At 50.5% G+C, this 69,742-nt stretch overlaps 3 protein-coding genes across 5 annotated transcripts; all 3 read right to left on the bottom strand.

The window, feature by feature from the left end:
• Positions 1-19,361: 19,361 nt before the first annotated feature.
• Positions 19,362-29,380, bottom strand: CENPT (centromere protein T). Of its 3 annotated transcripts, none has more exons than XM_029076284.2 (14): positions 29,298-29,380; positions 26,565-26,708; positions 25,436-25,580; positions 24,844-24,961; positions 24,524-24,608; positions 24,246-24,382; positions 23,902-23,968; positions 22,996-23,141; positions 22,584-22,808; positions 21,294-22,049; positions 20,597-20,678; positions 20,135-20,305; positions 19,863-19,967; positions 19,362-19,717 (listed from the first exon to the last, which is right to left on the bottom strand). In XM_029076284.2, the coding sequence occupies exons 2-14, from the start codon at positions 26,666-26,668 to the stop codon at positions 19,579-19,581; spliced, it is 2,280 nt and encodes a 759-aa protein (XP_028932117.1). In that variant the 5' UTR covers positions 26,669-26,708; positions 29,298-29,380; the 3' UTR covers positions 19,362-19,578. The 3 variants fall into 3 exon arrangements, with proteins under 3 accessions (XP_028932117.1, XP_028932119.1, XP_028932118.1); XM_029076286.2 differs by having other exon boundaries at positions 22,584-22,757; XM_029076285.2 differs by having other exon boundaries at positions 26,565-26,705; positions 29,298-29,369.
• A 5,523-nt stretch (positions 29,381-34,903) lies between these two features.
• LOC103165286 (interleukin-1 beta) lies at positions 34,904-41,605 on the bottom strand. The gene is made up of 7 exons (XM_007656760.2): positions 41,530-41,605; positions 40,703-40,763; positions 39,379-39,430; positions 38,596-38,839; positions 37,405-37,584; positions 36,907-37,058; positions 34,904-35,493 (listed from the first exon to the last, which is right to left on the bottom strand). The coding sequence occupies exons 1-7, from the start codon at positions 41,603-41,605 to the stop codon at positions 35,296-35,298; spliced, it is 963 nt and encodes a 320-aa protein (XP_007654950.1). The 3' UTR covers positions 34,904-35,295.
• Positions 41,606-56,186: 14,581 nt separating this feature from the next.
• Positions 56,187-58,774, bottom strand: LOC100092652 (interleukin-36 alpha-like). Its single transcript, XM_007656755.2, has 4 exons — positions 58,726-58,774; positions 58,006-58,131; positions 56,556-56,689; positions 56,187-56,390 (listed from the first exon to the last, which is right to left on the bottom strand). Exons 1-4 carry the CDS (start codon positions 58,772-58,774, stop codon positions 56,187-56,189), a joined length of 513 nt encoding a protein of 170 aa, XP_007654945.2.
• Between the last annotated feature and the right edge of the window lie 10,968 nt (positions 58,775-69,742).

Raw genomic sequence — 69,742 nt, 5'->3', positions numbered from 1 at the left:
GTTTTTAAGAAAAGCTCTTCCCTTTTGGGTTTGTCTTTGGGAAAGCTTTTTTGTTCTTCCTGGTTCAGTGAGATCTGCTCTGGGGTTATCAAATGGCTAGCCAATGACCAGCCGGGGGGCTTCAGGGTTAGGGGAGGGGAGGGGACAAGCATTTAATGCCACCCAGCAGGGCCAGCCCAACTATCTGTCCATTATCTGGTGCGGATGCCACCCAGACATGGGCAGAGAACGTGAGGGCCGAATGTTGTATTGTGCTCCCCCATGCATTTAGTACAGTCCTCTGCACATAGTAAGGGCTCAGTAAATACCATTGTTGATGATGCCTTTAAGTCCAATAACTTTATTTTCAGCACCTCCTTCCACACCTCAGCTCCCGTCACCGAGTCCAGTGGCTCGGAAGTAGCCCCCATGTTTGCGAGAGCGCAGGAGAGGAACCCGTCGGCTCTGGAGCGAGGGAAGGAAAGGGGTTCTCCCCAGTGCCCACCCCCACCCCCGGCACGTCACACCCAGAAAATATCTACGTTCTGCGACTTCCACCAATAAATTTTTCGTGCGTGGCCTTTTCATTATTCCTTTGGTTATATTTACTGAGTACTTACTGTGTGCAAAGAACTGTACTAAGCACTTGGGAGAGTACAGTGTAACAATAAATGGACACATTCCTTGTCCACAATGAGCTTACGGTCTAGAGGGGGAGACAGACTTTAATATAAATAAATAAATAAATGCCATGTATCTACATAAGTGCTGTGGGGCTGGGAAGGGGGATGAAAAAGGGAGCACGTCAGGGCTATACAGAAGAGAGTGGGAGAAGAGGAAAGAAGGGCAAAGTCAGGGAAGGCTTCTTGGAGGAGATGGGCTTTCAATAAGGCTTTGAAGGTGGGGAGAGTAATTGTCTGTCGGCTATGAGGAGGGAGAGCATTCCAGGTCAGAGACCTCGTGACAGACACCCTTCCTTGCGTACGTTACCCTTCGGGGTGACAGAGGGGTGACCGGAATTCAGTGGTACCGTCAGCGGTCACCCTACTCCCGGGACGATGACTGCACATTTTGGGAAGTTTTCCTCTTACAACTGGAAGAGGCGGGTTTTTCATGGAAACCATGGGAAAATCATCAGGCCCCGAGGGGGAGCATTGAGTCGATTCCAGTTTGGGCCCGGGGTCGGACCTGCAAACTAGGGGGAGGAGTGCTGCTGCTAGCTCTTCTATTTTGTCTTGTCTTGGCTCTCCTATAGCAGAGGGAAATTGGGAACCCAGACTCGAGAAACCTGTAAAAGAATGGCATGCCAGTTCAGAAGCGGAAATAGTCACTGATCAGCAGGGCTTATTAGCTCAAGAGATTTGCGTTTCGGTAAGTATTGCAAGGCACTGAGCATGCTCCACAGGAACCTATGCCCACACACCGAGCGTGCTCTGTGGAAACACGCGTTCCACCACTGCTCTGCGTGGGTCGAAAGTAATTTGGGGAGATGGCTATTTGCCCCGGGCCTGCATGGGACAGGCCTCGTGCCAAACCTTCCTCTGACACAGCCAACATTAGCCAAGCTCCACACCATTCATTCATTCAGTCAGTCGTATTTATTGAGCGCTTACTGCGTGCAGAGCACTGTACCAAGCGCTTGGAAAGTACAGTTCAGCAACACAATCCCTGCCCACAATGGGCTCACAGTCTAGAACGGGGGAGACAGACATCAAAACAAGTAAACAAGTATCAATAGCATCAATATAAATAAATAGAATTACAGATATACAGATATCTATTTATTCATTCAGTAGTATTTATTGAGCGCTTACTATGTGCACAGCACTGTACTAAGTGCTTGGAATGAACAAGTCGGCAACAGATAGAGACGGTCCCTGCCGTTTGATGGGTTTACGGTCTAATCAGGGGAGACAGACAAGAACGATGGCAATAAATAGAGTCAAGGGGAAGAACATCTCGTAAAAACAATGGCAACTAAACTGAATCAAGAATATAAAGATATAATCAATATTTATATCTGTTTATCTAGCTATCTTTATCTATCTATAGTTAGATAGACACCAGGCAGAGGGTATCCAGGACCCTGGCATTACCTCATCCACCCCATCGGCAGAAGCAACGCCTGTTGGCTCTGGGTAGCCTGGGTCAGCCTAGAAGCCGACCCAGCAAGCCCGTCCTGCTCGACCAGGATTTTCCAGCTCTCTTGAGGCCCATATGGAGCCACTGGCAGGTCCCTTGGTTAGCGCACTTGCCAGGCAGGATCCGTGAACACCGTTAAGAAGCGGGCAACCCCATGAACTTCTTTCGATGTGCTGCCAGGGCCGCCCGGTGCAGGCACGGCCCGAGTTGAGCCGCTCTGTGTACTTCCCTGGGGAAATCCAGGATGATGGCAGGAGGAATACGCCTCCTGTAAGGACTGACAGGACTGACTGGATTTCTGGGAAGACATTTCTTTTCAGAAAACTGAACCAGTTGGGTGTCGGAAGAAAGAGAAGAGAGGCAACTTCAGCAGCGGGAATGGGTTCATACAGGATCCTCAACCAGGAAACCTGAAGACCACTTAATGATTTCTATCGATGTCTGTCTCCCCCTCTGGATTGCAAGCTCGTTGTGGGCAGGGAATGTATCTGTTTATTGTTATATTCTACTCTCCCAAGCGCATAGTACAGTGCTCTGCACACAGTAAGTGCTCATTAAATATGATCGAATGAATGAAATCCTAGGTCACTGATTGCCTCCCATCCTGCCCTTCCAGGCTTCACACTAAATAGAGCAAACTTGATTTACTCAAGGAGCTGTCAATCAATCCCTGGTTTCTGCTCATATTAGCTCTTCAATTAAGCCCTCTTTTCCCCGACTCCCTCTTCCTTCAGCATCATCGATTCACTTGGATCTGTAGCCTTTGGGTGCTCAGTATTCACCCCATCCTCAATCCCACAGCGCTTGTGTACATATCTGTAATTTATTTATTTACATTAATGCCTGTCTTCCCCTTTAGACTGTAAACTCACTGTGGGTAGGGAAACTGTCTACCAACTGTGTTGTATTCTCCCAAGATCTCAGTACAGTGCTCTGCACACAGAAAGCACTCATAAATATGGCTGATTGATTGTTTAGGGATAATTGCCTATCCACCCTCCCAATTATCCTGTTTCATCCCTCTGTGTTGAGCCAATCTAGGCTAAAGCAGAACTCACAAATGCTACTCAACAGAGCCAAACAAGTCACGTGTCCACTTCAAGACTACATCCCTTCAGACTGTGTCTGTATGGCAGCCGTCCTGCTGGCCACATCATTGATTTGAATCACAGAACTGGGATCAGAGCCCAAGATCTCATTCCCAGCTCTGTGGTCTTTCCCAAGTCAGATGGCTCACTATATCCTGCCACTTGTCTCTCAGACTTTGGACACCGCAAAAACACACACGCATATGCACTCTCTCTCTCTATTTCTTGGCAACCTCCCCCATATCTCTCTTCTATATTTCTCGCTCCTTCCAGGCAAACCTCCACCCCCCATCATTTAGCTCCCCGCTTTTTTTTTTTAAAAAAAAGGTATTTGTTAAGTGCCAGGCACTGTACTTAACACTGGGTAGATTCGAGCTAATCACGTTGTTCACAGTCCCTGTCCTGCATAGGACTCACAGTCTCAGGCCCCATTTCACAGATAAGGGAACTGAGGCACAGAGCAGTTAAGTGACTTGCCCAAAGTCACAAAGCAGGTAAGTGGGGGAGTGGGATTAGAACCCAGGTCCTCTGACTCCCAAGCCCATGCTCTTTTTATTAGGCCACACTGCTTCACTTTCCCACCTCCAACCCATTCCTCATTTGGAAACTCTGCCCTTCTCAGCTTCCCCAAACCACATCCTTTCCCTCCTTCAAAACCCTCCTAAAGAGCTACTATTCTGGGAAGCCTTCCATGATTCATCTTCCCCACTTTCCTGGTCCTGCCAATCCATCAGGTGCCTTAAAATTCATGGCTCTATCTGGTTACTTATCAATCAATCAGTCAACACCATTTATTGAGCATCTTCTATGTTCGGAGAACTGTACTAAGCTGTAGAGAGAGTTCGATAGAAGTCACAGACCTTGCCTTCAGTGAGTTTACAGTCTAGCGAGGGAAACAGAACCAGATTTATTTACAGAAGCACGATAAATGAAAAATGGTTATGTAGATGAATTAGGGCTTAAAAATCGAGGAATGCAGGTCCATAAGGGCATATCTGGGACAAGGGAAGTGAGGGATAAAGGAGGAGATAACCAAGGGCGAAGAGAAATTAATCAGGGGAAGTCATGTGGTGGAGAGGTGGTTTCAGAAGACCCGTGGACTGAGAGATTTGAAGGCAGCAGAAGTTCTAGGCAAGAGGAAGGGCGTGAGTCAGAGGTGGAAGATGGGAGAGCTGGGAATGAGACACAGTGAGTAGGTTAGGTGGAAGAGAGTGAAGAGTGGGAGCTGAGTTGCTTTGGGAGAAGAAAGTGGACAAGTAAAAGGGAACCAGCTGAGGGAAGTGGCTTAGTGAAAAGAGCACAGACCTCGGAATGAGGAGACCTGGGTTCTAATCTCAGCTCTGTCACCTTCCTCTTTCACCTCTGTCACCTACAGAGAAACAGCATAGCTCAGTGGAAAGAGCCCGGGCTTGGGAGTCAGAGGTCATGGGTTCCAATCTCAGCTCTGCCACTTCTCAGCTGTGTGACTGTGGGCAAGTCACTTAACTTCTCTGTGCCTCAGTGACCTCATCTGTCAAATGGGGATGAAGACTGTGAGCCCCACGTGGAACAACCTGATGACCCTGTATCTACCCCAGTACTTAGAACAGTGCTCTGCACATAGTAAGTGCTTGACAAATACCAACCTCCCTGTGGTAAGGGATTTTGGGTGAAACACTTACCTCCTCTGTGCTTCAGTTTCCTCATCTGCAAAAATGGGAGCCAGATGCCCATTCTCTCTCCTTCCTAGACGGATGGCCCCTTGTGGGACCGGGAGAGCTTTTGGTCTAAGTACTTCATTCTTTCAATAGTATTTATTGAGTGCTTACTGTGTGCAGGGCACTGAATTAAGTGCTTGGAAGAGTTTAATACAACAATTAACAGGCACATTCCCTATCCACAGCAAGCTTACAGTCTAAAGGGAGAGACAGACATCAATATAAATAAATAAATTATAATTCAGTGCCAAGCACTGTACTAAGCCCTGGGGGAGTTATAAGATAATCAGGTTGAACCCAGTCTCTATCCCATATGGGGTTCACAGTCTGAGTGGGAAGGAGAACAAGTATTGAATCCCCTTTTTCCAATAAGGAAACTGAGGTACAGAGAAGTTAAATGACTTGCTCAAGGTCACACAACAGGCAAGTGGCAGAGCTAGGATTAAAACCCAGGGCCTCTGACTCCCAGGCCCACGCTCTTTCCATTAGGCTATTATAACTATAATAATAATTATTATTATTAGCTCAGAAGTTAAAGGTCAGGCATTTCTGCTTCATGCTTGATACAAGCATGCGTTTATTGATGTATCCTGTTCCCCCCATAGGCTATAAGTTACTGGAGGGCAAGGATCAGTCAGTCCTATTTATTGAGCCCTAATTATGTGCAGGGCTTGGCCGAGAACAATTTAGCAGAGTTGGTAGACCCGTTCCATGTCTGCAAGGAACTTACAGTGTAGAGGAGGATTCAGACGGTAAATTACAGATACATACATAAGCGCTGAGGGGCTGAGGGGGGCGGTGAATAAAAGGTTCAGATCCAAATGAAAGGGTGATGCAGGAGGGAGACGAAGGGGAAATCAGGGCTTAGTCGGGACAGGCCTTTTGGAGGAGATGTGATTTTAATAATTTTAATGGGAAGTAGAGCGGCCCAGTAGATAAAGCACTGGGTTCTCATCCCTCTCTGCCACTTGCCTGCTGTGTGACCTAGGGCAAGTCACTTAATTTCTTTCCTTCAGTTCTCAACTGCAAAATGGGGATTTAATACCTGTCCTCCTGCCTTAATTAGACTGTACCCTCCTCATCACTCACGTATAGAGGGCCGCTTTATTTATTTTTGACCTCGCAGGTTTGTCTCCCCCATCAGAGTATAAACTCCTTGTGAGCGGGGAACACGTAACTTCATTATTCTGTACTTCCCAACTGCCTAGTTCAAGCGCGCTGCAGCACGTGAGTACTCAATAAATACTTTTATTACTATTCTTCTACTACTATTATTACTTCTTCTTCCCGTATTGCCTCATTTCTGGAATTTCTGAGCTGCCCACATGAGTCAAAGATGGGACTGTCCCGGGCCCCGAGCAGCTGGTTCTACCAGAAGCCGGGCGGGCCAGCTATTGACATCTTTCTAGTTTCCTCCCCTCCAGCCTTTCCCCACTCATTCGGCAGCCAGGGTGCCCCTTCCCCCTGGGATTTTCAGCCTCCCGGGGGCTCCCCATTGCCCCGTCTCAGAGCTCCACCCGGACCCTGCCCATTAGCCCCTCTCTCCCATCTCCAGGTCTTGGCCCAAATTTTCCTTATGCATAGGGCAGTCTGCCTTCTCTAGGAAAGAATTCCCTGATTACCTCCCCAACCATTAACCCCTTACCATCCACAGGAAACAGCATGGCGCAGTGGATAGAACACGGGCCTGAGAATCCGAAAATGTCACGGTTCTAACCCTGTCTCTGACACTTGTCAGCTGTGTGACTGTGGGCAAGTCACTTCACTTCTCCCTCCTTCAGCTATCTCAACTGTAAAATGGGGATTAAGACTGTGAGCCTTAGGTGGGACAGGGACTGTATCTGACCTGATTAGCTTGTGTGCTTACAGCAGTGCTTGACACAAAGTAAGCACTTAACAGATACCAACATTATTATTATTATTATAATATTTATAGCTCTGTGTGTCGAGATTGATTTCAAAGGGATGAAAGTCTATCTTGCTTCCAACCTATACTACACTACGCTGCTTGGACTGGAAGATCCTTGTGGTTAGGGAACCTGGGTACAAACGCTGTGGTACTATACCCTCCCAAGTGCTTCACCCTCTGGTCGGCACACAGTAAGTGTTCGGCACACAATAAGTGCTCAATAAATATCACTGATTGATCAACTTTCTAAATGGCATTCAGCATACTATCATTCATTCAATCATATTTATTGAGTGCATAATAATAATAATAATAATGGTATTTGTTACTAATTGCACAGCACATACTGGGTGCAGAGCACTGTACTAAGCGCTTGGGAGAACATAACGTAAAAATAAACTGACACATTCCCTGCCTACACGAGGTTACAGTCTAGAGGGGGAAACAGACATAAATATAAACAATTACACTTAAGTTCATAAGTGCTGTGGGGCTGGGAGAGGGGATGAATAAAGGGAGCAAGTCAGGGTGACGTAGAAGGGAGAGAGAGAAGAGGAAAGAAGGGCTTAGTCAGGGAAGACCTCTTGGAGGAGATGTGCTTTCACTAAGGCTTTGAAGGTGGGGAGTCATTGTCTAGCGGATATGAGGAGGGAGGGCACCCCGGGCCAGAGGCAGGACGTGGGCGAGAGGTCGGCAGCGAGATATATGCGATCAAGGTACAGTGAAGAGGTTAGCACTAGGAGAGGGAAGTGTGCGGCCTGGATTGTAGTAGGAGAGCAGTGAGCTGAGGTAGGAGGGGGCAAGGTGATAAAGGGCTTTAAAGCTGATGGTGAGGAGTTTCTGTCTGATGTGGAGGTGGATGGGTAAGTGGAGGTTCTTGAGGAGTGGGGAAACAGGGACTGAATGGTTCTGTAGAAAAACGATCCGGGCAGCAAAGTGAAGTATAGACTGAAATGGGGAGAGACTGGAGGCAGGGAGGTCAGCAAAGAGGCTGATTCAGTAATCAAGGAGGGAGAGGATAAGTGAGTGGTTTAACACAGTAGCAGTTTGTATGGAGAGGAAAGGACATATCTCCACTCCTCAAAAACCTCTGCTCTTTCCACATTTTCTCCCATATCAAATAGAAACTCCCGACCATTGGCTTCATGAGTCTCCAACGGCTTTCTCTCCGCTCTAACTTATCTGCTTCACCTGTTGATTCCCAGCCTGGTTCTTTGCTCCTCCTGAGCAAACAGCGTCAGGGTTCTTCGCTCTCACCTCTCCCCAACCCGACCCCTCACTCACACCCTTCTTCTCCCTTCAAGGAGCTCTCCCACTGTCAAATCAAAATCAGCAAGCCCGCAACTCTCCCTAGTTTCAGAACCTTCCTGAAAGCACACCTCCTCCAGGAAGGCATTCTGATTACATTTCACCATACGAGGCTGGCATCTTTTGTGAGGCGGGGACCACCTTGCTAAAATTCCTAGACTGAAAAGCCTAAAGAGCCCTTCAGAAATCCAAAATTCCAAAGGAATAAAACGGGTGTGAAATCTGGCCAGAATTTAAAGTCCTTTTAAAAACCATAGTACTCTGATTACATATGTCAGCTAACAAATAGCATTTTCACTGGGGATACGATAGAAAAGAATGGAAGAGAGTAAATTCAAGTAGAATTTGAACTCTGGGGATTTGGGTCTGTCAAGACTGGGGGGCCAAAAGGAGGTGAGCCAGCTCCTTTGCTTCCTGGGAAATGCTGTTTCTCTTTGCCTTATTCATTCATTCATTCATTCAGTTGTATTTATTGAACGCTTACGGTGTGCAAAGCACTGTATTAAGCGCTTGGAAAGTACAATTCGGCAATAGATAGAGACAATCCCTACCCAACAACAGGCTCAATTCCTTGCCAACTTTCAACAGGACTTCAGGATGTTTGATAGACCCCAGCTCTCTCACCAAAGACTGACCCTATATAGTTCAGTCTGACATTCACCCCGACTCATGTCAACTTAATAACCACCTTATGTATTTATTGACCTCTGTAGTCTATTTGTTTATATAAATTCTCATTCCTTATCCTCCTGTCCATTTTCTTTTTCTCTTGCTATTACCAGTTCTCTCTCTCTCTCTCTCTCTCTCTCATTATTTCACTCATTCAATCATATCTATTGAGTGCTTACTATGAGCAGAGCACTGTACTAAGGCCCTTTTCATTTTAGTTCCTCTGCTATGGTTCTTTCTGGACTTTCCCATGGTGTTGTGACATCAGGATTTCATAAGCAGCAAATAGTTGCTGGGAGAAAGAGGATCTTGCAACATGCAGTTGGTTAGTTCAGGTCAAAGAAAAGGAGTCTGCCGCCCTGATCTCCTGCTCACAGGAGGAGATTGGCAGGAAATTTACCCAGATTTTCTGCTCTAGGAACCATGTTATTCAATAATGAGAGTTCCAAGCTTCCACCCGGCCCTGCTGAGCCCCAGTGACCTGGGTGGAAGGCAGATTGTGGCGTCGAAACTTGCGGAACAGCTGGGCAATTTGGTAGGAAAATGAACATTTGAGATCAGCAGCCGGGTAAGGGTTTTGGGGCCCACATTCCGACCCCGCCCAGTGGGGACCCCCAGGCTGCCGATTTAAGGCCAGTCACAAAAAGTCATTATGTCCTGCCCGCTGATCCCCGCTGCGGGTGGCCGGGGGCAGGGAGAGGAGGGGAAAGGGAGTCTACCAGGGAAGAGGCGTCCACCCTGCGGGCTAATTCCATCAGCAAGGGTGGAGTCCGGGGAGGGGTGCCTTCCCAGGGCACACCGTCAGCACCGTCAACCCTGCCAACCCTGCCAACCTCTGCTGACATTCCCTGTGCCCCTGTCGGTTTGGAGCGGGAGGAAGAGTGTAGTCTGTTCACCTGCCCTGAGTCACAGCTCGAGGTCTTCAGGTAGAGAGAGGCTGGACGATTTCAAATTTTCAAGTGCTGGCACCCCCTCTGAAAGTGTGGTCAGAAGAGGAGTGGCTTTTCTTGAGCAGAGAAACTTCACCAGCCTAATCCTGCCAGGTAATAATAATAACAACTGTGGTATTTGGTAAGCGCTCATTATGTGCCAAACACTGTTCTAAGTGGTGGGGTAGGTACAAGGTAATCAGGTTGGACACCCCCGTCCCACATAATAATAATGATAATAAGAATAATTGTGGTAGTTGTTAAGCACTTACTGTGTGCCAGACACTGTACTAAATGCTGGGTTGGATACAAGCAAATTAGGTGAACACAGTCCCTGCCCCATGTGGGGTTCACAGTCTCAATCCCCATTCTACAGATGGGGCAACTGAGGCCCAGAGAAGTGAAATGATTAACCCAAGGTCACACAGCAGACAAGTGGAGGAGTGCCCTTTTGACTCCCAGGCCCATGCTCTATCTACTACGCCATGCTGCTTCTCTCGATGGGGCTCTCAGTCTTAATCCTCATTTTACGGATGAGGCGACAGCCAAAGAGAAGTGAGGTGACTTTACCCAAGGCCACACAGCAGAGCCGGGATTAGAACCCTTATCCTCTGACTCCCAGGTCCGTGCTCTTTTCTTCCTCACGTCTACCCCTTCCTCTCCACCTCAACAACTACCACTCTAATCTAAATTCTCACTGTAGCATGGTTAGACTACTGTATGAGCCTCCTCACTGGCCTCGCTGCCTCTAGCCGCACCCCACTTTCAGTCTATATGCCGTGTTTCTTGAAACCCCACTCCAATCTTCAGAAATCTCCAGTGACTGCCCGTCTTCCATCGCATCAAGCAAAATGCCACCCGACTGGCTTCAGGGTTTCTTCCAGCAAGCCCGATCTTCTTAGCGTTCTTTTCCTAGTAGACTCTTGCTCGCATTATTCGCTCCCCACAAGTCCACCTTATAATCGCCTTTCCTGCCCCTGATTCCTCACACTTGCTGTTTCCCAGCCCAAAGCTCCTCTCTCCTTCCCTGATGCAAATCCACCCTACCTCAGCTCCCATGTCTTCAAAGCCCTCTTAAAATCCTACTTCCTCCAAGAACCCTTTTCTGCCAATTAATTCATAACATCCAAGACGACTCATCTCTTACCACTTGCGTGCCTAATTCCTCTCCCCAGCTCTTTTATACTATGTGTTTATTTGTGTGCTATTCATTCGGCTATTTCATTCTGTTATGTCTGTTCTACTTCCTGTCATATCCTGATCCTTTCTTCTGCTTGCACTTAAGTTGTAAATCATTTTGTTTGTGTGCCTCCATTTAGCACGTATTCTTCTTGTGAACAGCGACCATATAGCTTCTGTTGTACTCTTCCAAGTGTTTAGAACAGGGCTTTTCACCCCATAGTCACTCGGTAAACACCACTGATTGATTGATTAGGAAAGTCGGGTGACCAAGAAGAAGATTGGAGAACAGCGACAGAGGTTGTAAAAGAACCCGGAAACATCAGTGGAGCCAATGTCAGTTTTTAGAGGCTCCCAGTGTCGATAGATTTGCCAGTCAAATACCAACTTTCCTTGCCACCCCAGCACTCAGAGCTATCTATTCATTCAGTTGTATTTACTGAGCGTGTCCCAAGTGGAGGGCACTGTACTAAGTGTTTCTATCGATCAGTGGCATTTATTGAGCTCTCCCTGGGTGCCAAGCACTGCATTAAGAAAGGGAAAGTGCAATTCAACAGCTTGTAGCATTATCCCTGCCCGCAAGGAACTTCAAGTCTCAGCAGCAGAGGTACCAACTTTGAAACTGAGGAGCAGATTTCTCTTCTCTCCATTCATAGGGAGACTAAGCACCGTACAGAACACACACAGCACTAACATGTCCTTGTCCTAAAGAACCGAACCCAGTCCTTAAGCAGCAGTCCTTAAAAATTCTTATAATGGAAAGTGCCTACCTGGTGTGAGAGTCACATGGGATAGCTCCATTTCTCTTAGCAGGGCAGGCCTCAAGAAATCAGTCAGTGGCACTTTGGGACCACCTGCTTTGGGGGTGAATTAAGCAACTGGAAGTCCAGTAGAAGTGAAATACATGGCCCCTAACTTCAAGGAGTTTAAACTCTACTGGGGGAAGACAGACATAAAATCAGTGGACATATAAGTGCTAAGTGAAGCTGGTAGGGCGATGAGACTTGGGATGTTGGAATTAATCAAGGATGGCTTCCTGGAGAAAGTGGGATTTCAGGAGAACTTTGGCCTGGTGGATTTGGAGGGGGAAGGAGGCCCTGAAGGAGGAAGGTGGAGTGTTTCAGAGGTGTTCTGTGCGGTACACTCTCTAGACTGTAAACTCCTTGTGGACAGAGGATATGTCTACCAACTCGGTTATATTGTGCTCTCCCAAGTGCTTAGTACCGTGCTCTGCTCCCTGCAGGCACTCGGTAAATATGATTGAGAAGCCATCCCAACCCACTCGAATGTCTCAGAGATCGGCGGGGGGTGGGGTACGTCGGGATCAAGCGACAGGTTCAATCCTTTCCTAACTCAGGTTGGCACATCCCCATCCCATAGCCCTGGGGTAGGGGTGCAGTTGAGAGGCTTGAGAAAGTGGATCAAGCCTGATTTTCCTTCTGGAGCCGGAATGCCCCGACAATTCTGAGCCAAAAACCTTGTGAGCCAAAAGCGGATATCTGCAGTTGAGAAACCGCACAGTCTGGTGGAAAGGGCATGGACCCGAGAATATGGACCTTTACCACTTATCTGCTGCGTGACTTTGGGGAAGTCACTTAACTTCTTTTCTCTACCTCAATTACCTCATCTGTAAATTGGAGATTAAGATTGTGAGCCCCACACAGGACATGGACTGTGCCCAACCTGATTAGCTTGTATCTACCCCAGCACGTTGTACGGCGCCTGGCACATAGTGTTTAGCAAATACAATAAAAAAAAAATTCCCTGAGAAGTCCAGACAGGGCAGAAAGGATTAGGTACAAAAATATCTCTGGTGCATTGCTGAATTCCAGATTTTCTGCCTTGTTTCCGCCATTCGGTCTGATGTCAGCTGACCGGTCAGAGGGTTCCAAAATTGGTTCATATCTGGCCAATTCCTCTTTCTCGGTGGGCACTCGTGATCACCGTTCAGCAAATATGGAGGTGTTGCCCTCTCTCATCTTTTCAATCTCTCCCTCCTCCCACTGGTGAGTTAATTTGGAGTCTTGTTGTTCCTCCCCTCCCAATTAGACTGTAATCTCCTAGAGGGTTGGGATTGTTTTGTCGTCTGTCTCCCTCCTTCTAGACTGTGAGCCCGTTGTTGGGTAGGCTCTATCTGTTGCCGAATCGTACTTTCCAAAGACTTAGCACAGTGGTCTGCACATGGTAGGCTCTTAATAAATGTGATTGAATGAATGAATGAGTAGTGCAGTACTCTGCCCACAGTAGTCACTTTGTAAACTGCTCTGCCTACAGTAGATGCTCCATGAATAATATTAATTTGGACTAGGGAGTTCATCTTACTTTAATTTTTATAGAATTTGTTAAGTGCTTACTACGTGCCTGGCAATGTATTAAGCGCTGGGGTAGATTCAAGCTATTCAGGTTGGACACAACCCATGTTCCAAATGGGTCTCACAGTCTTAATCCCCTTTATACGGATGAGGTAGCTGAGGCCCAGAGAACTGAAGTGACTTGCTCAAGGTCACGCAGCAGACAAGTGGCAGAGCTGGGGTCAGATCCCATGATCTTCTGACTCACAGGTCTGGGCTCTATCCACCAGCCCATGCTGCTTCTCTGCCCGAGCAGTTATTTCTGCCTGAACACTTTCTCCCAGCTGACCTTTTACCTGGACAATCTTCACTAGGACCTACATTAGGTAGTTGCAAACCAGGGAAACAGCATGAGTGAGAGGACTTTCACTGGGAGTAGGGTGAGCAGAGACTTCCTTCCCGGCCCAATTCTAAGCAGCAGCAGCAGCAGCCTCCAGCCCAGAGTCGAAGGCCGTGATCTGGAAAACGAGCTGTTCAGGTCCAGGTCAGGGGTCACAAGGGTCCAGCTCTCATGCCTCACAGACATTCACTGCCTCGCTGTCAACATGGGGAAAGGAACATTGGCAGCCATTTCTCTTGAAAGTAAATTTCCCACTTGTTTCAGCCCGGGTAGAACTGGATTTGGGCCGGGCTCAGGTAGAACTTACTGATTGGCACAGCAGTCCATTTGATTGACAGCTGCTGCCCCAGGAGCTGGAGATGGAAACTCTGAGCTCCTCCTCCTTCCTCCCCCTTCAACCATCAGCCTCGTTGCCCCCAAGGCAGCCCAGTGTGACTCAGTGTGAGAGGCTGGGGAGGGCGTGGGGATGTGGAGGTCCAAAGCGGGGTTGAGTGTTGACCTTAGGCTAAAGAACTAGGAAGACCTCAGCCAGAGGGAGGCCAGGAGGCCATAGACCTCAGTCACTGCACGAGGTTACGAAGATGTGATATGGGATCAAAGGACATGAAAGTCACCGGTATGGGTGGGGAAAAAAATGGAAATTTTCTGGCACAGAGAAAAATACTCAAGCCAGCAGGTGAAAAACCCATGTTTGTGACTCAGGCCTTTTCCCGGGATGGCAGAGATTTGGGTGAAAGGTCTACGAAATTTATCAGACCCAAACATACCAGAAAGTCCCAACTGATATTAAACATCAATGGCTTGGGGACAAGCCAAGCATCTCTTTGGGCTTAAATGAATGACCTAACTTTGGAGCCAAAGCCCCAAGGTAAATGAAAGAGAGAGAGGCAGAAAGACAGACAGAGTGATAGATTGGGTCTCTCAGGAGGGGAAGACAACCCCATTCCTTTTATCTGCTCCAGAGCTTAATGAGCTGGACACTCTTCTGGGTTGAGAATCTGGGTGATTTATTGCTATGCCTTGGGGTGTAATGTGGGATATTTCCTGAAAGGAAGAGTTGTTGGTTTTTTTTTGGTTTTGTTTTTTTCACGGTACTCTGTGCCACGCGCTATACTAAGTGCTGGGGTAGATATAAGATAATCAGGCTGGACATAGTCCCGCATGGGTCTCACAATCTTAGTTCCCATTTTACACATCAGGTAACTAAGGCACAGAGAAGTGAAGTGACATGCCTGAGGTCACACAGCAGACAAGTGGCAAAGCCAGTGTTCTTTACGTTAGGCCACGCTGCTTCTCTGGAAATGGAGAGATCGAAATGCTGCTGCCGTTGGGCAGGCAGATGGACTCTTGGCCCCTGGGGAGGATCAGTGTGCCGGGATCTTGTTATCTCCCTCCCCATGGACCATACAGCAGTTCCCTCTTCCTCCTTGCTTCCTGCCTCCCACCCCCACCAATGAATGCTGAGTTCCTCAGTCAACTGAGGTCAAACATGGAAAAACCCTTGCCCCTTGAGAGCTGTTTCAGCTGGACACTGCCTGTCACAAGAAGAGGAAGCTGAACTTCGTGTGTTCCCATGACCTTTCCACCCGGAGATTTTGCTTGGTTCCTGGCAACTCTTCCCCTCCCCCGTCTCGCCTGCCACCTGTCCTGGCATTTGAAGATTTTCCTCTGGCCCAGCATGAGGTCCCAGAAGACTCATCCCAGGGGGCTGGAATCATCAGGCAGGAAGTGAGGTCCACTGGCCTTGAGTTCTTGGCTTGGACCAATGCTCTGGGCTTGGGAAATTCATTCATTCATTCAGTCAGTTGTACTTATTGTGTGCAGAGCACTGTACTAAGTGCTTGGGAAAGTACAATACAACGATCGACAGACACGTTCCCTGCCCCCACGAACTTAGTCTAGAGGGGAGAAGGCAGACATCAATACAAATAATTTACAGATATGTACCTAAGTGCTTTGAGGTGGGCCTGGGGGAGAACAAAAGGAGCAAGTCAGGGCAAAGCAGAGAGGAGTGGGAGAAGAGGAAAGGGGGAGCCTAGTTTGGGAAGGCTTCTTGGAGGAGATGTGCATTCAAAAAGACTTGGAAGCAGGGGAGAGTAATTGTCGAATTTGAGGAGGGAGAACATTCCAGGCCAGAGGAATGACATGGGCCAGGGGTTAGCAGGGAGTCAGGGCCAGAGCGAGGCCCAGTGAGGTTAGCCCTAGAGGCACGAAGTGTGCGGGCTGCGTTTTAGAAGGAGAGTAGTGAGGTGAGGTAGAAGAGGGCAAGGTGCTTTAAAGCCACTGGTGAGGAGTTTTTGTTTGATGCGGAGGTGCAGGGGGTCTGGCCAGGGACCTCGAGGATGGCAGAGATCAGTAGCCCAAGGATGGAGGGAAACCTCTCCGGAGGGGATGATTAAGGAACCTGGCTCTGCTATCTTAGAGAAAACAGGCAGAAATCCTCATTTAGTCAGTTTAGAGGCAGTGTACCCTAGTGGAAAGAATATGGGGCTGGAAGTTCTAGTCCCAACCCTGCTTACTGACCTTTTCTATGTCCTTGCGTGAGCCACTTAACCTCTCTGGGCCTCAGTTTCCTCAACTGTACAGTGGTGATAAGATGAGGTCACACAGCAGACAAGTGGCAGCTGTTCTCACTCTTAGACTGTGAGCCCCACGAGGGACGGGAACCACCCAATTTGATCTTCTTGTCCATCCCCCAGGGCTTAGACATAGTAAGCACTTAATAAATGCCATTATTATTATTATGATTATCATTCAAATTAGATAACTGTTGTTCCTTTGCCCTTCACCCTTCCTCATTACCCATCTCTCCGTGACGGGGCTTCCTCATCCGGTTCTCTGTGGATTGTCTTCAAAAGACTCCACCACTTCCTTTGACTTTCTTTTCCCTCTCCCCCCTCCTTTCACATCCCCTTCTCACTCACCCATTTGTCCTTCACTTTCTCGAATGATTCGACTTCCTGGAGAACCTGCTCATACCTCTGACTCAGCACTCCAGACTTGGCCTGTCCCTCTCAGAGACACAAACAACAACTGGGACATAATTTCTTATATATACATACATACGTATGTACATACACTCACACCCTCTCTCTCTCTCTCTCTATGTCCCAGTTGGTGTTTGTGTCTCTGGAAAGGATAAGCCATCTCTGTGTGATATGTTGTGACATGGCAGAGTGGATAGAGCATGGACCTGGGAGTCAGGTCATGGGTTCTAATCTTGACTGTGCCACGTGTCCGCTGCGTGACTTCGGGAAACTTCACTATGTGCCTCAGTGACCTCATCTGTAAAATGGGGATTGAGACTGTGAGCCCCACTTGGGAGAGGAACTGTGTCCAAGATGATTTTCTTGTATCCATCCCAACACTGCCCGACACACAGTAAGGACTTAAGAAATACAATTATTATTGGCCCTCTGCCAAGAACACACGAGTCTGCTCTCCATAGCTGCCAATTTAGCACTGGAACACAGGCAACTTTTAATCAATTAGTTGTATTTATTGAGTGCTTACTTTGTGCAGAGCACTGTACTAAGTGCCTGGGAGTACAATATAACAATAAACAGACACATTCCCTCCTCACAACAAGCTCAGAGACTAGAGGGGGAGACAGACATTTATATAAATAAATCGCCGATATATACTATCAATCACTCAGCATTACCTGTGGAGCGCTTACTGTGCACAGCACTGTACTAATTACTTGGGAGAGCTCAATATAGAATTTTTAACGAGAGTTTGGGGAACTTGAACTGTATCGCTGCCTTCTCCCATCCACTTTCTTCAGTTTTCTCGACGGGTTTGTCATTGGAAACGTTTCAGGTTCCCAGGCTAGTCTTTTAAAACTCCGAACAAAGTCTCTTCAGGTTTCTTTGTGACAAATCTAAATGCTTTCTCTTGGTCCCCTGCCAAGGGCCTCTAAGCAGAATTCTGTTCTTCGGCCAAAGTAAAGGCTGAGTACCAACTAAGTCATGCCAGTTCTCTAGGTTGTCCGCGGGCTCCGGCCACAGCTGGTTTTGGCTAAACCACACCTTTAAGTCATAGTGCCTTAAGCAGGATCCACCTTTCCCACAGGAACAATGTTTTGAATAGGGGATTGGTTCCTGAACCTGGGTTGGGTACCCTATTCTGACCCAAGTGCCCCAGAGTCCTGTACCCAGTCAATTACAGAGGAGTCATAGAGCTACATTAATCTGCTTTCATCGAGTCAGAGAGTTTCCCTTGCAAGGTAGCCAAGCTTCCTGGAGATCAGATTCCTCCAAACTGCTCTGTCTCTTCCTGACCCCTCCCGACTTTAACCCTCTTTTTCTCCCCTTCACCCCAATGCAGCATTTTAAGATTATTTTCCAAGGCTTCCATGTGCTCCTCCCCTTGTCCGGTCTCCCACAAGCGAAGCCCACGTTGCCTAGTCAAAACTGAGGAGTTGTCAAGCCTAAACAGAGTGTAGGTTGAGAAAAATAAGAGTGTTTATTGTCACTTGAAGTGTCTTTACTTTGAGGCTGACCCAGATCTGGCGGGCAACAACCTTCAGCAAACAGAGCTCCGGTCTTGCCTCTCCTGGAGGTGTTCGCAGTGCGGCAGGCAAACTACAGCAGAACTGGGGGCCTCCTCCGTCCCCAGTCAAGGGACAAGTCACTGCTTGACGCCGTGAGCCGAGCCAGCGGCGGGAACACCGAACCCTCTTCCTGCTTCCGGGTATGGAATCCGCGGCCTCAACCGCCCCGGGGCCAATTTTTCACCTAGTAGCGTGGGGGTGAAAAGAGGGCACGGAGGGTGGAACGGGGAGCTAGGAGACTCCAGTGAGCTAGCGGGTCAGAAAGATTCGAGCCTCAATTCTTTCTTTAGAATTTTCAGCCCCGGTTTGTTGTTCTCAGCCCCCTGTGGAGAGTGAGGGAGAGGTGGAGGCCCACCCAGAAAGCTGGGGGACATGGGTGTGAAAGCCAGGGCTTTGTTCCTCCAGCCGCAAACCTCTGGAGGCAGTGGCCCCTTGGAGTTGGCATCCCCGGGGTCTCGATTCCTTCCCCACAGATGAGGTGGACACTCCTTCAAGCAGGCCACAGCACCTGTCCCATCTCTTATCTCCCCCTAACACAGTGCAAAAACTGAGGCAGAGCCACACTGGTACAGGAGCTGAGACCCTAGTGAACCCCAGAGAAGCAGCATGGCTTAGTAGGTAGGGTACACGCCTGGGAGTCAGAAGGACCCTAGTTCTAATCCTGACTCCACTACTTGTCTGCTCTGTGACCTTGGGCAAGTTACTCAACTTCCCGGACCTCGATTACTTCATCTGCAAAATGGGGATTAAGAGTTTGAGCCCCACGTGGGACTGGGACTGTGTCCAACCTGTTTAAACTCATATCTTCCCCAGCGCTTAAAACATTGGCATATAGTAAATGCTTAGCAAGTACCATAATAATAATAATGATAATTATTATGAACACAGCCGTCTCCAGGTGCTTCTATCAACCGGTCTTAATCTTACATCACTGGGTCCCACACGAGCTTGTTCAAGCTCCGGGAAATTACCATGCCCTGAACCTGCAGGGCCGAGGGAAGCAAAGGGAAGAGAAACCGATATCCTGGTATCGGGTTAAACCTTCCACCTTTAGGAAGCCTCTGACCTCACAAACTTGCCAGGGATGGGGCACGGGTTGGGGGGGGGGCCCTGAAGGGAAAGTAGTAAATAGAGTTCCGTGGGCCGGGCCGGGGGCCTACGCAGGGAGGAGGGGAGTCCAGGCTGGATCTACACATGGCCTGCAGCAGCCCTGCCCACCAAGATGCTCTCCATCACCTTTATTTAACTTTATACACAGTGGCCCGGGGGCGGGGTGGGGCACAGCCCAGAGGCATGGAGGTGCTCCCCATCCATCACCAGCTGGCACAGTAACCTGTGGCTGCACCCTCACTGCTGTAAGGGTGGAGCGGGATGGGGCGAGGGGCCCAGCTGCAGCCCCGTGTCTGTAGGTGAGCCCGAAGGCGGGGGAAGGTCACAGTTTCCGCTGTCCCAGGGCGGGGCTGACGCGGTTGCCGCTGGTGGCACAGGGGATGAGCAGCCGGCGGTATTCCATGGGTAGGTGACGCTCCACCAGCACGTGCAGGGAGACATCGTCCGTCACCAAGCCCTGGCTGTGGAGCAGACCGGCAGGTGCGGTTGGGCCAGGGGGACGGAGGAGGAAAGCGGGGGCGTCAGACGGGTCACGGCTCCCTGCCTCCCGCCCCGCCCCAGTCAGGTCCGCGGCCCAGGTACGGAGAGAGGTTCGAGCCAACTCACCGCCGCATGAGCAGCTCCAGATCCTCCGCCTCCACGGTCTTGCGACCGGCGTGGCTGGTAAACACTTCCAGGTCATCCCCGAGCTGCCTGAAGTAGCGGTCCAGGCTGCCGGAAACAGGCACCAGCAATAAGGGCCAGGACACTCTACATCCCCCCAGCCATGGGCCCATGGAATCTCCTTAGTGCCCGAGGCATTAGCTGACTCTTCTTCCCTTCCTTCGCTGTGTCCCTGCCCACAGTCCCTCAGTGGGGGCAGGGGAACGAGGACTCACCTCTTCTCCACCACCTTGTAGGCAGCCTTCTCCACGGGCATCTTAGCGTAAAAGCCGAAGATCTTGGCATAGTGGCTCAACAGAGCCGAGCCTGGGGTTCGAGGTGGTCTGGGGGCTCGGGCAGGGCCTCGGGCTCGGGCCTGCTTGGTTGGAAAGCTTTTCGGGGGAGACCTGGGAGCAGGAAAAGAGCAAAGGCCACTGAGCAACCTCAGGGAAGCAGGAAATCGAATCCCGACAGAGCCGGGCTGGAGCCGAGGGCACCCTCACGCCCTTGGAAGATGGGTGGGCAGGGTCATGGGGGGAGGAGGTCAGAGGCCGCCCCCCTCCCTCCAAGAAGATCTAGACTGGGCCTTGGGAGTGTTCGACTTGGGTGAGGTGACCAGTCAATGAGGACAGGGGTCCAGCCAGGTGCAGAGACCCCACCTCCTCGTACTGGCACAGATCCCAAGGCCAGGCACTTACCTGGCAGGGCTGGGGGAAGCTGATGGGGCAAAAGCTTGCTGTCGTTTGGCCTGGATGAATGCTGGGGTCTTCAAGGAGATCTCTGGGTTCAGAGAGAAGAGGAAGAGGTTGGGGTCAAGACGGCCCCAGCCCCTCTGACCTCTGGGAGAAGCTCGGGGCTGCCAATCTCCCCCATGCCATGGACCTGGGAAGTTGAGGCCCGAAGGCCACAACTGCCTCAGTTACCTCATCTGTGAAATGGGGATTAAGATCTTGAGCCCTAAGAGGGACAGGGACTGTGTCCAACCCGAATTTATCTTGTACCTACTCCAGAGCTTAGAACAATGCCTGGCACATAGTAGGCTTAACAAATACCATTAAAAAAACAAAACAAAAACACGAGGCCCTGGGGTTAGTTCTGCAGGGTCTCCCGAGGGACAGCAAGAGATGAATAGTTCAGTGTTGTTGACCACCTACAGCCCCACCTAGACTCCCCCCTTCTTCCCCCAGGCACTGAGACAAGACCCAAAGGATCTTGCTCTTGGTTTACAACAAAAACACACACCTTTTGCTGGGGAGCAGTGGTGAGAAACGGGGAGTGGGGCTGGGGAACGGGACTAGCCACGTGGACTCAAGGACCTCCTCAAGTGTCGGGTGAAGAGGAGGGTCCCGGTGTCGGCTCTGCGCCAGAGCTGTCGGGGCTGTGTCCTGCTCTTACCAGCTTCCTGCACGGCTCCTGTATGTTCCTCTGATCCCTCTGCCTCGGTTTCCACCTCTTCCTCTTCCGTGGTGGCCAGCCCATCCTCCTCCACCAGTGGCTCTGGCTCGTCCTCCTCCATCACCTCGTCCTCCTCTATTGCCTCGGCCTCCTCCTCCGTCGTTACCGCCTCATCCTCCTCTTCCCCCACTGTCACCGCCTCGTCCTTCTCCACCAACGGCGTCACCTCATCTTCCTCTTCTCCCATGGCTGCCACCTCGTCCCCCTCTTCCTCCTCTATTGACTCTGCTTCCTCAGACTCTTCCTCCTCTACCGTCGCCCCGTCTTCTTCGGACACCACCTCCCCCTCTTTCTCCTCCTCTACCGACTCTGCAACCTCGGCCTCTTCTTCTGCCTCCAAGATGTGCGCCTCGTCCTCCTCCGCCAGTGATGCCGCCTTGCCCTCCCCCGTCACCGCGCTCGTCCCGTCCTCGCCTGCCAAAGGTGTTCCCTCGCGCTCCCCCATCGCTGTCGTCGCTACATCCTCCCCTGCCAACGGTGCCGCCTTGCCTTTCCCCGCCAATCCTGCCACCTGGCCCTCCTCCTCTACTGCCCGTGCTTCCCGCTCTCCCACCGCTGCCAGCTCCATTCCGCTACGGTGGCCGGGCTCCGCTCCAGCTTCCCTGATGTCCTTATTCCGTGTGGGAGTAAAGCGAGCGGAGTGTCTGATCCCCAGGCTCTGTCTGCTCACCTGAGCCCCGTCCAGGCTCCTGGAGGCTGGGGACCAAGAGCCGGGAGGGGAAGAGGGAAATGAGGAAAGGTCAGATAAGTTCTTTTCAGTTTGCCATCCTGCTTCTGAGGCTTCTCCAGCCCGGCCACTGACCATATCTTTCTCTGCCCTCCTGGCGTCTGCCTCGGCTGGCAGTGGGACGACAGCGAGGGGAAGGGAGGAAGGTTTTGCCTCCATCCAGCTTCTGCTCCTTTCCCTCAATCGGCCCACTCTGTCCTGACTCTCAGCTGTTCTCGTCCAACGTGGAAGGGGGTGGGGACCTACCCCTGCCGGCCTGGCCTCCCTGCCTCTGCCCAGGGGGATCGGACACGGACCCCTGGCTGGCCTGGTGGGGAACGGCTTGGGACTTGATCCCACTGGGAGCTCCAGCCTCCACCCCAGAAGCTGGCAGAGTTGCTGGGAGTCAGGATGGCCTCGGGGACTACCACCCCCACTCATGACTAAAATGTGCCCGACTCTGCCATCCATCCCCAAACGCCCAAGGCAGGGATGGCCTCGGCAGGATCCAACCGCTCACTCACCACCGTCCACCTGTCTGGCTGGGCTCAGCCGGGATGCGGCAGAACTCGGGCTTCGGGTCTGGTGTGCGTCAGCCTTGTCTGGGTCCTGCTTCCCCTCGCCGGCGGGCTGGACTTGGGAGTGGTGGGGCCGGCTCTGATCCCAGGGAGAGGCCTGCAGGAACAGCTGGGTATCCCCTAAGAGGGTGTCCGCCACCACCCACGAGTCGGCCGAGGCTGCCTGGGCGGCTAGGAAACGAGACCCCGATGTCACTGACGGAGCCCCCCGGGACCTGGGAAACTCCTTCTTGTAAGCACAAGACACCCCCTTACACCTGGGACCACCCCGGGGGGCAGGGGATCTTTCAGCCATTTTTGTGTTCAGCTTCCAGGTCCCCCTCGCCACCCACCAAAGACTCCCAGAGATGGGCCTCACCTTCCTGCGTGGGCAGGGGGGTCTTCTCCAGCCCCTGCTCAAATGCTTCCAGGCTGATGGCCTTGCGAGTTCTGGGCCTCCGGGCCAACCCGGGTCTTTTCACGGACTCGGGCAGCACAAGGGCCGTTAGAGACAGGTTGAATGACCTGCGAGAGGAGGAGCACGGAGCTCAAGGTGAGCTCAAGGCCCACTGTGAACCCGCCCCTTCCTCTGGCCGGGGCTGTACCCTGCGCGCAAGGCTGCTGCCTCTCACCCTGGGGGGACCTGGGAAGAAGCAGAGCTGGGGCATCTACATTAAAGAGAAAAACAGCGTAGCCTAGAGGAAAGAGCCCAGGCCTGGGAGTCAGAGGGCCCGGGTTCTAATCCCAAGGCTGCTGCTTGCCTGTTGTGTGACCTTGGGCAAGTCACTTCACCTCTTTGGGTCTCAGGATTCTCATCTGTAAAATGGGGAGTCGGTACCTGTTCTCCCTTCTACTTAGACTGTGTCTGACCTGATTATCTTTCATCCCAGTGCTCAGTACAGCAGCATGGCCTAATGAAAAGAGCACAGGCCTGGGAGTCAGAAGGTCAATGGGTTCTAAACCCGGCTCTGCCACCTGTCTGCTGTGTGACCTTGGGCAAGTCACTTCACTTCTCTGGGCCTCAGTAATTTCATCTGTAAAATGGGGATTAAGACTCTGAGCCCCTTGTGGGGCAGGGACTGTGTTCAACCTGATTAGCTTGTATCTTCCCTAAGTAAGCGCTTAAAAAATATCATTGTCATTATTACCACAGTGCTTATTATTATTAGTAATAATAATAATAACATTTGCGGCATTTGTTATGAGGCCAATTTCCCTCCTCCCTCCAATCGCGTCTGAGCCCCTCCCACCACCAAGCCCCAAGCGAAGCCGCTTTCAGCCGTACTTGGTCAGTGAGGACGTGTTGGCTGAGGCTAACGGCTCCTCAGCAGGGATCGTCAGACTGGGGGCTCCTGTCCGGAAGAGACCGTGAGGTTAGTAGTTCCCAGGGAGGCCGGCCATCCCCACCACCTCGGGGAACAGGAAGACGGTCAGATGAGGCAGGGATAGCGGAGATACCAAAGCCTCCCCTGGAAGATCTGCCCAGGAGCTCCCTGCCGCCCGCTCTGGGAGGCCTCGGTCCCACCCCATCGCCCCTCCCCCGGACGGTCTCCATGGGGCTGTCTGGGGCTGCTGGGAGCGTACAGACCCCAGCAGCCCACAGGAGCTGCAGCGGGTCCGAGGACTCACCCACAGAAGCAGCAAGGCCCTGGTCGACTCCGCGCTCAAACTCGGACAGCCTCAACTTCCTCCGTTTCCGGCCAGTGCCCAGCTGTGCCCGAGCCATTGGCACGAGGGGTTCCAGCTCTGGCAGCTGCAGGTCCAGGCTGGAGCAAACGGGAACACGATCAGGGAAGGGCACAGGGAGGAAAGGGATCTCAAGGTTCCCCTTCCCTCCCCCCAGCTTCCACCCTTCATTGCCATCCCAGAGTCTCACCGGGCTCCCCCAAGACCATCCTGTCACACACCTGCTCTGCCTGCTTTCCTGTAGGGGCTGGACTTCTTCCACTGCTGGTGCTGGGGAGTTGGGCACTAGCATGGAAGCTTCTGGGGCTGCAACGAGAGAGCAGGTGAGGCGAAGGCGGGAGAAGAGAGTGGGGGTGTATGTACTGCTTGGGCTGGGGGCGGGAGAACACACTGTGCTCAGGCGCAACCGCCTGAGGCCCGGGCCCAACGTCACCCCTCGAAGCAGTCCCCTGGGTCCTCCCAACCCTTTGGCGAGCCCTGGATCCAACCCCACTCGCTGTCCCCCGTCTCTGGGTCCTGGGCTGCTTTGGGCCCTGCTCACCCGTCTGCATGATGTTCCTCAAAATGGTCCTGGGAGTCTCTTCGTCCATCTTGTCTCGCCTTGGTGGGGCGGGCCTGCTACTGGCCTGGGATTCCGGGGGCCTAGAGGAGGAGGCCCTCTACAAAGAATGCAGTCAGTCAGGCACCAGCGAGGCTGAGCAGTCAGTCCAGGGCTCTCACTGAAGCAGGCCCGATCTCCCTCCCGGGGAGAAGGCCAGCCCCCACCACCTCCCCTGCCGGCACACGCCAATTAGCTGAGGTCGGTGCGTGGGTTCCTACCTCCTCCACAATGGCGAAAGCATGGGCCTAGGCCTCAGAAGACCTGGGCTCTAACTCTGGTTCTGCCACTAGTACGCTGCGTGACCGTGAACAAGCCACTTCACTTCTCTGGGCCTCAGCTTCAACTGTGAAACGGGGATTCAGTACCTGTTCTCCCTCCTGCTTAGGAGGTGAGCCCCTCGCGGGACGGTGACGGTACCTGACTTGATTATCTTGTATCTACCCCAGCGCTGTGTTCGCTCGGCACATGGTAAGCGCTTAACAAATACCACAGTTATCACTATGATTCTCCTGTGAGACGCCCTGGGGAGTACCGTGATCCTCATCGAGCGCCGGACTCTCTCCTTCATCCTGTTGCGTAGCGTCATGGAGGGAGACGACGTGGCGGGGGTCTCAGGGGGCGGAAGGGGTGGGCCGCTGAGACGCAGGCTCCTCCGGCGGGTCTCCAGCTTGGGCTTTCTGAGGGAAGCCGAGACGTAGCCATCCCTGCCTATGGACTCCTTCCGGCCCAGCCAGGGCAGTCCTCCGCACCCTGCCCGCTCCATTGCACACTAAGGGCCACGTAGCCTGAGAAAACCTCAGGCGGGCGGTGGAGAATCTTCTTTACCAGTGGGCAGCTCTACTTCTGGCTCACTAGTAGCTCCGCCTGTGCAGACTCCTTCTCCAACTCAAATCTGAGGGACAAGGCCCAAGCCTCCTAGGAGCTCCAATCTTAAGGGACAAAAACGGACCAACTCCCACCTCTCCCAAGAGTTTACCCAGGGTCAGAGAGCCACTATCTCCAGGCTGACCCAAAGGCAAGAGCTAGAGAGTTTCCCTCCCCATTCTCCTCTCTTCTTCCTGCGCAACCTTCTTCCAATCCTGTCACCTATTATCGATCATTCATATTCATTGAGTGCTTACTATGGGCAGAGCACTAAGTACTTGGAAAGTAGACTATAACAGAGTTGGTAGATGCATTCCCTGCCCACAAGGAGCTTACTGTCTAGAGGGGGAGAGACATTAATATAAATACGTGAATTACACAAATGTACAGAGATACTATGGGCTTGGGTCGGGCAAATAAAGGATGCGAATCCTACTGCACTATCAATCCATTAATGGCACCCTCTGAGTTTCCGAGTTTGAGGCACTAGTACAGTGGAAGTGAGATACATGGCCCCTGCCTTCAAGGAGAATAAAATCTCATTGCTTGGTTGATTGAGAGCCGAACTACCCTGCCCCGTCACCTCACTCGGTAGGGCCACGGAGTGGGAGAATGATTCCGGACACGTGTTCCTGTGCTCTGACTTAACATCCACCGAACCCCCCCGACCCGCTCACAGCCAGAGTCCATCACGCCGCTCCCCCCACCCCCAGGTGGCCCACCAGCCCAGGCCGAGCCCTGAGTTGAAGGGAAAGGCCGGGCCAAGGCCTACCGTGGAGAGGGCGGGCTAGACTCACCGGTCATGGCCAGGAACGGGCAGCGGGGTGTGGGGAGGCTCCGTGGCCAGCACCCGCTTCAGCAAGGTCCGTGTCGTAAGGTCATCCTCCGGAAGGGACGCCATCTCCCCGGGCTGGGGAGGGACGGGCGGGCGAGGCGGCCTGCTGGGAGACAGCAATTCTTCACTCATGCACCCACCAGGGCTGTAGCCGGGGCCAAGAGTTGGTTGCTTCTCGGGAAGCAGAGGAGCAGCGTGACCTTGGGGATAGAGCTCGGGCTGGGGAGTCAGAAGGACCTGGGTTCTAATCCCAGTCCTGCTATTTGTCTGCTAGGTGCCCCTGGGCAAGTCATTTCACTTCTCTGTGCTTCGGTTACCTCATCTGTAAAAGGGGGATTAAGACTGTGAGGCTCATGTGGGACATGGACTGTGTCCAAACTAATTAGCTTGCGTCTATCCCAGCACTTAGTACAGTGCCTGGCAAATAGTAGGCGCTTAACAAACACCATTAAAAAAAAAGAGAGCCCAGGGGTCCTGGAGGAGAGGGGAGGGGGAAAGGCAGGGGACAGAGGCCAGAGGAAGGGAGGTGGGTGGGCCTGGAAGTCCGAAGGTCATGGGTTCTAATCCCGGCTCTGCCCCATTTCTGCGGCGTGACCCTTGGCAAGTCACTTCTCTGGGCCTCAGTTACCTCATCTGTAAAATGGGGATTAAGAGTGTGAGCCCTATGTGGGACAGGGACTGTGTCCAACCTGAATGACTAACCTGTATCTACTCCAGCACTTAGAACACTGCTGACACAAATACACTCTTAACAAGTACCATAATTATTATTATATTAGAAAGGTGTTGCGGGGAGAGAATCGGGAGGTGACACAAGGTAACGGGAGGAAATCAATCAGTCAAAAGTATTTATCGAGCGCTTACTGTGTGCAGAGCACTGTACTAAGAGCTTGGGAGAGTACAATATAACAGAGTTGGAAGACACACTCCCTGTCCACACCACGCTTACGGTCCAGAAGAGGAGACGGATGTTAGTATAAAGGGATCATTCATTCATTAATATTTATTGAGCGCTTACTGTGTGCAGAACACTGTCCTAAGCGCTTGGAGTGTACAGTTCGGCAACAGATAGAGACCATCCCTGCCCAACAGTGGGCTCACGGTCTAAAAGGGGGAGTGGCTTAGTGGAAAAAGCCCCGGTTTTGGTAGTAAGAGATCGCGGGTTCTAATCCTGGTTCTGCCACTTGTCTGCTGCCTGACTTTGGGCCAGTCACTTCCCTTCGCTGGGCCTCACTTCCCTCCTCTGGAAAATGGGGATGAAGATGGGGAGCCCCACGTGGGACCACCTGATGATCCTGCATCTCCCCCAGCGCTTAGAACAGTGCTCGGTACCTAGTAAGCGCTGAACAAATACCAACATTATTATTATTAGATTGTGAGGCCTAGGTGGCTTAGTGGAAGGCCTAGTAGCTTAGTGGAAAGAGCCCGGGCTCGGGAGTCAGAGGCCGTGGGTTCTAATTCCGCCTCCGCCATTTGTCTATGTGATCTCGGGCAAGTCGCTTGACTTCTCTGGGCCTCAGTTCCCTCATCTGGAAAATGGGGATTAAAAGGGTGAGCCCCACGTGGGTCAACCTGATTACTCTGGATCTTCCCCGGCGCTTAGAACAGTGCTCGACCCATAGTAAGCGCTTAACAAACGCCAATGACTATTATTGTCATTAATTACTACTATTATTAGAGAAGCAGAGTGGCTCAGTGGAAAGAGCCCGGGCTGGGGAGTCAGAGGTCATGGGTTTGAATCCCCACTCTGCCACTTGTCAACTGGGTGACTGTGGGCAAGTCACTTCTCTGGGCCTCAGTTCCCTCTTCTGTCAAACGGGGATGAAGACTGTGAGCCTCACGTGGGGCAACCTGATGACCCTGTACCTCCCCCAGCGCTTAGAACAGTGCTCTGCACATAGTAAGCACTTAACAAATACCAACATTATTATTATTACTTAGGACTGGTACTGCGCTTGACCTGCTCACTAGAGAAGCAGCGTGGCTCAGTGGAAAGAGGTCATGGGTTCGAATCCCGACTCTGCCACTTGTCAACAGGGTGACTGTGGGCAAGTCACTTCTCTGGGCCTCAGTTCCCTCATCTGTCAAACGGGGATGAAGACTGTGAGCCTCACGGGGGACAACCTGATGACTCTGTCTCTCCCCCAGCGCTTAGAACGGTGCTCTGCACATAGTAAAGCTCACCTCCTCCAAGAGGCCTTCCCAGACTGAGCTCCCCCCTCTTTCCCTCTGCTCCTTCTACCCCCCCCTTCACCTCTCCGCAGCTAAACCCTCTTCTCCCCCCTTTCCCTCTCCTCCCCACCCCCTCCCGTCCCACCCCCTCATCACTGTACTCGTCCACTCAATTTATATATCTTCATCACCCTATTTATTTTGTTTAATGAGATGTACATCACCCTGATTCTATTTGCCATTGTTTTAATGAGATGTTCTTCCCCTTGACTCTATTTATTGCCATTGTCCTTGTCTGCCCGTCTCCCCCGATTAGACTGTAAGCCCGTCAAAGGGCAGGGACCATCTCTATCTGTTGCCGACTTGTCCATTCCAAGCGCTTGGTCCAGTGCTCTGCACAGAGTAAGCGCTCAATAAATACTACTGAATGAACAGGAAGCGCTTAGCAAATACCACCATTATTATTGTACCTGCCCCTAGAACAGTGTGTGGCAGACAGGGTGGAAAAGAAAAGAAAAAGTACCGTGGGAAGGGGGGAGGGCTGCAGAGGGTCCGAAGGACGGGCCAGTCCTCGAGCAACGGCCGCCGGCTTCCCAGCGCGCGCTCCCGCCGCTCCCTTTCGAGCCAAATCTCGCGAGCTTTGCCGCGGGGGGCTCACGGGAAATGTAGTTCTCCTTCGGCCTGTGAGGCCTGATCGCGCAAGCGCCGTAGGGGGTGGGGAGGAGGAAAGCCGGGCTGGGCAGTAGGAAGGAGGAAGCAGCGTGGTTCAGTGGCAAGATCCAGGGCTTGGGAGTCAGAGGTCATGGGTTCGAAGCCCGCCTCTGCCACTTGTCAGCTGGGGGACTGTGGGCCAGTCACTTCACTTCTCTGGGCCTCAGTGACCTCATCTGGAAAATGGGGATAAGACTGGGAACCCCACGTGGGACCACTTGATGCCCCTGTATCTACCCCAGCGCTTAGAACAGTGCTCTGCACATAGTAAGCGCTTAACAAATATCAACATTATTATTATTATTTTTATTAATCGCCCCACGTGGGACAACTTGATTCCCCTGTGTCTACCCCTGCGCTTAGAACAGTGCTCTGCACATAGTAAGCACTTAACAAATACCAATATTATTATTATTGTTATTAATCCCAGCTCAGACGCTTGTCAGCTGTGGGACTGTGGGCCAGTCACTTCGCTTCTTGGGCCTCAGTGACCTCATCTGGAAAATGGGGATGAAGACTGGGAGCCCCATGAGGGACAACCTGATCACCTTGGATCCCCCCAGCGCTTAGAACAATGCTTGGCATATAGTAAGTGCTTTACAAATACCAACATTATTATTATTATTATTATTATTAATCCGGCCCTGCCTCTTGTCAACTGTGGTGACTGTGGGGCGTGGCTCAGTGGAAATAATAATAATATTAATGATGGTATTTGTTAAGCGCTTACTATGTGCTGAGCACTGTTCTAAGCGCTGGGATAGATGCAGGGTCATCAGATTGTCCCACATGGGGCTCACTTTTTTAATCCCCATTTTTACAGATGAGGTCACTGAGGCCCAGAGAAGTGAAGTGACTTGCCCATAGTCACACAGCAGACAAGTGGCAGAGTCAGGATTAGAACCCACACCCTCTGACTCCCAAGCCCAGGCTCTTGCCACTAAGTCACATTATTATTAAGCCACTTTGCTTCGGGACCAGGCTTGGGAGTCAGAGGTCCTGGGTTCTAATCCTGGCTTCGCCACTTGTCAGTTGGGTGACTTTGGGTGAGACACTTCACTTCTCTGGCCTCAGTTACCTCATCTGGAAAAGCGGATGAAGACTGTGAGCTCCACGGGGGACTAGCTGAGTACCTTGTATTCAGTCATATTTATTGAGCACTTACTATGTGCAGAGCACTGTAATAATAATAATAATAATTTTGGTATTTGTTAAGCACTTACTATGTGCCAAGTACTGTTCTAAGCTCTGGGGTAGATACAAGGTAATCAGGTCCCACCTGGGGCTCACAGTCTTCATCCCCATTTTCCAGATGGGGTAACCGAGACCCAGAGAAGTGAAGTGACTTGCCCAAAGTCACACAGCTGATAAGAGGCGGAGCCAGGATTAGAACCCACGACCTCTGACTCCCAAGCCCGGGCTCTTGCCACTGAGACACGCTTGGAATATACAGTTTGGCAAAGGAGACAATCCCTGTCCAACGACGGGCTCACAGTCTGTATCTATCCCGGCGCTTAGAGCAGTGCTTGGCACATAGTAAGCGCTTAAATGAATACCAACTTTTACACTCCAACACAGTTGATGGACGCGTCTCCTACCATAACGAGCTAACAGTCTAGATGGGGAGAAGTCTTGAGGGGGAGACAGACATTAAGATAACGAAATAAATCATTTATAATATGGAATTTAAAAATCTGTATGTAAGTGCTGTGGGGTTGAGGGTGGGAGAATATCAAATGCTCAAAGGTCGCAGTCACGTGCGTTAATGACAGTAGTATTTATCATCAATGGTATTTATTGAACGCTCTATATAGCATACTGTACTAAGAGCTTGGGAGAATGCAATACAACAGCGTTGGTGGACCTGTTTAACACACACATCTGACCTGTTTAACACACACATCTCTTTCTCACTCATGCCCGGGGATTGTTTCACCCACCACAGTTTCAATTCATTTACTTTTTGGAAGCTCAGCACTATTCAAACACTCCTCCACCTGAGCCTGGAGGTTTGGAGGGGAGGAGCAGCGGTTCGATTTGGGCCACAGGGGAAATTGGTAGTTGGAGGCACTACAGGGGTGACAAAAGGTCAGGGACAACAAGAATGGGGGCCTGGGATCTTCCACCCCAAAAAACTTAACCCTGGGAACTCTTTGGACACCTCCTGGACTAAGGGGCCCTTTAAAGATTCACAACTCTGGATGTGTTATCTGCAAGGATTTTCTACTCAAAGCATTTGACGCATGGACATTGGAAGACTCAGAATGTTAGTAGATTGCATTTAGCATTTTTTTCTGGTACTATTCATGGTGTTCTGATGCGGGATATATTGTTCAAAATAATAACACTGAACAAAAACAAAAAACAAATTCAAGTGATATATATGATGTATTATTATTCTGAACACCCAACCACCCTTCACCGAGTCCTGTGATTGGGAAGCACTGTCCGTTTCTATGGGATACGGAAGGGGAACGCAAAGACTCTGGAGCAAGGAATGGATCAGGAGTCTTCCCGGCAATGCGTAATATAATAATTATTATTGTGGGATTTGTCAAGAGCTGACTATGTTCCAAGCAGCCTACTATGTGTCTCTACTAGGGTAAATACAACATAGTCAAATCAGACGTGGTCCCCATCCCACATGGGAGCTCACAGTCTAAATAAGAGGGAGAGCAAGTATTGAATCCCTAATTTACTAATGAAGAAACTGAGGTCCAGAGAAGCTAAGTGACTTACCTAAATTCACACCGCAGGCAAATAGCCAAGGGGGAGATTAGAACCCCAGTCCTCTGACTCCTAGTTCTTTCCACTAGGCCATGTGCTTCAAGTTTCCCAAAAAGTCACATGTGACTGGTAGCCACAAGAGCCATCCCTGGCCCTCCCAGCGAGGACTGGTAATTTTTTTTTCGGACCTCAGGGTGGTCAAATGTCTGAAGCTAATCCTGGACCCAGATGGGTCAATCCACTTCTTGAATGTATCTCCTGACCCCTGGATTTGACAGGTTGGTCTTGTCCATCCTGGGTGCTTGTCTGGTTAGTCACCCTGTAAAGTAATTCCTCCTCCTACAGCCCTCTTTCTCCCACCACACCCTGCCCTCTTTCAATGTTAACCTGTTTCTCCCCCATTTACAGCTTTAAAAAATTGTTTCCCCACTTTCCCCAGCTCTTGTCTACCCCCACCCCCCCATGAAGACCTAATAATGCTGATATTTTCATCAACTACTTACTAGGTGCCACTATATTCTAAAAACTGGAATAGACACAAGATAATCAAATCGAACTCAGTCCAGTACGGGGCTCACAGGCTAAGAAAGAGAAAGAACGAGTACTTTACCTCTGTTTTAAAGATGAGGAAACTGAGGCTCCTTAGAGCAGGCAAGTGGTCGAGTTGGGACTTGAACCAAGGTTTCTTGACTTACGGTCCCTGATTTTTTCTACTAGGCCACACTACCTCCCAGTCTTGAACTGTATGGAGGTGGTAAATGAAGCTGGTGCCGTAAGGGAGGCCGATGTCATAAAGTCAAACCCCCTGTGTTTGTACAGCTGAAATGGTGTAAATTTAGAAATGTTGCAAGTGTCGCTCATTATAAGTCAAAATAGGTTTAAGACAAGGACTACTGTCCCAGAAGCTCATTGCATATTTCTTCTAAAAAAAAGTACGATTTTCTCACCAGTATCAAGGCAGAGAATGAGTCTTTGGGAAAGACAATTATGAATTTATTTGCCTTTAAGCAACTCTCAAGTTACTTAAAACCAGAGGTGAGATCAACAAGGGGTCTTTTCTCAACTGTAAACTTTACAGATGCACATCCAAGCCAGTGATTCAGTGACAGTGCAGTATCGGTATCTTAGCATAGATTCTGGCAGTCTCGACCACGTAGTTGGAGAAAACTGCTTAAAATGGTTCCCAAAATGGAGAGGGGAGAGAGCAGGCTTCAGAGGGGACTGAAGAACAACCTTGAATCACTCTCTGCTCCTGATCATCTTGCTTCTGTGGTTCTCAATGGCCCAACCCACTTTCCCCCTGGCACCAACTGCCGGTGGCTCCAATCCCCTGATATGCTGGCTTGGCCAGGGTTCAGGCTGAGGGTACGATTAGGCCAGGGTCCAGAGGAAAGGGCCCAGTTCCAGAAATGAAGAGACCTAGCTTCTCGACCCAAGCCTGCTGTGTCTGGGCCTTCGCGATGACTGGTTTCTGACCAGACAACTGCCTGAGGCATTCCCCAAGGTGGTCAGACACAGCAGGAAAAATAGCTAGGTAACACCGGCGGGGAAGGCAGCGGTAGCTGTCTATGGACAGTGCCGGCTGGGTCATGGTGCTTCAGCACAGGGTCAGCATGAGGCTACGATCTCTCTGGCCGCCCGTGGGTCCTAAATGGGAAAAAGTCGTGGCTGAAAGTCCTTGGTTATATGCTCTTCCTATTCGCTCTTCCTATTTGCTGGTGGCACCCTTTGCCCTGGCAGGAATATGATGGACAGAGACAAGAGAGGGTGAATGATGGCCACACAAATCATAGGCCCCAGAAACAATCCCTCCACGCAAGTTCTTAGGCCCGGAATCTCAGATGTGAGCCCCATGGGGGACAGGGACTGTGTCCATCCCAATTTGTTTGTGTCCACTCCAGCACTTAGTACGGCGCCTGGCATATAGCGTTTAACAAGTACCGTAGTTGTGAGGCTGGTCTGTCGATCTCAACAGGAGATTCAAGTTTTATGTTAGGGTTTGGGGGTGGCCACATTGGCCAGAACGGGTGTACCCAGGTGGTGGGCTTGGGTTAAGACCCCCCAGGGTGGACAGAGGGAGGGAGAGGAGCCACCAGACTGAGGGAACCTCTGGGACCGGTAAGGGGTGGCCCTGCTCTTCAGGCTCATGTTGCATCGCAGAAAGCAGCTGTGAGCATGTGCACACGTGAGTGTGTATACATATGTGAATGTGTGTACGTGTGTGTGTATTTTGTTTTGAGGGAGAAGCAGACTGCCCATTGGCTAAAATGAGGGTGATGGAAAGAACTTGATGAGTTTGCCCCTGGCCATGTAGGGACCCTGAAATTCAGCACATAACACTCGGAAAGACTTCTGTTACTAACTCCTGGGGAAGCCCAGGAGAGTCAGCCCAGGGCCCGGAGAAGGATCCAAGGAGCCATAAGGAGCAGGATTCAGGAGGAGTGGGAATCAAACACTGCATGGGCGGGGAGACTTCTCCCTCCCTCCTCCACCCACCCTGGATGGAAGCGACTTCGGGATCCCACGCGGGTCCCGCACCTGCCCACCAGTTAGAATAACCAGTTTCGACCCGAGGACACCCATCTCAGCCCCAGGCCGAGTCAGGATTGGACCCGGGACCTGGGACGGAAGCGGGTCGTGGGCTCGGGGAGGGGGTGTGGGCACCAACGAGGCAACGTCTAGACAGAGGAATCCGTTTTGAGCCAAAGTTTATTAGTGATGCATTAAACCAACAACAGCACAGCTGAGTCCCCAATTTCATATCAGTAGCCTCCACTTTAAGAAAGGCGTTATATACAAAGAATATTAAATTAGTTGCAATAAGTTAGAAAAAAAATAACATCAAGGGGCACCTCCGGGGCGCCGGGTCCTCGCTCCCCCACACCGGGGGTTCCAGGAGGTCTCCTCCTTCAGCAAATTAAATAAATAAATAAATAAATGGGGCTTCGACACGAGCCGCATGTATGACATGAGCTCAGGGAACCTCCTCATCTCCCCTCTAACTAAGGTACCGCCCCCTATGGTGTACGTGGTACATACAGACGTTCGGCTGGAAACCAGTAGTTGCTGATTCGGGTTCGGATCTAGTGCAGGAAGAAATTGGTGATGGCCTCCTCCCCCTTGCTGGCCCCCAGGAAGACTGGCTCGTCCTCCTCCCGGGAGGTGCTGATGTACCAGTCGGGGTAGGCGGCCGATTCGAAGGTGGTGGACGTCCCCTCGGTGGACTTATTGAAGATGAAGCGCTCCTGATTCTTCCCCAAAAGGTCGCTCTTGTTGACCACCTGCGACCAGAACGGACAACCCGAACCGTGAAAAGACTGCCTTCTGTGGGGGCTCAAGAAGTCCGACTGATAAAGACCCCCCCACGTGAACTGGAGAGGAACTAGGGGGCGAGAGCAGGACTGGGGGTAGTCGTTGGTGGTAACACCTTGCTTTCACCTAGAGCTTTTTCGTGCCCTTGCTACTGTTGGACTTTCCCAACACATAGCACAGTGTGTCACACTCAGTCTCTCAATGTAGTCTGTCATTATTAGCACTAATACGCGTCTTAATGTTTTCCCACAGTGTCCCTGTGAGGCGAGGCAGTTGCTGCCCCATATTCAGATGAGGGAACTGAGGCCCTGAAAGGTGGAAGTGACTTGCCCAAGGTCACACAGCAGGCCAGAGGTGGAGAGTGTGGCCAGTTGTCCAGTTTTTTGCCAGACAATGTCTGTCCTCTGTCCACCTTCTTATCCAGGTTTTGTTTTTTAAGCGCTCGGCCTCCCTGGGCCGTGGCTCCTGCCATCGAGTTCTGGGCTCAAAATGACGGCTGGGTCCACAGGGAGCTGCGGGGATGAACGCAGAGACTCCGGAGCAGGTGGAGGGAGGAGGAGATTCCCTCCGGAAATACACCCTAGGTTTGGACAGACTCAGATGGACGTCTGACAAGTGTTGCATGTATTTTTATCCCGGGGGCCTCAGGGCATCCGGTATCTGTGAGGGTCAGCACTGACCTCTGTAGTGACAGATCTGGGTCTCAGATCCTGCTCTACCAATTCTTACATCTAGGCTTTCCCACTAGACCACGTTGGGTCTCCACTCCCTGGGCAGTCGGGAAGGGCTCTTCCCCAGCCTGTGATTTACACAGAGCCAGGAGACCAGCCTAGAAAAGGTCTCCCCGGAGGCTGATTACTCAGGGATCCTAGACAGCTACCATTCTCAGGTTAATTCCCAACTGCTTTCCTTTCCTCCTCCTCTTCCTCCTCTCCCCAGCCAGGCAGGTCCAAGAAAGTTCGTGGGTCAAGGGACTCAACCCCGGCCCGGCTGACTGGGGAGGGTGACACAGTCGGGGCGGAAGGAAGGGAGAGGCTGGGCTGCTAACCTCTCCCCCGTGGCCCCAGGAGCTTTGGGCTTTGCAAAGTCATTGCATTTTGTTTTGAAGTTTTGGAGTTAGAGACTGGAGATCTAATTGTGCAGATTTGTGTTATCTAAGCCCGGAGGTCAACCTGTCAACTGTAGAGTTCAAGGTGGGCCTTTGGGAGGAGGAGAGGGAGCAAGCCGGCTGGGCTTGAGGGGCTGAGGCCTCCGTGACCCCCTGGAGTTGGCGCATAGGCAATATATGCGGACACTCACATTTGGGAACCTTAAGGCCCCAGACCACGAAGGCAGAAGGGCTCTCTCCCCAGAAGACAAGAGGATTTGGGAGAGGGACTCACCTCCAGCTGCAGAGTGGGCTTGCCGCCTTTCTTCACACAAGACAGGTACAGGTTCCCTGGGTTTCCCCCCTTGATCCCCAAAGTCACGGGCTGCTTCACTGTGGGACCTGCCAGGCGCTCTGTCTTGTAGTAGAAGTTCATGTTTAACTTCACTGGAGAAGAGAGGAAAGGAGGGAGAGGGTGAGGAGAGAGAGCATCCGGGAGAGAACAGAACTCCAAGGAGCAATCCAAAATGGCCACCACCCAATCCCCCACACCTCAAGGGCTCCTGGCAGCCCGAAAATGACCCCTGCGGCCCATTTCAGCCCTCATCAGTGGGCAGAGGGGGTTCAGAGGGATTAGGGTTAGGGTTAGCAGAGGGGACTTTGGGAAATTACCTTGAGCTCCTACTTCGCCTGACCTGGGGAGTCCTAGCCAGGGAGGGGGTGGGTGGGTATGTGTGTGTGTGTGAGAGAGTTGGGGGGGTGTGGAGGTGGGGCAGGCAGTGGCTCCATTCACCTTCTTGGGTAGCGTTAGCACCTATGAGGTGCAGCGCTCTCAGCTCGCAGGGATTAGCCATGGTGTTCAGGGTGAAGCTCTTGTGCTCCTCATCCCAGATGGTGACCTCCTGGCATCTCAAGTAGTGGTAGAGTGAGTCGGTCACCAAGGTCTGTTCCCACGTCGAACAGGAGATGGGTTCTGAAGGGAAGAACACACCGAGATATGAAGCAGCCTTCAGGACTCACTTCCCAAGCGGGCCTCGTTGAAGTCCGACCTGGAACCCCTGGGCGCCCGAGTGGAGGCTGTGGCGTCGGCTCACGGATCGGTCCGTCAATCAGGGCTTTCTACTGAGAGCTTACTGTGTGCGCTTGGGAGAGAACAATGCACTTGTACTCTTGATCCCTGTCCTCAAGGAGTTTACAGTCTAGTGTGACAGACGGACATTAAAATAAATTTCAGATAGGGGAAGCGACAGAGTGTAAGGATCTGGGGCCGTGGGTGGGGTGAGTATCAAAGTGTTTAGTGGGTAATGATAATAATTATTATTATGGTATTTGTTGAGCACTTACTATGCGCCAGGCGCTGTACTAAGCGTCGAGTGGATACAAGCAAATCGGGTTGGACACAGTCCCCGTCCCACATGGGGCTCACGGTTTCAGTCTCCATTTTACAGATGAGGAAACCGAGGCAGAGAGAAGTGACTTGCCCATGGTCACACAGCAGACAAGAGGCAGAGCCGGGATTAGGGAAAGGTGGCCCTAAGCCTTTGGCACCCTGGGTCCTGACGGGCATTGCTGGAAGGGGCACAGCAGGGTGATGCTAACACAGAACGCCCTGCCCCCATGCCCTTTTATAAAAAGGAAAATGACCCTTGGGAACATCAAATTACAGGCGAGAATGTCCGCTTAGGAGATGGCCCTCCCTCCCTCAAGGCAGACTGAGCTAGTTGCAGAACAGAAACCTCTCCTTTCCTCCCCATCCGCCCCCCGAGTCACTGACTCAGCAGGATGGACTCCAGACACCAACTTTGGTAAAGAATAAAACCACAGAGCCTCCCTCCCTCTCTCCTTCTGGCACTCTCCGCCTACGCGGGAGTGGGACTTTCTAGGAACTGAGATTCCAAGAGCACTGGAGTGTGTGACCAGGTGGACAACCCTGGAAGGGACTGCTCCCGGGTTAGTAGTTGGGTCCAGGGTCTCCTATACCCACCTTCCTTGAAGATAGAGGTGAAGATGTCCATCAGGTCCCTGTCCATAAAGGACGTGTTGTAGGACACCGCCTGTCTCTTTATCCTCTCCACGGCGACAACGAGGACCACCGCCTTGCGGAAGCCGTGGCTGGAGGGGAGTTCTGTGACCTTCAGCTCGATGCCCATCTGGCATGGTGAGCATTTGTCCTCCTTATGGATTCTTGTCTCTTGGCATGTCCTTGCCTTCAGGTCCTGGAAACCACTCTGGGCAGGGAACAAAGGAAGTTGGGATTTAAGGGTCAATCAATAGCATTTACTGAGCAACTCCTCGGTGCAGCACACTGTACTAGTCACTTGGGAGAGTTCCAAAGAGTAAACAGACATGATCCCTACCCTCCAGGAGCTTACAGCCTAGTGGGTTCTCAGCTTCATCTACCCAGATTTGTCTTCATGGACCCCTCCCTACCGCCCAGAGATCAGCCGCACTGAGTTTCTCGGATCTGGATGGGCCGCTTTGCGCCCAGCCACCTCGTAAGGTTCGGGGGGGTTGTTAGGAGAAGGCGGCAGCTGCTTGCAGTGCCTGAAAGCCTCTCTCCTGGAAAGATGCCCCTCAACGGGGTGTCGCTCATTCCCCACTGCCCCTTACTCAGTACCTCTCATCCTCCCCCTCCTTTATGCAAACGCCTGAATGAGGAGCCCCAGCTCTCTCCCCCGAGCGGAGACCGGTCTTCCACCGGTTAGTTCCTGCCCAGGATATCAAATCCCCCACCACCTGGGAAGCGGATCTCAGCGTAGGCTCTCACCTTTATTTGACTGGGACCGTCGACTTCATAGAACTGGTCTTCTCCATCTCCACTGTAAAAAGCCACAGGCAATCTTTCAGATAGAGCTCCCAAAGCCCCGGGAAAGGCCTTTATCACCCAACTGAGTCTAGTGAGGCTGTCAGCGGCACCCCCACCCTCCCGGAGCCCTGTAGACCAAGTGGACAGAGTGGGCAGAGGTGCCCACCTCCATGCTCGCAGAAAGAAGCCACAGCCTTGCCCTGCCTGCAGAGAGCCTCATGGCTGTCCCGTGCCAGCCCAGGGCCAGCTGGAGTGGTACTCAGGCCCACTGACTTGCAGGAGGCCAGAAGCCAACCCTCTAACTCTGGCTAGATTTGACATCTTGCCGGTAGTGTCACCAGAATTTCCCTTCTTTCCCGGGAACCCAAGGATAGCGGAGAAGAAAACCTATGTGTGTGGGAGCCCCACCCCCCTTCCTCATTTCTCCGCTTTGAAAGATGCCCACACAATCCCAGTTCCTCCTTCCTTTCACGTGCCCGGGGGCCCTTCCTGGAAGGGCACCTGAGAGATTGGGAGGTAGGAGATCTGGGTTCTAATCCCAGCTCCACTACTTGCCTGGTCTGTGATCTTGGACAAGTCATCTAACTTCTCAGAGCTCAGTTTTCTAATCTGTAAAATGGGGATTAAGTACCTGTTCTTCCTCCCCCTTAGCCTGTGAGCTCATGTGGGACAGGGACTGCATCTGGCTGATTATCTTGGGTCTAGCCTAGCTAATTAGGAGAGTGCTTGGCACATAGTAAATGCTAAGTAAAAAAATAATAACACTAATAATAATGTCTCTCAGATCTAAAACATTTTAGATAATCTCTTTGTGGGTTCCATGATAGACAGGGACTGTGTCTAATTCCCACCTGTGTATTCCCTTCCAGTGTTCAGTACAGTGCCCTGCACACATTAAGCAGCTACTAACTACTATTTTTAATACCTAGGTTCTAATCCTAGCTTTTCCACTAAACTACTAAATTGGCCTATCTGGGCTTCAGTGTTTTCTTCTGTAAACTATGGATAAAATCCCGGCTCCCCAAACTTCTTAGATTATGGTCCCCGAGTAGAAAAGGAATTGGTTTTGCTCTGATTAATCTGTTTCTCCCCTGCTGTGCCAAGTTAAATAGTAAGAGCTTAATAAATTCTTCCTCTTATTATTGTTACTCTTGTTATCGTTCCCTCTTTGCTCCTAAGCACTTAGTACAGTGCTCTGCACATAGTAAGCACCATTGATTGATTGATTGATTATCTGGGGGAAATCACTCGCCCAAATCTCCCTGCCGAATTAGCCTCTGCTTACCTGTAGCACTCCATCAGGTCCCTGGACTGGTCTGGTACTCTGGCCATGGTTGATTCCAAACCTGGACAGGAGGAGAAAAGAAAAAGGAGTCTCAATCAATCAGCACTCCCACAAACGCTCGGCCCAGGGCCTGGGTGGGTTTGGTGGTGCCATCTGCTATTCAGTTACTGTGCTGGTACCAGGGTACTGAGCAGCTGAGCCCAGAGAGATGGAACCAACCTTAGCTTAGCTCAGGATTTAGGCTGCATCAGTCTGAAGCACTGGGCAAATAGCAAGCCCGTCCTCAAAAACCACAAGCCAAGAAAAATTGCAGTTGCTTTGAAAAACACCAATCGGAGTAGAGAGGACGCAGAGATAGAGATCTATTTCGTGAAGCGGCGTGACCTAGTGGAAGGAGCACGGGCCTGGGAGTCAGAGGACCTGAGTTCTAATCCTGGCTCTGCCACTTGCCTGCTGTATGACCTTGGGCAAATCACTTAACTTCTCTGTCCCTCAGTTTCCTCAAATGTAAAATGGAGATTCAATACCTGTTCTCTCTCCTTGTTAGACTGTGAGCCCCATATTGGACAGGGACTGTGCCCAATCTACTGAACATGTATCTACCCCAGCACTTAGAACAGTGCTTTTCACCTAGTTAGTGCTTAACAAATACCATAATTACAAACTGCAATTACAAATCAGTTCATTACTCTGCTGCTCAGAAAGCCCTTCCAGTAATGAGATCTCTCCCATTTCTGTCATTTGAATTCAATCATCTAGGATACAGTTGAACACAGTGAACCCATAACCATCCCAATGAGTTAATGAAGAGTTAGCGAAATCAGTACCTGGTTGTCTCTTAGTTTTCTTGTCGTCTGTCTCCTCCACCTCTCTGGAACTGTCTTGTTCCCCGTAGGCTGGCATTCTTATGGAGATTGAAAGAGGAAGAAGAGGAAAAAAAAATCCCCTTTGCTCAAGCGATTGCATAAGAATAAAAAGAGAAATGGAAAATTTTGGGGCGTATTTGGTGATACAAAATGGCCTTGGGGTTCTCTTCAATCTTCCCATCCATGAAAAAGATTGCAGCAGGGAAGAGAGATCATTCCGTTATTATTTTTATAACTATTGTTATGGTATTTGTTAGCGCTTACCATGTATTAAGCACTGTTTTAAGGTGCTGGGGTAGATATAATCAGGACCATCCCTGCCCCTGATCCACATGGAGTTCACCATTTAAGTAAGAGGGAAGACAGGCAGTAAATCCCTATTTAACAGATGTGGAAACCGAGGTACAGATAAGTTAAGTGTCTTGCCCAAGGTCACACAGCAGACAAGTGGTGGAGCCAGGACTAGAACCCAGGTCCTCTGACTCCCAGGCCTGTGCTGTTTCCTAAGCGATTATTTTTTCAGCACACGGAACAGCCTGGTTGAGGCTATGGGGATTTGGGATGTGTTTCCTACCGTTCCTGGCCCTTCCTCAGCTTCTCCCTTCCTTCTAGTGTCATTTGTGTCAAAGTTATCCCTGAAGGTATATGTGGTTTTAGAGATTGCCTCCTTCCCTCTGTGGGCTTCTGGTCCATCAGATTACCCTAAACTAAAGCAGAACTCTCTGTTTTTGAGACATCTGAGCAAAAACTCCAGTTGCTTCTCGTTCTCCCTCAGGAAATAGCAGTATCCTTGGGTTTCCCATCAGGATTCCATTAGAGTTTAAGTTCCCTGTGGGCAGGAAACGTCTTTCATTTCTTTTGTACTTTCCCAAGCCCCCAGTATAGAATTTTGCACTCAGTGAGCACTCCTTAGTGCTCAGTAAACACTATTCATTCATCCATTCATTCAATCAATTAACCAATCAAAGGTATTTATTGAGCACTGACTGATGGCAGAGGACTGAACTAAACAGCTGGGGCAGGACAGGACAAGAAGGTGAAAGGCATTGAAATAAATACAGATGGAGAAGTGTCGTGGTACCAGGATATGTAAATAAGTGCTGTGGGACTGCAAGTCAGGTGAAAATCAAGTGCTTAAAGGGTATCCAATGCATGGGCGATGCAGCAGAAGGGAGAGCAGGTAGCGGAAATGAGCGCTGAGTCAGGGAAGGTCCCTTGGAAGAGATGGGATTTAAGGATGACTTTGAAGGCAGGGAGAGTGGTGGTCTGTATGATGTGACGGCAGAGTGAGCTTGTGGGCGAAAATAGGAGATGGAGAGCCGAATGAGAGCCTTTCTACTTTATGCCATCTCTTTGTTCCTACCTCCGACCCCTCGCTCATTCATTCATTCATTCATTCATTCATTCATTCATATTTAGATTGAATAGAGAAGCAGCGTGGCTCAGTGGAAAGAGCACGGGCTTTGGAGTCAGAGGTCATGGGTTCGAATCCCGGCTCGGCCACTTGCCAGCTGTGTGACTGTGGGCAAGTCACTTCACTTCTCGGTGCCTCAGTTACCTCATCTGTAAAATGGAGATGAAGACTGTGAGCCCCACGTGGGACAACCTGATTCCCCTGTGTCTACCCCAGCGCTTAGAACAGTGCTCAGCACATAGTAAGCGCTTAACAAATACCAACATTATTGTATTTCCTGAGGACTTATTTGGTGCAGAGCACAGTACTAAGCACTTAGGAGAGTATAAAATAACAATAAACAGACATATTCCCTGTCCACAACGAGCTTACAGTCTAGAGGTCTTGTTTTTTTATCCTTCCACTTTTTATCCGATAGACTACTGCTCTCCCTATCTTAAAACCCCTTTTAAAATTGCACTGCCAGGAAGCCTTTCCCTAATGATTTCTATTCGCTCACCTTGACTCTTCCAGCCGCTAATTAAAACCTGAGTACATCCACACCACCTAAGCATTCCCTCCAGAGAATGAATTTACATGTCTTTATACTCTATTACTTCCTCCTCTCTATAATTTATTTGGGTGCTTGCCTCTCCTACCAGTTTGTCAGTTCCCTGAGGGCGTGTCTCCTGGCTCTCTTGAATTCTCCCCAGCATTTGGTACATTGCTCTGCTCTCAGGAGGAGCTCAATAAATGCTATTGATTGACAAGTGAAAGGAATTCTTCTTGCCAGAGTAGCCCCTCCCCGCTTGAAGCTGAGCAGGGTTGGGGATGTATTGGCAGGTCTCCCATAATGCAGTGACCATTCTCGAAGAACCTAAGTGTTAAGGAAAAATTGCGCCCTGAAAAACACCTCACATTTCTTCCAATCAGTCAATCAATCAATGGTATTTACTGAGCACTTTCTGTGTGCAGAGCTTTGAATTAAGCTTTGGGAGAGAACAACAGAGTTGGTAGACACTTTCCCTGCCCACAAGAAGCATACAGTAATAGTAATAATAATAATTAGGATATTTGTTAAGCGCTTACTACATGCCAAGAACTGTTTAAGCGCTGGGATATATACAAGGTAATCAATCAGGTTGTCCCATGTGGGGCTCACAGTCTTAATCCCCATTTTACAGATGAGGTGACTGAGGCACAGAGAAGTTAAGTGACTTGCCCAAGGCCGCACAGCATACAGGTGGCGGAGCTGGGATTAGAACCCATGTCCTGTGACTCCCAAGCCTGTGCTGTTGCCACTAGGCCACGCTTGCTTCTTCAGCCTCGAGAGAACCTTTCGGTCACCACATCTCTTAGTATCAGGTTGTGGGTTACAGACAGATGGGCATTGTGAGAAGAATGTGCCCTAGTTTCTCAATGGTGCCTTATCCAAACTGCAGAAAGAAAACACATTTAATGGCAGAACTGCATTGCACGTGAATTTGGAGGGAGGGAGCTAATCAGTCAATCAACGGTATTTGTTGAGAGTTTTCTATTTGCAGAGCACCATCCAGAGCCCTTAGAAAAGTACAGTATAATAGAGTGGGGAGACCTGATCCCTGCCTACAAAGAACATCCAGTCTACAGGGGGATAGTTAAGTGCAACAAATCCATGAGGTCAATCCCACCTCCATCCCTCTAACTCAGAAGTCCAGTTCAGATAGGGACCTCCAGATTTCTGGAAGAATCGTGTAATTTCATCCGCCCTCACTGTTAGGGCTAGACTGACTAACATTCCAACTTCCCTTCTAATAACCCAATAAAGACTGCTCGTCCATGTCATAGTCCAATCAGTATTCATCCACAACCACCCCCTGGGTCAAGAAGAGTTCCTTTTATTTGTTTGAAATCCCCCACCCCCTTCAGTCTTGCATAGGTGCCCCCTTTCCGCATGAGGGGGATTTGTTGAGCGACAATCAGTGCTCACCCCACCCACCCTCGGTAAGCCTCAGTTGCGTCCCCTCTCAGCCTCCGTTTTACCGGAGGAAAGAGTTCTGTTTCTGTCTCTTCCTATATGGAAGCTTTTCCATCCTCTTGATTGTCTTGGTTGCCCTCCTCTCTCCTCCAGCTGGATCACGTTCTTACCAAGATCCTAAACTAGAATGGTTTTTTGGAGCTCTCATGGTTCTCTTGGTGTTTGTTTTTCTCATTTGTTTTTTTTAAGGTGTTTGTTAAGCATCAAGGATGGAAAGGGGAGAATTCGGGGTGTTGGATGGTCTATCCCTAACAATAATAATAATAATTATGATGGGTACTTTTTAAGTGCTTACTATGTGTCAGGCACCATTCTAAGCCCTGGGGTAGATACAAGTTGGACCCAGTCCCTGTCCCACATGGAGCTCACAGTCTTAATATACATTTTACAGATGAGGTAACTGAGGCACAGAGAAATTAAGTGACTTGCCCACGGTCACACAGCAAACAAGTGGCAGAGCCGAGATCAGAACCTAGATCCTTCTGGCTCCCAGGATTTCCGGGATTTTCAGGAGGGTACCCAGCACACTGTCCCTCCAAGTTGAGTCCCGGGTTGGATGGACCATGAGACCGACCCATTAATGACTTCTTTTCTGGTCCCTTTTTCTGAGATCTTTGGAACTTAATGAGGCTACCAGCCTGGTGGAGGAAAACTCACCCAACAAGGATGCATCATGGCCAGGTGGGGAAGCCTTGGGACTTCTGAGAGCATATCCTGGCTCTGTCACTGGATCGGGGTGACTCACCAATCCTCCTTATGCTTTAGTATCCCTGTTCGCCCACTATGTGCGTCTTCCTTCCAAGGAAGGGGACTGTCCCAGAAGGAGGCAATTCGCCTCCAGCAACCATTTCCGGCTGGCCTTGGAGTTGGGGCCTACGGCCTGGTCCCATCTCATGGCCTTTTCAAGAAGTGAAACCACATAACGTGCAAGACAGGCCAATTGCATAATGGGTGAATCTGGCCTGTCTCAGCCCAGGGGAAGGGGGCCGGGTCTCCGGTCCCTGGCTCTGATGTCCGGCGTCAGCTCCTGTGAGCCAGTGGAAATCGCTGGTCAGTGCCTGGGGCTCAGAAGGGCCACACAGGAAGTGTCATCACGCCAGAAAGTGCTGGGCCACCAGGAGGAACCTGGCTGGGGTTTCACTGGGAGAGTCCAGAGCCTGTCTCTCACTGTCCACTCCCCTGCCCTCCGAGCGCATATATCCTCTTGGGGAAATCCCAGTTTACCGGTGACTACTCCAGTTCTTTGCTTTGCTTGTGGAAATTTCAGGACCTGGTTCAGCTTCTCCTCTGTCCTTTTGTGCTATCGTAGCAGTGTGGCCTAGTGGAAAGAGCCTGGGCCTGGGAGTCAGAGGAGCTGGGTTCTAATCCCTGCTCTGCCACGTATCTGCTGTGACCTTGGACAAGTCACTTAACTTTTCTTTGCCTCATCTGTTCCCTCATCTGCACAATGGGGATTTGATACCTGTTCTCCCTCCTACTTGGACTGTGAGCCCTATGTGGGCCCTGATTACCTCATATGTACCCCAGCTCTTAGTACTGTTCTTGGCACATAGTAAGTGCTTAACAAATACTATAAGCATTATGTATTTACCTACACTGATCCATTCGTATGACTTCCTGTTAGGTCCTTGTTCTACTTCCAGCTCCCACCTAGGTGAAAATCTCTTTTGCCTATCTGTCGCCTTCATTATTAGACTGTAAGTTCCTTGAAGGCAACAATGCTGTGCCGTGCTTCTGGTCCACTCCCCCAAGGGCTCAGTACAATCCTAGGCACCTACTGGGCAATAACAAACTCAATAAATAGGTTTGTTGGTTCACTGATCGGTCAAATGGCAGATGTGTCCGCTTGTTCTTGCTAGTTTCGTCGACTCTCACACTCTTGAAACTGTGATATCTTCGGGAATTCATGTCAGCTTAACTCCTCTAGTAAACTGTAAGGTCTTCGAGGGCGGGGATCAAATCCTATACTTTCACCACCTGCTCCCCAAGTGCCCAGGATAGTGCTGGGAACATATATGGCTTTAGTCCAACACACCTCTGCCTTCGTGCAAGCCCACACAGCAGTCAAGTGGTGGAGCTGGGATAAGAACCAAGTCGTCCGACTCCCAAGCCCGTGTCCTATCCACTAGCCACCCGACTGCCCATCTGCATCAAACAGCGACTCCAGACTAGTAGCTTCAAAGCTCTACCAACTGAATTCCCCATACCTTGTCCACTCTCTCTCTCACTCCATACAGACTCACCTCCTCACTGCACATAGGCCTCCACTGTTCCGTATGCAACCCGTTGCTCACATCCTTTACCCCGCCTGGAACTCCCTTCCCCCTTTAGTCCCCCGGACCACCCCAGGGCCATCGGAAAAAGGCTCCTCCTACCCGAGTCAACCCCAGTGAGTCTCTCCTTCATTGTTCAGACCATCCCATCAGGCACGTTCACCCTCATGTATACCTGTTCATTTATTTGTGTCTTGTTTATTTTAATTCCTTTCAATCATTCATTTATTCATGCAGTCATTTATTGAGCTCTTACTGTGTACAGAGCACTGTACTAAGCATTTGAGAGAGAACAATATAACGATAAGCAGACACATTCCCTGCCCACAGTGAGCTTACAGTCTAGAGGGGGAGTCAGGCATTAATATAAATATATTACAGATGTAAATGTAGGTGCTGTGAGGCTGGGTGGGGAGATGAGTAAAAGGGACAAGTTCTGGTGACACAAAAGGGAATGGGAGAAGAGGAAAGGAGAACTTAGTCAGGGAAGGCCTCCTGGAGGAGATGTGCCTTCAAAAAGGCTTTGAAAGTGGGAAGAATAATTGTCGGATACGAAGAGGGAGGACATTCCAGGCCAGAGGCAGGATGGGGGCAAGAGGTTGGCGATGAGATAGACGAGAATTCCTGAGTTTTGTGGTTATCGTTTGTACGTATGCTGATGAACAGCAGATACCGCTCTTACTTAGGTCTGTGAAAATAGCGCTAGGCAAAAGAACACAATGCGTAGTTTTCCATTCATCTCTCTTGTCAGGACTGAGAGTTGAGCCTCAGTAGTTGCTAGGGTCTCTGCCATCCACTGGCTGTTTTTCAGGACTCCCATTGGACCTGACCTCGCTGAACTTCATAGGTGGTTCTTCGGTGAGAAAATTTTTCTGGGGATGACATAACCCCAAAGAAAGAACCAGGATCATGACCCAGATCTTCTTAGTTGGCTTCAGTCCATTGGACTGACAGCAGAATTGTAGAAACCAACAGATGTGTACATCAGAACGTTATACTAAGAGCTTGGGAGAGTATAATATAGTAGAGTTGATAGACACATTCCCTGTTCACCATGATCTTATAGTCTAGAGGGGGAGATAGACATTAATATAAATAAATTAATTACAGATATGGACATAAATGTTGTGGGGAATGAAGGTAGGGTGAGTAAAGTGTGCAAAACCAAGCTCGAGGGTGACGCAGAAAGGAGTGGGAGAAGAGGAAATGAGGGTTTAGTCGGGAAACCCTCTTGGAGGAGATGTGCTTTTGATAAGGCTCTGAAGATGGGGAGAGAGATAGTCTGTCGGATATAAAGTGGGAGGGAGTTCCAGGTCAGAGGCAGGATGTGGGTGAGGAGGTGGCGGCGAGCTAGATGAGATCGAAGTACAGAGAGTAGGTTGGAATTAGAGAAGCAAAGTTGGTGGGTTGGGTGGTAGTAGGAAGTCAAAGAGGTAGGGTAGGAAGGGGCAAGGTGGTTGAGTGCTTTAAAGCCATTGGCAAGGAGTTTAATTCCTGTTTAACTTGATACCTGTTCTCCCTCCCCTTTAGACCGGGTGCCCCACGTGGGACAGGGACTAATGTCAGAACTGATTGACTTGTACCTACCTCAGCACTTAGAATATTGTTTTAGTGTTTGACACATAGGAAGCACTTAAGAAATGTAATAATAGTAATAATAATCTACCCTCTCCTCTGTATTACTTATATATTTGGCTGTGGGTTCCTTAGGCACTTTGATACTCACTGCATTTCCACAGCACTTATGTACCCATCCTTATAGCCTACTAGTTCCCCTCTCCATAATTTATTTTAACGTCCATCTGCTCCGCTGACTATAAGATCCCTGTGGGCATTCATTCATCCATTCACTTGTATTTATTGAGCACGTACTGTGTGCAAGGCACTGTACTAAACACTTGGGAGAGTAAAATACAGCAACAGATACATTCACTGCCCACAGTGAACTCACAATCTAAAGGGATGGATTGTGTCTTCCCACTCTATTGTAGTGTACTTTCCCAAGTGCTTACTACAGTGCTCTGCACACAGTAAGCACATAGTAAATACCAGTGATTGATGGGTTGATTGATTCAAGTCACAGATTGTAACCACTCACTCTATTGACCTTTCCTATGTTCTCAGTTCAGCGCTCCGCCCTCAACAGGTGCTCAGTAAATGCTGGTGATCGATCAATTGGTCAGTGGCCCATGGCCACTGCCTGGCTCACAGGGACAGATAAATGGGCTCAGAGGGCTCTCAATTCCTCTCCCAAGGCCAAGTGATTCCCCAGTGGAAATCCTCCCCTGGAGAATGAGGCAGCATCCCTGACTTCAGCCCCCCTAGGCAGGCCCACGGAGGGACAGAATCTGCCCCGTCTCTGGGAAGTGGAGGATGGGAGCGCAACGGATGTGGTTTGTGGTCCGTGACGCTTTGAAGAGTGACGGGCGATTCCGAGAGTGAAATGCCCTTGGTGTGCCATCCCAGGACCACAGGGAAGGGTCTCGGGCTTCCAGACTTGGGCAAGCAGGCCACTGGCGATGCTGACCCTGGCAGGCCTTCTGTCCGGACCCCAGGCCCAACGTCCAGCCCCTTGGTGATGATGACGATAATGATATTTGTTAAGCGCTTACTAGGGGCCAAGCACTGTACCTAGTGCTGGGGCAGATAAGAGATAATCAGGTCAGAAACAACCCCTGTCCTGACCAACTCTCACTGATCCCTTCTAGATGTTGCATCCCTAAGCTCCACCTTCTCTCCCTTGCCTTTGACAAAGGAAAACTGAGTCACAGACCATATCCCTCTCCTTAGGGCAGCAGCTCTGCAACTTTTCCAGCACATGGCCTGCCCTGGCGATCCCTCGACCTCCCCACCACCACCCCCAGCCAGCTCCCTAGAGCAAGTCTCTCTTTCCCTTGTGTGGCCCAGGGGGATCAGAGAAGAGAATACTGGTTCAAAAGCCGGCAGGGAAGCTAGAAAAAGAGGAAGCAGAGAGGTTGCAGGGACTAGGAAGGGAGGTCGTAAGACCTCAGTGGGTGAGACTGCAGAACCCCACTCCCCATGTACCCCTCCTCTCCAAAGGCCCCCAGGGACTCTTGGCCCTTTTGAGAAAACCTGGAGCATAGAGAATTGAAGCAGCTTCCAGAGAAGTGCAGATGGATGGACAGGGTTTAGGATCCTTCTGGTGGAGAAGAGGAAAACCGTGGGTGGGGGGGCAATAATAATAATGCTGGTATTTGTTAAGTGCTTACTATGTGCAGGGCACATGGCAGTGCAGGGCACTGTTTTAAGCGCTGAGGTAGATACAGGGAATCAAGTTGTCCCCCATGAGGCTCACAGTTAATTCCCATTTTACAGATGAGGGAACTGAGGCCCAGAGAAGTTAAGTGACTTGCCCACAGTCACCCAGCTGACAAGTGGCGGAGCCTGAATTCGAACCCATGACCTCTGACTCCCAAGCCCGGGTTCTTTCCACTGAGCCACGCTGGGGGATCTGGTGGAGACCCCACCCAGACTGCTTCTCCTCAGGGGTGAAATCAGTGCAAGTTTCCCACAGACAGCCCAGAGTTGGCTCCCATGGGTCCCCCCGAGTGGGGGTCACATAGTTACTAGAGTTGTCCGGCAACAGTGGGGAGAGGGTGGAAAGTGGTAGGGTGGTCCCATGTGGACATAATACTAATAATGATAATGATGATGGTAATGATGATCCCTCTCCACATCACAGAGAAACCCTTTTCTATCAACTTTCAGGCTTCAGTCAGCTCCTCCCTTCCTACCTTAGAGAGGCAGCGTGGCTCAGCGGAAAGAGCCCGGGCTTGGGAGTCAGAGGTCATGGGTTCGAATCCCAGCTCTGCCACTTGTCAGCTGTGTGACTGTGGGCAAGTCACTTCACTTCTCTGTGCCTCAGTTACCTCATCTGGAAAATGGGGATGAAGACTGTGAGCCTCACTGGGACAACCTGATTACCCTGTATCTCCCCCAGCGCTTAGAACGGTGCTCTGGACATAGTAAGTGCTTAACAAATACCAACGTTATTATTATTATTATTACCTGACCCTACTAATCTCTTTCTATAAACCAGCCTGTACACTTTGCTCCTGAAACGCCATCCTCAAACGCCAGCCTACTCATTGTACCTCTATCTCTCCTGTCTTGCTGCCAACCCCTTGTTCACATCAATCAATCAGTCATTTATTAAGTACTTACTGTGTGCAGAGCACGGTACTATACACTTGGGAGAGTACAATTTAATAGAGTTGGTAGTCACGTTCCCTGTCCACAATGAGCTTAGTTTAGTGGGAGATAGACATTAATATAAATAAAGAAATTACAGATATGTACATAAGTGCTGTGAGGCTGAGGGAGGAGGGAATAAATAGCGCAAATTAAAGTGCAAGGGCGAGACAGAAGGGAGTGGGAAAAGAAGAAACCAGGACCTAGTGGGGAAAGGGCTTCGATAAGGCTTGGAAAGTGGGGAGAGTGATCATCTGTCGGATATGACGATAGAGGGCTTTCCGGGCTAGAGGCGGGACGAGGGTAAGAGGTCGGCGGTGAGGTAGGCGAGATCGAGGTACAGTGAATAGGTTGGCATTAGGAGCCAAGTGTGCGGGCTGGGTTGTTGTAGGAGAGTAGTGAGGCGAGGTCAGAGGGGGCAAGGGGATTGAGGGTTTAAAGCCAACGGTAAAAAGTTTTTGTTTGATGAGAAGGTTAATTGTTGAGGAATGGGGAAACATGGACTGGACATTTTTGTAGAAAAATCATCCAGCGAAGAGAATGAAGTATGGACTGGAATGGAGAGAGATAGAGGCAGGGAGGTCAGCAAGGAGGTTTATGCAGTAATCTAGGCTCCTTAATTACTCACATTCTCCCTCTGGACTGGAACTCCCTCTCACTTCATATCAAACAGACTTCCACTCTCCCCACCTTCAAAGCCCTACTAAGATCATATTTCATCCAAGAAATCTTCCCTGACAAATCTCTCATTTTCCCACCCTATCTGCCCTCCCTTCAGCATCTCTTAGGCACTTTAGCTCTTTGAAACTCATCCTAGACTGTAAGCTTGTTGTGGGCAGGGAATGTTTCTATTTATTGTTGCATTGTACTCTCCCAAGTGCTTAGTACAGTGGTCCGCACACATTAAGCTCTCAAAGAATAGGATTGAATGAATGAATGAATCCTACCCTCAGCCCCACACCATTTAAGCTCATATCCTTATTCTCTGTTGCTTCCCCTGTCTTCCCTGACTAGATTTATGATCCTGGAGGGCAGAGATCATGTCTAACAATTCTACTGTATTGTACCTGATCAAGCATCTAGTACAGTGATAATAATAATAATAATAATAATGTTGGTATTTGTTAAGCGCTTACTATGTGCCAAGCACTGTTCTAAGCGCTGGGGTAGACATAGGGGAATCAGGTTGTCCCACGTGGGGCTCACAGTCTTAATCCCCATTTTACAGATGAGGGAACTGAGGCACGGAGAAGTTAAGTGACTTGCCCACAGTCACACAGCCGACAAGTGGCCAAGCTGGGATTCGAACTCATGAGCCCTGACTCCAAAGCCCGTGCTCTTTCCACTGAGCCACGCTGCTTCTCCACACACTGTGTGCTCTGCACACAGTAAGCATTCCAGAAATACCATTGATTGATTGATAATAATTATTAAATTTGTCAAACACTGAACAAAGAGATGGCATAGATATAAGTTAATTTGGCACAGTCCCTGTGCCACTCAATGCTCAGAGTCTACGAAGGAGGGAGAATAGGTATTTTATCCCCTTTTTACAAATGAGGAAACTGAGGCACAGAGAAGTGAAGTGACGTAACCAAGGTGACACAGCAGGCAGAGCTGGGATTTCAACCGTGCCCTAAGGTTCCCTTTTGGGAGTTCCGATGGCTTGGTGGAAGGTCCCGTCTCTCTCCCTTCCTGCTTCCCCTTCCCCACAGAGAGTGGACAGTTGGGTGGAAAACAAAGCCCTAAAGTTTCATGATCAATCCCGGAGTGGGTGCTGCAGGGAACAGCGGGACAGGCAGCCACCGTGTCAGAGCCTTTCCCGTCCCCTCGCCACAACTGGGGCCCCCCCGATCTGCAGTGCCAGAAGACCAGGGTTGGGGCAGTGTGGCCTAGTGGATAGACCACGGGCCTGGGAGCCAGAAGGACCTGGGTTCTAATCCCGGCTCTGCCACTTGTCTGCTGTGTGACCTTGGGCAAGTCATTTACCTGTACTTCAAGTACCACATATAGGAAATGGGGATTAAGACCGTGAGCCCCATAAGGGACAGGGACCGTATCCAACCCGATTAGCCTGTATCTACCCTAACATTTGGTACAGTTGCCTGGCACGCAGTAAGCATTTAACAAACACCACAGTTATTATTATGAGCAGCAAGGCTCAGTGGAAGGAGCACGGGCTTGGGAGTCAGAGGTCATGGGTTCGATTCTCGGCTATGCCACCTGTCAGCTGTGTGACTGTGGGCAAGTCACTTCTCTGTGCCTCAGTTCCTTCATCTGTAAAATGGGGATGAAGACTGTGAGCCTCACCCAGGACAACCTGATTATCCTGTTTCTACCCCAGTGCTTAAAACAGTGCTCTGCACATTGCAAGCCCTTAACAAATACCAAAATTATTATTATTATTAGCAGGAGCCCATCAGCAGAGCCTCTGCGGTTCCCAGAGGGGCTGACGGAAATGCTCAGTCCCTACCTGGGGCTAGAGAGAGGCGGCACTTTCCCTCCTTTCCTGCTTGCCTGGCCTCTGCTGGCTCCCGGCCTGCTTCTCTCCCCGGCTCTACCAGCCCGACTGGCTCTTCCTCCCTCCATTCATCCGCTTCTGGGTGTCACCGCCCCCAGACTCCTGTCACTGCTGGCTCTGTGCCCTCCCTGCGCCACCTTCTTTCACCTTCTCGTCTTCTCCCCTCCCAGACCTCGGGCTGGTAGTCACGGAGCCCGCCCGCTCGCCTGGAGCAGCCTCCTGCCTCGGTGGAGCCGTGGGCTGCCCCACGCTGCCCCACGCTGCCCTCTGCTGGGCCCATCGCTCCCACACCACAGAGTTGTCGGCACCACCCGCACCCCTGGGACTTTGGGGGTCACTTGGGGGCAAGCATCCTTTGGCCCAGTTCACATTCGCAGACAGAAAATGGGGTCGGTAGCCCTACCTGACACCATCATGCCAAGGAGGGCCGGTGGCCCTCGTCTCCCACCTCCCTTGACCTCTCTCCTGCAGCAGTTACACCCTAAAGGCAGAGAGGTGATTTCCAAGGTGGCAAGGGGCAGCTAGCCATTCCTCTTGGCATCCTTCATCTTTCCATAGTAAGCACTTAACAAATGCCATCATAATTATTATTATTATTACTATTCCATCCCGCAACTCACTGGGTGGCCAGCGACGGGCCCTGCAGACATCAGACACCCAGGCATTTCTGACGGCCCTTGGGAATCGCCCGGCACGCAGAGAAATGTTATACAAGAAGGCTCCTCCAAGATGTCCTCTTCTACTCTTCTGTTCTTCCACTCACTTCTCCGTCTGGGCGACCAGACAGACCTGCTCCTTTCATTCTTCGCCCTCCTTCCAGCCCCGTGACATTTAGGTATATACCTGTAATCTGTTTATTTGTGTATATTAATGTCTGTCTCCCCCTCTAGACTTTGAGCTCATTGTGAGCAGGGAATATGTCTGTTAATTGTTATATTGTACTCTCCCAAGCGCTTAGTACAGTGCTTTGCACACAGTAAGCACTTAATAATAATAATAATAATGAAAGCATTTGTTAAGCGCTTACTATGTGCCAAGCACTGTTCTAAGCACGGGGAAGGATACAAGGTGATTGGGTTGTCCCACGTGGGGCTCCCAGTCTTAATCCCCATTTTACAGATGGGGCAACTGAGGCCCAGAGAAGTTAAGTGATTTACCCAAAGTCACACAGCTGACAAGTGGCTGAGCCGGGATTTGAACCTATGACCTCTGACTCCGAAGCCCGTGCTCTTTCCACTGAGCCACGCTGCCACTCGTAAAAATGACCGAATGAATGAATACGCACCCCTTTTTGGGAAGTCTGTCTGCATTAGCCCAAACCCACCGCGGGTCCCTGGGAGGACTCCCGGACCCCAACTCCAACTTGCTCCAGAGCCATTGTGTTGCCCTCCCACATCCCTATGAATGAGGGCACCGTGACCAAGCCGCGTAAGTCGACTGCAGGAGCCAAAGCGGAGGGGGTTTGTGTGCTGGAAATAAGAACACCAGATATAAAGGCATCAGCTGTGGTATCCATATCGGATGGGACAGGCTAGCTGGAAGCTGGACGAAATGGCCGCCCTGGAAGCAGCAAGTGCAGAGCCAGCTCTGTTCCCGCTCTGGAAGCTTTGCCAAGGGAGCGGAGCCAGGAAGGGGCAGGAGCAAACCTGTCCCGACACCCATTCAGTGTCCTGTCCTCCCTTCCTAATATCTCCCCCTCCTTTGGGGCTCCACCGTTTCCTCATGCCCTAGGAGCTGAGACCATCCCCCATCTCCCAGCCCTAGTGACAGGCGCAACGCAGACCCCACTGACACATCTCCTTGGGAATCTGCTGAGTTTAATGGGTACGGTTGAGAGGATGGAGACAGACAAGACCGGGAACTTGGAGCTGTCTCTTCTCCAAGCGGGGACTATGGCACAGGGACCGAGAGGAGAGGGCTGGGGCTGTCGACGGAGGGCAAGTCCGGTGGTGGCGGAAGAAACCTTACATATGGCTTGGGGACGGGGTGGGGTTGGAGACCTCGAGGCTCTGAGCTGACTTGGGAGCCCGTGGGTTCCCTATACAGCCACCGAGACTCAATGCTGAGGGTGACCCTGCTGCTTGGGAGGGAGCGGAGTGTTCGTCTGCCGCCCTGGGACCCGAGGGGCCGTCGCTAGGAAGTCTCTGGGTGGGGCTACCGGGCCCAGGCCCACCGGACTCTCCTGCTGGGCTTTTTTATGGCTCAGAAATGAAAGTCCGTGATAAAGGTCTCTCCCAGTTTGTTTGTCAGGCCAACGGGCTCCTGGGGGTGAGGGGAGGTGCAGATGAACCAGCCGGGGTGAGCTGCCGATTCAAAGTTGAACGTGTTCGACCCGCTTGTGTTCTGATAAAAGCTGAAGCGCATAGTCTTGTCCCCGTTATTATACAGGTCCTGAATGTCTTTTTCCTGAGGGAGGGGAGGAAAGGTGTGAGAAGAGGAGGAAGAAGACCCGCGGGCCCTGGACGGGCAGCAGCTCCGGGCAGTCAGGGGGTCCAGGGACAGAAAGAGGTCAGGAGTTCGGGGGCCGCTGTGGGTCCATCCTGGGTTCAAGTCTCCATCCCCCAAACTCACCTCCACCTGCAGCGTGGGCTGGTCCGCGGACCCCTCACAGCACAAACACAGGTTTCCATCCTCGATTCCTATGTAAACAGGTGACTTTTTCTCCCCACTTGACAATTGTCTGTTTGGCATTAACTTGAAAGAGCCTGAACAAGGAGCAGGAGATGGTGTCAGTGCAGTGTCTGTGCCCTGGGGCGGCCCTTGGCGATCCTGGTGAATGCCAGGTGCATCTTCGCTGACCAGGAAATGACAGACACACGTCCTATTACTGCCTTACCCAGGTTAGGGAAAGGAATGAAACATCCATGTGAGGTGGAAATTCACAGAAACTTGAGCATTCGGTGGAGGAAATCTCTTGTCCCGCCCACCCGACCCACCTGCTCCAGAGTCCTGGCATTTCCCTTCCAGGAGCCTGTGGACACATGAGGCTCATCTCATCTGCAGGACCGGAGGCAAGGAGGGGTGAGCTGGCACTTACAAGAAAATCCCAGGACATAAAATCATCCGGCGCCACATCCATACTAGACAGTGGACAGACCAGCTGAAACCGGACTGTCCAGAAAGTTTAGGACCAGCAAGTGGGAGCTCTGGGAGCCCTCTCACAACCAAAGATGCAGCAGGTCAGAAACCACCTGGGGCGTGATGGGGCGGGTACGGCGAGGGTCAGCTGCACTGGCCTACCCCCTGTGACCTCTCTCTGAATGACCAGGACCTTGCTCCTCAAGGAGATAGAACGAGAGAGATGACTCGAGGATAAGTCCAAAGTTATGGGCTCGTGACATAGGGAGGATAGTGGGGCTGTCTACAGTGATTGGAAAGTCAGGTGGAGGCCAGGGTTTGGGTGGGAAGGTGAGGTAGATCTGTTACGAAGGTCTTCGTAGTCAGGGACTAGGTCTACCAACTCCATTAAACTGAATTTTCCCAAGCATTTAACACAGTGCTCTGTACACAGTCCATGTTCAATGAATACCATTGATTGATTGATGGATTGAGAGGCAGCTGCAGGCGACCCTCACAGTTCTTCCCCATTTTCCATCAGACTGCTTCTCCCTCTCCCTTGCTCAGACACCCGCTTTTTCTCCACAGCCAGAGCCCATACAACCACAGCCCTGACGGAGGTGGGTGGGGACCGTGAAGTGACCGTGGATGCCACTTCTCCCAAGACCGAGCCACAGTATCAGGTGACATACGGACAGAGACTGGTAATTCCCCAAAGTCCGGCCCATGCAGGGTGGGAAGCCAAGTCTCCTCCCCTGGCTTTAGGCTTTCTATCAACAAGCCCCAGGCCTTGACACCAGAATGAGTAGTTTTCCATGGCCAGTGACATGGAAAGCCCACATCAGGTGCAGCAGCAGCCAATGGAAGAGCCTTAGTCCCTCTCCTCCACCACCACCCACTCCCCCGACCCCCCATTTTCCCAAGAGGCATAAATGAGTTGGGAACAGGGCAGTTTGGGACTCACTTAGTTTCGTGTTGGGGGATTTGGGGACTGCGGTGATGGTCTTATCCACCAGCATCCAGTACTTGTCTGCTGTGTCACAGATGGTTTTGTTGGAGATTTTGCTTTTATCACCTAGGTCAAGAATATCTGAAAGATACAGCACAGGAGCCAAGGAAGGAATCTCAGTCTGGGCACAGAGGGGCAAGTCGTGAGCACTGACTAAGCCATAGGGCACGGTAACTAGGACTGCGGACATAGAGTTCGGGCAAGGTGGGCAGTACCAAGGAGCCCCTAGGACTATCCCAGCTCAGCCACTCCCTACAGTGGATTCAGTGGAGACATGGGCACCCAGGAGGGTGTGGAGACTCTGGGGCAGGGGGCCAGCCTGGGTCCTCTGACGTGTGGTTCCCTCCATGCCCTTGGGCCATGGTCCTATGGGAAGAGTGGGCGGGGGAGGGGGCTGTCCTGGGGGAGAATTGCCAGATGGGAGACCCACCCCAGTTGGACTTGGGGAAGCCAGCCAGGAACATCAGAGGGACCTGTATCCCCCTCTACTCCTGCAGCCACCCCTGCAGCTCAGGTCTCCGATATTCAAGCCTTCAGATATTCACGGTAGAATCGGCCTGGGCTATTCTAGGCATCTGAGTCCCTAATCCCCCTCGGCTAAGAGACACAACCCGTCTTGGGACAGCCTGCTTGCAGCTTGGGTCAAGGCCTATCTTGATGGACTGAGATTCTTACGTTGCTTTTTAGGGTCGTTCAAGGAAGGAGAGTGGGCCTGGATGTTCATGGTGCAATCAGCTCAGGTCCTGCAAAGATGGGGAGGAGAGTCAGTTAAAGAACATGCTGGCTGTGGGACACCTCACCGACATGGGGACCAGTGTCCACTGGGTTCTCTCCTCCATGACTGGGGGCCAGAGGCCCGGACCCTGCGTGATGAGAAAGGGCGCTGGCACCCAGCCAGTTGGAGCTGGAAACTGGGGACCTCTCAGTGTCCTCTGGCCAAATGGAGCTGCCCGAAGGGCAAGCGGTAGACAGGACTCTTGGCAGTAGGGGCCCCTGGGTACCATCTGGACCCCACTGGCCCCTCCCATCCTTTGCCCACCTGGCAGGAACTGGTCCCCAGCGGAAACACCCCTGGGCTGAGGCACGGGTCTCTTCTAGCTGATTCCCCTGGCCCAGGCCAGAGTAGGAGCTGGGTTCTGCGAGCCCCTCCAAGGTCAGTGCTGAGTCCTAGCGGATGTCTGTGTGTGAGGGTTATCTATAGGGAGTGGGTTCAGAAGGGTGGACGATCGATCCTGAACTCACCTACGTGGCTCTAGTCTCTGCGTGGTGGCTTCAGAAGCCTCTTAGTAATTCCCTGGGCTCCTGCACCCTTTTATACCATCAGGACCTGCAGGTAGATCTGGTTCCACAGGGCTTGGGTGGGACGGCCACGTGTTTCCTGGTGACAGAGGTTCTTTCAGGGATCTCTGAATGAATCTCTGGGTGGGAACTGGGCCAGGGAGGACTGGTCTGGGATGCTGGGATGGAAAGGTCCTGGGTAGGGTGGGATGTAGGCCTGTGTTACTAAAATGAGGATTTGGGGGTTGAATCTCTGGTCCAGAAGGACTTCACCAGTGGTCAGTTGTTGTGACCCAAAGATCAAGACTCCCTGATGGCAGCGCTGTCTTTGAAGGCCCCCCTGTTCTATGACTGGTGCCCTGGCACTAGTACTGGGGGATCAGCGGGCAGACACCCGGGCCTCTCCCTGGGGATGTCTCCCTTGGGGACTAGCTCCTGCCAGGAAGCCACAGGATGGGAGGAACCCTTGGGGCCCAGATGGAACAGAGTCCCCCTTCTGCCTGGAGTCCTGTCTGCCATCTGTCCTTTGGGCAACTTCATTTGGCTAGTGGACACTGGGAGGTGCCCGGTTTCCAGAGCACAACAATCCACATGCCCTAAATGTTCTGCGTGGCATCTCAGAGTCTGCAGCCACTGGAGAAGGGATTGGGAGATGGGGGACAGTGAGAGAAAACTCAATAAGTTCATTTGGCCCAATTACGTGCAAATCATCTGCCAATGTTACACAGTGACACGAATGTCCCTCCTAGAGGGGTCATTTGGGGAAGCCTTGATGGAGTACGTTGACCCACACATATCTTCCTGTGTCCTGATGCCAGTGTCAGAAGCAGAGTCCCGGACTGGATGAATGTGGGTCTGATCGATTAATCAGTCAATCAATTCATCCTATTTGTTGAGGGCTTTATTATGTGGAGAACATTTAGGAGAGTACAAGAGAATGGGTAGTCGTGATCTAAACCCTTTAAGGAGTTTACAGTCTAGCAGGTCAGCCCCAGGATAGTGTCTCTCGGGGTCTGATGGAGTCACCCATATGCTGGGGGGTCCAGTGTGGGTCAAGAAACTCACCTGTCGTGAGTGCTGTGGCCACCCACCTTTCTAGAGCCGAGGCCTCCTCACCATCCTGGATTCATGGCTCCTTCACCTCCTTAGGGCCGTGGCTGCTTCATCTGTCTAGAGCCGGGACCATCTTGCCATCCTCAAGCTGGGGCTGATTCTCTGTCCTAGAGCCGTCACTGCTCTGCCACCCTAGAGTCCTGTAAAATCATGCCCAGTTGATTGTCATAACTGGCACCCCCACCGAGGAGCGCGTCCCTTTCCACAGGGCTGTCGAGCACCTGGGTTTTCTCAAAGCCGTTGGTATGGATCAGGACCAGTCCAGCCAGGGACCTCCCCCAGGCCGAGCCAATCATGACTGAGAGGGTCTGAAGCTACTCCAGCCCAGCTTGGAGATCGGGGACCCCGAAAGAGAGGTCATCTCCAACCCCCACCCCGATAGCTCGGGCCCAGAGGGATGCCTCGTTGTGTTAGGGTGAGCCAGATCAGTGAAACAAGAGCCCAAATCCATTGGTGAGCTTTGAGACCAGGGGGTTTGAGGACTGTCAGGTCATGGGACCAGTCTCAGCCTCCCCCTGGCCCCGGGCTATCTGGCCAAACTAGATGGCCAGCGTCAGAGTTACAGAACGGGAAATAACAACGAGTAGGCTGCTGTGCACGCCACTACTGCAGATACAGGGAAGGCTGGGGGGGGCTCCTCCTCTGCCCCTGGTCTCTCTGGCATTCCCTTTATGTGAGCGGATCGGCCCCTCACCCTCTCCAGGAACGCAGAACCGGAGGTGAGAGCCCCTAGCCTTAGGCGGATCCAGGAGCGATTCACTGCCCTCTGCCCTCTCCCCTCACCCTTGCAGCTGGGTGAAACAGTGAGGGCTTTTTGCCACCTCTTCAATCAATCAATCAATCAATCAATCAATCAATCAGATTTATTGAGTGCTTTCTGTGTGAAGAGAACTATTCTAAGCACTTGGGAGTGTACAATATAAACCTTCCCTGCCCACAACAAACTTACAGTCTAGAGGGGAGTTTACAGTCTAGAGGGGACTAGTCTTGACCAGACCTCTTGCCCTTGAGAACTCCTTCTTGCTTTATGGGATGTTTTGAGGAAGAATCTCCCTCAGAACCTGAATGGAGGCATTTGCTAGGTCTTCTGAAACAGCAGCTTGTATTCCCTGAAGGGACCAGACACAACCAAGGCTGTTTGATTCTCTGCCCCCGAGACCCCTATGCTTGGTAACTGCCAAGCGTTTGCTGTATTTGCCCCAGAGATAAGGTGGGCGTTGAATATAAATTGACCCACTTTCCACCCTGATGAGAGAGTTCTCCGCATGGTTCTTTGTCCACGCCTTGACATTTGCATAATTTTTGTATTTAACAGCCCAAATTCTGAGCAGACTAGGTGTGGTGAGCAGATACACAAGTGGTGTCTTGGACTTCCTCTTGCTCCACCCAACTGTTTTAGGGGATGCAATTACCTCTGAAAACTTCCTGAGCCCCGTTTTAGATAGAATGTGCATTAATATAGTGACTAATGCTATTGAATGAACCCATTTCTGCTCTAAGGTGTTTTCATTAGGTGATGTTCATGGAACCAGATGGAATACTTAGGGAACGGGTTCTTTGCACACTACGAGCCTGTTCAGGGGTAACACGATCCACAAGTGGACACATGAAGAGCCGGTGCAGGAAGAAATGTCTGTGCACTTTTACGTGGTGTCAGTCAAGATGCTTTGCAGAGACAATTCCCATTCTCTGCCTTCACCTTATTGTGTCATGCAGTACAGTATTTTGCTTTTTCATGTGCTTTTTTGACTTTATAGAATTTAATACAATAAAAGAGCAGTGTGGAGGGAGTTTAAGGATTTCTGTTGGTGGTGGACATAAAAATAGCATTTGAATTGAAAAATGTCAATCATAGTGGTATCTTTGAAGTAGGAAGGCAGTGGAAAAAGTGGGATGCTAGAAGACCTGTGTTCTAGTCCTGGCTCTGCCTCTGGCCTGCTAAGTAACCTCAGACCAATCATTTAACTCCTCTGGGCTTCAGGTTCCTCATCTGTAAAATGGGGATAGATTTGTGAGCCCTGGGAGAGCAGGGACTGTATTTGATCTGAGTATCTTGTATTTACCCCAGCACTTCTTAATACTAGTGTTTGGTTTATAGTAAGTGCTTTATGTCCTTAATAAATAACATAGTTACCATTTACCCTCTAACCAATTAATTCACAATGAATCAATTAATACAGTGCTCTGTACCTAATAGGTATTCAGTACTAATTATAACAGTAAATGGTCTTTGTTGCTATTTATTACATATAGACAGAGAGAGGCAAAATTCTGAGTGATATTCTTCATGTTCAGGGATGATGAACTCAACAGTGAAAATTTTTACTTGTGTGTGTGTGTTTTTTTTAATGGCATTTGTTAAGTACTTACTAGGTACCTTACCTCGGTTTTTCAGGCACAGTCCTCTCCTGCTTCTCCTCCTACCTCTCTGGACAATCCTTCTTTGTCTCTTTCACCTACTCTACTTCTGCCTCTCACTCTGTAAATATCGGGGGGTGGGGGGGAGGGTGGCCCTCCAAGATTCGATCTAGGTCTTCATCTCTTCACAACTTCCACTGGCTCTCGTGGGTAGTTCAGCTGTTCCCACAGCTTCAGCGATGACTTCTATGCAGATGGCTACCAAATCTATTTCCTGGCCCCTACCTCTCCCCTCCTCGGCAGGCTTATATTTCCTCTTACCTCCAGGACATCTTTACCTGGAGGTCCCACTGACACCTCAAATTCACCTATTTCCAAAATTCAACTCATCCTCCCTCCCAAATCTTCCCCATCCTACTTTCCTAATATCCTCCCTGCCTCTTAAACTCATAAACATGGCATTATCCCTGACTTCTCTCTCTGTCACCTCTCATATTCATCAGTCACCAAATCCCGTCAGTTCTTCCTCCTTATTCCCAGAATCCAACTCCTTGTTCTCCTTGCAAACAACCACCAGAGGAGCTGGGTGGATGCAGCAGGAAAGTACTCGGGGATGGTGCAATGGAAAAATTACTGGGTGGGAATTTGTTGTGGATAGGTCACTATTAATCTGCTCTATCACCTCTCATCCCAGTGATTATCCTCTTTGCTTCTTGCATTTCCTCCTGCCTTCAAGACATCCCTTCAGGAGTGTTCTGCCTTCACCTCAAACTTAACATGTCAAAGTCAGAATTCTTTATTTATTCATTCTTTCATTCAGTTGTATTTACTGAGCGCTTACTGTGTGCAGAGCACTGGTCTAAGGGTTTGGGAAGTACAATTTAGCAACAGAGACAATTCCTGCCCACAACGAGCTTACGGTCTAGAGACAGACATGAATACAAATAAATAAAATTACAGTTATGTACATAAGTGCTGTGGGCTGGGAGTGGTGAAGAGCAGAGGGAACAAGTCAGGGTGACGCAGAAGGGAGTGGGAGATGAGGAAAGGTGGAGCTTTGGGAAGCCCTCTTGGAGGAGATGTGCCTTCATTAACGCTTTGAAGGGGGGGAGAGTGTTCCAGGCCAGAAGTAAAAAGTGGGCTAGGGGTCGGCATTGGATGTCCTTCTGTCACCCCAAACTTAACATGTCCAAAACAGAGCTCCTTATCTTCCCACCCAAACCGTGTCCTCCTCCTGACTTTCCCACCACTGTAGATGGGACCGCCATTCTTCATGTGTCACAAGCCCACAACCTTGGTGTTATACTTGGATCCTCTCTGTCATTCAACCCACATATTCAATCCATCACTAAATTCTGTCGGTCCCACAGTGTGGCTAAAATCCGCCCTATTCTTTCCTTCCAAACACATTAATACAATCACTCATCCTATCCCGCCTGGATTACTGCATCAGCCTCCTTGCTGACTCACCCAAATCCTGTCCTTCCCATCATTGTGGACGACACCACCATCCTTCCTGATTCACAAGCCCGGAACCTTGACATTATCCTTGACCCCTCTCTCATTCCACCCGCATATTCAATCTATCACTAAATCCTGTAGGCTCAACCTCCACAAAATCGCTAAAATCCAGCCGTCCCTCTCCATCCAAATTATAACCATGTTAATCCAAGCATTTATCCTATCCCGCCTTGATTACTCTATCAGCTTCCTTCCTGACCTCCCTGCCTCTTGTCTTTCTCCACTCCAGTCCATACTTCACTCTGCTACCTAGATCATTTTTCTTCAAAAACGTTCAGTCCGTGTTTCCCCATTCCTCAAGAAACTCCAGTGGTTGTCCACCTACCTCTGCATTAAATAGGAACTCCTTACCACCGGCTTTGAAGTACTTAAAAACCTTGTCACCCCCCACGTGGTGAGCATGAGGAGCCAGCGGGGTGAGTCGCTGTTGTGGGGCTATTAGGTAGTGGCTCTCGGCACCCCTGACTCCCCAGTCTGCACCATTTCTCCTAAACTCACCTTTTAACGACTTCACTCCTGATTTTCCCATCCCTCCCTCATGCTGATCCCCCAACCTAAAACTCCCCAAATCCGTCAAGTGAGAGTACTCAGGATGCCCTTTCACTTTAATTCATGGCCACCTAGGTGTATCGGCCCAACAGCCACCTTTAGTCTGAGTGAATTTTAGACTCATCTACCCCACTTCCAATGTTGTAAAGTCTATTCAATCGTATCCAGGCCATCCTTGAAGTTACCACATAATTCAGACAATCAGTAGTATTTACAAAACGCTATTCTGTGTTGGGCACCATACTAAGCACTTGGGAGGGTACAATAGAATTGGAACACAATCCTTGACCTCCGAGTACTTACACACTAGTGGGGAAAAGAGTAAAATTAAATTACAAGTAGGAGGAAGCAACAGAGTTTAAAGACATGAAAATAAGTACCGGGAGTTTGTGTGGGGGGTGTCAATCATTTATTGAGCGCTTCCTTTGGTCAGAACACTGTACTAAGTGTTTGGGAGAGTATAGTTATAACAATATAACAGAGTTGGTGGACACGCTTCCTCTCCGAAACAAACTTATGATCTAGAGGGGGAGACACATAGTAAATAAATTATGGGTATGTACATAAGTGCTGTGAGGCTGAGGGAGGGGTGAATAAAGGGAGCAAATCCAAGGACAGGGGTGACACAGAAGGGAGAGGGAGAAGGCAAAATGAGGGCCTAGTCAGGGAAGGCCTCTTGGAAGAAATGTGCTTTCAATAAGGCTCTGATGGGAGGGAGAGTAATTTCTGTCGGATATGAAGGAGAGCATTCTAGGCCAGAGGCAAGATGTGGGCGAGAGGTCGGCAGTGAGATAGACAAGATAATAATAATAATTATGGTATTTGTTAAGTGCTTGCTAGGTGCCAGGCACTATACTGAGAGCTGGTGTGGGTACGAGGAAATTGAGTTGAACACACTCCCTGCACTGGATAGGGCTCACAGTCTTAATCCCCATTTTACAGATGAGGTAACTGAGGCACAGAGAAGTGAGGAGAGTTGCCCAAGGCCACAAGACAGAAAAGTGGCAGAGTCGGGATTAGAACCCATGACCTTCTGACTCCCAGGCTTGTGCTTTATTCACCACAGTGCCCCACGACTGGGTTTTCTTTGGTCACCTGCCTCACTCAGCAGATGGGGACGAGAGAGGGGAGGGGTACGTTGGCATTAGAGGAGCGAAGTGAGCGACCTGGGTTGTAGAAGGAGAGCGTGAGGTGAGGTAAGAGGAAGCAAGATGATTAAGTGCTTCGAAGCCCACGGTTATGAGTTTCTGTTTGATGCAGAGATGGATGGGCAACCCCTGGAGTTCTTGAGGAGTAGGGAAACGTGGACTGAATGTTTTTGTAGAAAAATGAACCGGGCGGTAATGTGAAGTATGGGCTGAGTAGAGTTAGGAGGCAGAGAGGTCAGTAAGGAGGTTGATAACAGTAATCAAGGTGGGGTAGTATAAATGCTTCAATTAAGGTGGAAGCAGTTTTGGTGGAGAGGAAAGGGCGGGTTTTAGCGGTGTCGTGAATGTTGAACTGACAGGATTTAATGACAGATTGAATATGTGGGGTGAATGAGAGAGATGAGTCATGGATGATGCCTAGGTTATGGGCTTGTGAGACAAGAAAATGGTGGTGCTGTCTACAGTGATGGAAAAATCGGGGGGAAGACAGGGTACGGGTGGGAAAGTAAGGAGTTCTATTTTGGACGTGCTAAGTTTGAGGTATCGGCAGGGCGTTCAGGTAGAGATGATTTGAAGGCAGGAGGAAAACGCGAAACTGCAGAGAGGGGTAACGATCAGGGCCGGAGTTGTAGATTTGGGAATCATCAGCGCAGAGGTGGTAGTTGAAGTTGAAGGAGTGAAAAAATTCTCCAAGGGAGTAGGTGTAGATGGAGAATAGAAGGGGACCCAGAACTGAACCTTGAGGGCCTCCCACAGTTAGCGGGTAGGGAGGCAGAGGAGGAGCCCGCTAAAGAGACCGAGAAGGAGCGGCCAGAGAGATAGGAGGAGAACCAGGAGAGGACAGTGGTCAGTGAAGCCAAGGTTGGATCATGTTTCCAGGAAAAGGCGGTGGTCAATAGTGTTGAAGGCAACAGAGAGGTTGTAGGATTAGGAGATTCCCTCTAGACTGTAAAATCATTAAGGGCAGGGAATGTGACTGCCAATTCTGTTATATTGTACTCTCCCTTGTACTGTGCTCTGCGCATAGTAAGAGCTCAATAAATACCACTGATTGATTAGGGTGGATTAGAGGCTGTTGGATTTGGCAAAAAGGATATCATTGGTAACCGTTGAGAAGGAGGTTTCTGTGGAGGGAAGGAGGAGAAAGACAGTTTGGAAGAGGTCAAGGAGAGAATAGGAGGAGAGGAAGTGGATGCCGTGGTTGTAGACAACTCACTCAAGGAGTTTGGAGAGGAATGGTAGAAGGGAGATAGGGTGATAACTGTAGAGAGCTGTGGGGTGACAGGAGGGTTTTTTTAGAATAAGGGAGAGACATAAGCATGTCTGAAAACAGTGGGAATAAAGCCACTGGGGAAAAAACAGTTGAAGATGGCGGTCAAGGAGGGAAGAAAGGAGGGGACAAATGCGTTGAGAAGGTGCGAAGGTCAGATGTGCAGATGAAGAGGGTGGGTTTTGAGAGAAGGCAGGAGATCGCCTGAGATACCGCTGGGAAAGATGGGAAAGTTGAAGAAGGGACAGAAGCTGGAAGGGACTGGAGAGGAGCAGGGGAGATTTTAGGAGATCAAGCCTAATGGATACAGTTTTCTCAATAAATTATGTGGCCAGGTCACTAGAGGCAAGAGATGGGCGAGGCGGTGGGACCGGGATTTGAAGGGGAATTATACACCCAGAGCAACTGACGAGGGCAGTGGACAGAGGTATCAATAAGGATGGAGAAAAAATTTTGCCGGGCTGAGGAGAGGGCAAATTTAATGGATGAATGTGAGGTGGACGAGGTAAGTCTGATATCCACATTTTCACCAGCAGCACTCTGTGGCTCTTCCATAGGAGGGAAGGAGATGGGCCGTGGAGGTGATCCGGGACTGTGAGCTAGTGGTATGGCATCGAAGAAGGGATAGGGGAGTGAGTTGAGTGTTCAGATATTTAGGTACCACTGAAGCACTTGAAGGAGCAGTAAGGGAAATAGTGTTCGGGAATGGGAGGATAAATCAGGGGAGGCCTCCTGGGGGAGATGTGATTTTATTTTTTTTTAGAAGGGCTTTGAAGATGGGGAGAGCAGTGATCTGCCAGGCGTGAAAGGGAAGGGAGTTCCAGGCATAAAGGAGGGCATGAGTAAGAGGTCAACTCGAAAGGAGTCAAGTGGGTCAACTGGGTTGTAGTGTGGAATAAGTAGGGGGGAAGGGAGCTGATTAAATGCCTTTATGCAAATGGTCAGAAGTTTCCACTTGTTGCGGAGAGGAATGGGCATTGATTGGAGGGTGTTGAGGACTGGGGAGATGTGCGCAAAATGATGTTTTAGACAAATGATGTAGATAGCAGAGTAAAGGATGGACTGGAGAAAGGGAGAGGCTGGAGAAAGGGAATTCTGTGAGGAGGCCGATACAGTAGTGGAATCAGGATATAAGTGCTTCGATTAGCCTGGTGGCCATTGGGATAGAGAGGGATGAGATGGATTCCGGCTCATGAAAACTGTGTTGTTGGAGCCAATTTTCTCGGATGAATGTCATAAACAGAGATTTGCTTCCTGAACCAAGGTTGATACCCCGTTTTTACCCAAATTAGCTAGAATTATGCATTTAAACAATTGTAGCGTGATATAGCTACATGAATTAATTTAGACTTCTACCTCGTTGGAAGTAAAATGCCAGAAGCAGCGTGGCCTCATGGAAAGAGCACTCGGGCCTGGGATTCAGAAAATCTGGGTTCCAGTTCTAGCTCTGCCACCTATCTGCTATGTGACCTCAGGCAAGTCACTTAACTTCTCTGTGTGACCTCTGTTATCTATAAAATGGGGACTCAATACCTGTTCTCCCTCCCCTGTGAGTCCCAGGTGGGACAGGGACTGCAACCAACCTGATTATCTTCTATTTACCCCAAGATTATCTTGTATCTACCCCAGTGCTTATTACAGTGCCTGTAATATGTCCCTCCTGATGACATCCCATGGTGATCAGGTAAACAATCTCCTCCACTTTCTGTTAACTTTTCCTTCCTCCCCTCCCGTCCCCCGCTCTCCTCCACGTTCTTCCCTACCCCACCCTGAGGCCTCTTAAAATTAATTCCCTATTTCCACCCAACTCACGTGTGGTTTCCTATCCTCCACCTTCAGTGAAAGCTTGTTCTGTGGGTATGGAGCAAATGCCATAATCCATCAGTCAATCAGTGATATTTATTGCATGCTTACTGTGAGCAGAGTACTGTTCTAAGCACTTGGGGAAGTACAATAGTTAGTAGATGGGATCCCTGCTTACAAGAACCATAATAATAATAATAATTATTATTATTCAAATCCATCCAAACCCAACGCGTTATAAAGCTGAAATATGTGTGCATTTGGAAACACCAAGTGCTGTGCACTGTAAGTCGGGAGTGTCTAGATTCAATTATTTTCTGCGCCCATCCCACAGAGGATGACCCAAGTTCCTGAGTCTCCCTTCCTCTGCAGCCCCAGCGACTTCATCTCCCCACCTTTGTCTCCTTCCCTCTAGGGTACCGGTGCTGGGGCTGGGGCCGGGGTGACTAACAGGCCCGCCTCCACCAGGGTCCCTAGGGGTTCTACTTCTGACTCCAAGGGCAGAGAAGGAGTCTGGACAGGTGAAGACTACCATAGGCCGGGATTGTAGCAGGGCTTCCTGAGGAATTAAATTCCTTCTGGTATTTCGTAATTGGTGAGCGGGATGTGGCCTGGGGAGAAGAAGAGCTAAGCAACTTGCCTAGTGGAAAGA

Source organism: Ornithorhynchus anatinus, chromosome 11 (assembly GCF_004115215.2).
Source record: "Ornithorhynchus anatinus isolate Pmale09 chromosome 11, mOrnAna1.pri.v4, whole genome shotgun sequence".
NCBI classification, from domain to species: domain Eukaryota; kingdom Metazoa; phylum Chordata; class Mammalia; order Monotremata; family Ornithorhynchidae; genus Ornithorhynchus; species Ornithorhynchus anatinus.
The sequence above is the reverse complement of the archived record's forward strand: the minus strand, read 5'-3'. Positions and strand labels throughout refer to the sequence as shown.

Coding starts and splice junctions, on each gene's coding strand:
- LOC103165286 (XM_007656760.2), bottom strand. CDS start 41,605: ATGCCAGCCTACGGGGAACAAGACAGTTCCAGAGAGGTGGAGGAGACA. Junction 39,431..40,702: donor GACCTGATGGAGTGCTACAG/GTAAGCAGAGGC, acceptor GGCTTTTTACAG/TGGAGATGGAGAAGACCAGT. Junction 37,585..38,595: donor CACCTCTATCTTCAAGGAAG/GTGGGTATAGGA, acceptor TCTTCCCTTCAG/AACCCATCTCCTGTTCGACG.
- LOC100092652 (XM_007656755.2), bottom strand. CDS start 58,774: ATGAACATCCAGGCCCACTCTCCTTCCTTGAACGACCCTAAAAAGCAA. Junction 56,690..58,005: donor ATCCCCCAACACGAAACTAA/GTGAGTCCCAAA, acceptor CTCCTTGTTCAG/GCTCTTTCAAGTTAATGCCA. Junction 56,391..56,555: donor AGCCCACGCTGCAGGTGGAG/GTGAGTTTGGGG, acceptor CCCCTCCCTCAG/GAAAAAGACATTCAGGACCT.
- CENPT (XM_029076284.2), bottom strand. CDS start 26,668: ATGGCGTCCCTTCCGGAGGATGACCTTACGACACGGACCTTGCTGAAG. Junction 24,609..24,843: donor GAGGAACATCATGCAGACGG/GTGAGCAGGGCC, acceptor CTCTCGTTGCAG/CCCCAGAAGCTTCCATGCTA. Junction 23,969..24,245: donor GGGCCTTGCTGCTTCTGTGG/GTGAGTCCTCGG, acceptor TCTTCCGGACAG/GAGCCCCCAGTCTGACGATC.